This window comes from Polyodon spathula, chromosome 1, assembly GCF_017654505.1.
Source record: "Polyodon spathula isolate WHYD16114869_AA chromosome 1, ASM1765450v1, whole genome shotgun sequence".
In the NCBI taxonomy this organism is placed as follows: Eukaryota; Metazoa; Chordata; class Actinopteri; order Acipenseriformes; family Polyodontidae; genus Polyodon; species Polyodon spathula.
Window position 1 is genome coordinate 11,893,388 of NC_054534.1, and position 70,531 is coordinate 11,963,918.

The window sequence follows — 70,531 nt, forward strand, 5'->3', positions numbered from 1 at the left end:
AATACAGGTTTCAGAAGTTGTTACTTAGCTATGAGCCAAATATCCTAATAAACATGAATTCTTCTTTTTAAAAAGAGAAAGACTAACTCTTCCTTATAGAAATAGATACATGGATTGTTGTATGTTTGTATTACAGTGCCATGTTCCATTTCGTTTTTGTATTTATAAAGCGACACCTCTGACAGAAAAAAATGTTAAAGGACAAAGGCATTGATCAAAGAGGCAGCAGGAAACACAAGGGATAATAATGTCTTCCTGTTGTTTTTCTTTCAAACAGCTGCAGTTTGACCAGTAATTAGTGGAATTATTCCCATCTTCCAGACGAGTCACAAAGACCAGGAATATCCCCTGCTGCCAGCTGCCCACTCTAGAAGCAGTCATTTCTTTGAACTTCACACATTTCTGAGCAGCTTGTTAATGAGAAAAAGAGCAATACTGCAAGGTGTTATGTTGTCTGCCAGCAGTTGCAGTATAAATCATTGGTTCTGAATTACTGTGGTTTAGTTTTAACACTTGCATTGGCCTGCACTTTTTGCAAGGATACGCCTGTAATAGGGAAGTCAAACTGAATTGTCTGCACTGAAAAGCTAGACCTCATTGTGAGTTCTGGTTTACATTACTTTTCATATACATGACAATTTCAGAAGCCTTTAAAGCCTATATATATATATATATATATATATATATATATATATATATATATATATATATATATATATATATATATATATATATATATCTATATAATGAATGGACTGTGGTAGAATGGAGTGGTACGGGAGAGCTCACACAGTCACTATAACCTGATGTTTTAACAAATCAACAAACGCAAATGTCAGTTGCTGGGCCCACCACTCCACAGAAATTGTATTCACCTCAAGTTTGTACCAGAACACTGCTGCATCGGTATTAGCCACTTCACTGTTCTTTTTATCCTCGCATTTTAACCAACAAGACCTGGAAACAAGCAACAGATGAATCCTTCTGGTCTGAGGTGTATGAAGACAGAGATGCTGCAGGAAACATAGGATTGTGTCCTGTGTCTTTGCTTGCATTGGCTATGCTGACACACTACCCATCTCTAATGCACCAGTAGAAAGAAGATTCAGCACTGTCATGAACATGAAGACAATGCTGGGAATCATATCATATCATAAGAAAGTATATAAACGAGAAGAGGCCATTCGGCCCATTTGGTTGTTAGTAGCTTATTGATCCCAGAATCTCATCAAGCAACTTCTTGAAGGATTCCAGGTTGTCAGCTTCAACAACATTACCGGGGAGTTGGTTCCAGACCCTCACAATTCTCTGTTAAAAAAGTGCCTCCTATTTTCTCTTCTGAATGCCCCTTTATCTACTCTCCATTTGTGACCCCTGGTCCTTGTTTGTTTTTTCAGGTCAAAAAAGTTCCTTGGGTCGACATTGTCAATACCTTTTAGAATTTTGAATGCTTGATTCAGATCATCGTGTAGTCTTCTTTGTTCAAGACTGAATAGATTCAATTCTTTAAACCTGTCTGCATATGACATGCCTTTTAAACACAGAATAATTCTGGTCGCTCTTCTTTGCACTCTTTCTAGAGCAACAATATTTTTTTTTAAAGCGAGGTGACCAGAACGGAGCACAATATTCTAAATTAGGTCTTACTAATGCATTGTAAAGTTTTAACATTACTTTCCTTGATTTAAATTCAACACTTTTCACAATCTTGTTGTCCTTTTTTATAGCTTCCCCACATTGTCAAGATGAAGACATTTCTGAGTCAACATAAAATCCTAGATGTTTTTCATAGATTCCTTCTTCAATTGCTATGTCTCCCATATGGTACTTATAATGCACATTTTTATTGCCTGCGTGCAGTACCTTATACTATTCTCTATTAAATATCATTTGCCATGTGTCTGTCCAGTTCTAAATGCTGTCTAGATTATTTTGAATGACCGTTGCTGCTGCAACAGTGTTTACCACTCCTCCTATTTTCGTGCTGTCTGCAAATTTAACAAATTTGTTTACTATACCAGAATCTAAATCATTAATGTAGATTAGGAACAGCAGAAGACCTAATACTGATCCCTGTGGTACTCCACTGGTTACCTCGCTACATTTTGAGGTTTCTCCTTTAATCAGTACTTTCTGTTTCCTACATGTTAACCACTCCCTAATCCACGTGCATGCATTTCCTTCAATCCCTACTGTGTTCAGTTTGAGAATTAATCTTTTATAAGGGACTTTAACAAAAGCTTTCTGGAAATCTAAATAAACCATGTCATATGCTTTGTAATTATTCATTGTCGATGTTGCATCCTCATCCCAGGATACTGTTACCATATAGGTAATTTTCCATGTTGGATCTTATTATAGTTTACATAAGTTTTCATATAATAGAAGTCAGACTTATTGGTCTGTAGTTACCTGGTTCGGTTTTGTTTCCCGTTTTGTGGATCAGTATTACGTTTGCAATTTTCCAGTCTGTCGGTACAACCCCTGTGTCAAGAGACTGTTGCATGATGTTGGTTAGCGGTTTGTAAATAACTTCTTTCATTTCTTTGAGTACTATTGGGAGGATCTCATCCGGCCCAGGGGATTTGTTTATTTTAAGAGCTCCTAGTCCCTTTAACGCTTCTGCCTCGGTTATGCTAAAGTTATTTAAAACTGTTTAGGAACAGGTTGACATGTGGGGCATGTTGTCCATATTCTCCTTTGTAAAAACTTGTGAAAAGTAATCTTTTAAAATATTTGCTATTTTTTTCTCTTCATCTATGATTTTGCAATTTGTATCTCCTGGACATTTTAACTCCTCTTTGAATGTTCTCTTGCTGTTATAATATTGGAAAACCTTTTTGGAATAGGTTTTAGCAGTCTGGTGCATGTGTTATTAAAATTAACAGCCTGTATTGAATGCAGTCTGGGCGTTGTGTTATTTTGGGTTTAAAAGCACTATCCGAGGGTGATGAGTTATTGAAGTGTAACAGGGTGGAGGCTGGATGGGAGCCAGAGACCTGCGAGCATCTAAAACAGTATGAAAATAGAGCTGCCAGTGTACCAGCCTTAAGACATCAGCCTGAGTTGTAAAATTTTTAGGGATACTGGTTTGCATTCCATGAATTCTCCACAAATAAGCAGGTGATGTACAATATGTACAATTTAATAATCATACTTGGTTTATTGAATAAATAACAGACATGCCTTATTAATCTGCAGAGGAACTTGTATGCAGCTAAATTGGCTGTTGATACCTGTAATGTTAATTCTTCTCTTCCTCTATTGGTAGTTTCTATAACATATCTGAAGCACACCCACTTGTTAGTGTTATGAAATGTTCACACCTGTAAATCTAAGAGCCCTTGACTAAAACACACTTCTAAAGTTTGTTTAAAATACTCTTACTGTAGACCATTAAGCACAGAGAAAGCATGAGTCTTCACACCTGTATCCATGGTAGTCTATTTCTTTGTATTGGTTTGTCCAGTATTAGAGGGTAGCCAGTTTCTTTGCATTGGTTTGCTATTAGAGGGTAGCCTGTCTAAGGCTTTCTTTATTTTCATAACAGGTTCAACAGTCTCTTCTTATCAGACTTGTATATTCGTAACTAAAGCAGAGTTATCGCCTATTTTGTTATTTCAAATTTCTGCTTCCCTATTAACATAAAGAAGGAAGTGAGCCTCCCTCTTGTGTCTGATACACGCCTCAATGAAAATACAGAGAAATCTGTGAAGTCATGGGTTTATACTGGCAAGCCTTTACAAGGGTTTATACTGGCAAGCCTTTACAAGGGTTTATACTGGCAAGCCTTTACGAGGGTTTATACTGGCAAGCCTTTACAAGGGTTTATACTGGCAAGCCTTTACAAGGGTTTATACTGGCAAGCCTTTACAAGGCGGAGCCTGCTGCAGATTAAATCTTAGCTGAAGTACACAAAGCCTGACAAAGTCCCACAATATCACACATGGGGCACAGAGACACAATCTGCCAAAGTTCACAGCAGACATTCCGTTCAGTGCATTGATGCAGCCTGTGCTCCCATTCTTTCTCACTGGCTGTGCAATAAAACTGCATTGTTAGTAATTGCTACTGATTCCATGATCGGAATGGCTTTTAAAATATTCTTATTCTTCATAAATAACATATTAAAGCTTTGAAATAATTAATTGATCAATAGCATAGTTTAGCAGGATTTTAAAGGTAAAAATAACAAAACAAAAAAAACCAAAACACCATTCATTATAAAAAAAGAATAAAGTCACTGTGCAGAATCAGACCTGGTTATTACTTGGAGAAAACACATCCAAAGAAACCTGATGCCAAAATGGAATCAGTGCTGTGTTGGAGGTCATGTTTCAGTTTCCCTTGAGGACAGTGGAGATGAAATGGCAATTAATTCAAAGAAAATTATTCTATATTATCATGGAGTACAGTCCACTGTGGGCTGGCTAATAACCCTTCTCTGATAAACAGGACTCATGTCTTCATTCTGCAGACCAATTCATCCCACTGTGTTCATGTCCTCTTGTTTGTAGCTGATACTCTAGTTTTGGTTTTGTGCTACCAGTTGGTAAGACCGTATTTGTGTTGAGGTCACGGATGGTTGCAGCATTTATATGCTAATCCTAATCATGAGAATCACAATTCCAGCAGAAGCTAATGATCTCTCTTTGTGCCGTCTTCATGTGTTACTACATTTGCCACACTTAATGCATTGTTCTCGAGGGCAGCTGTTTTGATGTTTTCTGTTAGTCTTGGTCTCCTTGGTGTTCTGGAGCAATCGTTGCTATCAGCTTTAGAGGCTCATGATACCTCTTTGTTCCTTTTTGCGGAAGGGGAGGTTCTAATTATTATTATTTATTTATTAGCAGACGGCCAGGGCGACTTACAGTTGTATACAAACACATACATATCAATAATTACAATACAAATAAGAGCAAGATACAAAATTCAATGACTTCAGTCCTAATAAGAGCAAATAGAAAACACAGTATGATTTGATATCGGGGTAGTTCAAGAGTAGATAACAGTGTTGATAGTTACATCAGGGTTAGATACAAGTACAAGTGAAATACAAAATACTACAGACTGTGCAGGATTAAATATAATAAAATAGGGAGCAGATAAGTGCAAGTTAAACTGCACTAAAGGCAGATGTACGTGGCGAAGCACAGGCTCATCTATCAAGAGTCGGAAGGCACTCAATACACTCTCTTCACTGATGTTACATTTTGCGTATGGGGTTGGTCCTGAAACTTCCTTCAACACATTCTGTTGAGCCATTCTTCCTGCAGCTTCCACACAGGAATTATAATCTCCCGCACAGTCCCATCACGAGCAACCCATCGATTACTTTCTTGCTTGGGCTCCCAACTGATCGTGGGATGGCGTATGACTTTGTCCCCTTCCCCTTCTGCATCCACAAGTTTATACACGGCCCGTAGCTATTTAAAACAAGTGCAAAGCTCTCAATTTCAGTAGCTCGATCATGTAATCGATCTCACGTGTGCACTAAGCCAAACCCATTGTTTTTACTATGACAGTCAAAATGACAGCTGCAGTAGTTCTAGATATAATGTATTATATCTCAGTTTATGCAATCTTGGGTCTATACGAAAAAGCAGAGGTGCCTAGCTGCCAAGTCACTGGAGAAAAATGCATTTAAAAACCATGATGTGCCTAAAAGATCACTCCGGTAGTTTGTGGATATCAGAGATTTTACAAGAGAAGTAAGAGGCAAAGTTGTCAGAGGAGAGGAGGGGGAGGGTTGAGGAGGGAGGAGAAGATAGAGAATAGTTTCCGGGTGTTGTTAGTGGAGGATTGGATATTAGATTGGAAATAGGAGCATTTAGCAGAGGAGAGAGTAGAGAAAAGGAGGGAGCGGTAGAGGTCTAGGGCAGTAGGGAGTATGGTTCTCTTACCTTTCTTTTCAGCAGAGCGCAGTTTGGTTCTTGCTGAATGGAGCACAGAGGAGAGCCAGGGTTGGGGAGGGGAGGGGAGGGCAGGTCGGGAGGTGAGGGGACAGAGGGAGTCGAGGGAGAAGGTGAAGGAGGAGAAGAGGGTGGAGGTAGCAGAGTCTACAGAGAGTTGATAGAAGGAGTCACTAGAAGGGAGGTCAGAGAGTGGTGGAGACAAGGACAGAGGGGGTGAGAGCACTGAGATTACGACGGGAGGTAACTGTGGGGGTAAGTGGAGTAGGGAGAGAGAGGGTGGAGGGCCAGCAGGCCCTGGAGAAGGTGAGGTCCAGTTGACGGCCAGCTTTGTGGGTAGGCAGGGATGGAGAGAGAGAGAACTTGAATGAGTGAAGGAGAGGAAGGAATCCGGCAGAGTGGATGGGGTTGGAGAGATGGATATTGAAGTCGCCTAACAGAATAGTTGGGGTAGACAGAGAGGGAAGGGAGGAGAGGAGATAGTCAAGTTCACTGAGAAAGTGAGTGAGAGGTCCTGGGGAATGGTACAATACATTTGGCAGGAGTTGACAGGGAGAGGTTAGTTGGACAGCGTGAAATTCAAAGGTGTTAACAGTGAGTGAGGAGAGGTTAGAGGGGACAGAAAAGAGTAAGGAGGGAGAGAGGAGAAGATCAGTCCCACCCCCAACCCCCCCCTCCCCGTCCAGTGACAGGACATAAAGATAGGACAGGGCAGCAGGAGTTACAGTCTTATCAGGAGAGAGATAGGTTATGCAAACCCTGCTTGTGTTTATCATGCAAACCCCGCTTGTGTTCTTCATGCAAACCCTGCTTGTGTTCTTCATGCAAGCCCTGCTTGTGTTCTTCATGCAAACCCTGCTTGTATTCTTCATGCAAACCCTGCTTGTGTTCTTCATGCAAACCCTGCTTGTGTTCTTCATGCAAACCCTGCTTGTGTTCTTCGTCCAAAACCCTACTTGTGTTTATCAGGCAAACCCTGCTTGTGTTCTTCATGCAAACCCTGCTTGTATTCTTCATGCAAACCCTGCTTGTGTTTCTCATGCAAACCTTGCTTGTGTTTGTCATACAAACCCTGGTTGTGTTCTTCATGCACTGATCATTGGGTCACACACCGGCCTACAGCTAGGGCCACACGTGTTGCATCACCCTGTACAATGAACTCTTTTGCTATGCTATGTTAACATATTTAATTATATACCGCTTTGTAGTTTTCCACTTAACGAAAAATCTAACATGACATGCTCTGCTACTATTATGGCTTCCGGTAGACATTGGTGGTATAATTTTGTAGTTTCTTTGATTACATGATGTAAATAAAATATCTAAATTATGTTCATATATATATTTCAATTATATCTCAATCCTATAATTCTAGGTAATGCAAATCGTTTGGCCATAGCTGTGTGTACTTTATAAGGTTTTGTCTTTGGAGAATGCCCTGGTCTGTCTCATTGGAGAATGCCCTGGTCTTTGTTTTATTTCACTTTTACAATAAACAAAATACAACACAGTTTAATGAACACCATTAATGTAAATCCTACTCTTAAAAAATCTCCAAACAAACTTGACAGGCTTTTAACTTTTTCCAGCTTGTCAGGCTACATTCTGTCACGATTCATCAGCAACGACCGACCAGCATGGATAGATCTCTGCGGCTCCAGAGCTTTCACTCCTCCTGATGTCATAGCCGGTGATCCACTCAAGGGTTGTAATGTGTTGAAGTGCCTGTTGTAAAGTCTGTGGCTGATCTCCAAAGACTCCACTGACATCCTGCCTACTTGTTTAGCATTGCTGTAGAGCTGAACTGTAGTTTCTTTTTCCATGGAAAGTGTTCAGGACTGTCGATACAGAACCACCAATCACTTCATAGTGTCTCGGCTCCTGGAGGTTAGTGCAGGTATATATATATATATATATATATATATATATATATATATAACATCACCTGTCTCTTAGCAGTGACACTCTTTCTAATCCAGTGAACCAACAAGCACTATCTGGAAGCTCTTTCATGACAATGCAAGGAACAGTCAGAATGATACATTTTAAACTGCTGCCAAGCCTCAATAAATAATCTGAAATGAAAGCAGAAAGAGTTTTGAAGCGAATGGGCAGGGCTGGGGAGTCCTTTTGATATTATATCCAGCAATACCAAGCATGCCATTCTTCTCTTACGATGACTGGAGTCACAGGAGAAAGTGAGCAGCAGCTGTGTTCAGATATTCTGACAGTTTTGTGATTTTAGGAGAGAATTTGCCTTCAAGTTAAGCATGGTGCAACGTGTTGGTCTTAAAGACGCCAAAATGAATATTTACAGATGTGCCCTATTTTTTTTTTTTTTTAATTCAAGTGATTTGGTGAGTTTAAACTTGGGATACAATTGATTTATTTTCCTCAGTTGCAAAGCTGCCACACTGTTTGTCTGCTACTGACTGCCAGGTTGAGTAGTGCCAGTATTAGATGCTGGAGTCTGTGTCTCTCTCTAACCATATGTCATTTCCCCCCAGTGAAACAGGGCCCAAGGTAGATACTGCTTGTTGCTTGGGGGATATTCTTTGGTTTGTTGTGCAGGAAAGTTACAAAATAAAAATAAAAAAGCACACAGCAGAGTGGCTAGAGCGCTTCAATGTGTTCCCTATTCAGACGTGTTCTTCTTTGTTGTGCATCAGACAGTACCGCCCAGGGGATTGTTCAAATCAAATGCAGTGGCTTTGGCTAGGTTGGATACCAGCTGAATCTTTGGAGTTGACGAGTTTCACAAGAATTCAAGTGCTGTGTCTTGATGAAAAGCGTGCCACGTGGTTTTTTTCAGAGCTGGCAACTTTCCCTAGTTATCTCATTTCAAAGCAGTCTGCATGCCAGGAAGCACTGTCTGAACCACATCTCATCCTTCTGATAACAATGACTGTTATGCTGTCCAGTAATGATACTGCGTAGTCCACCCTGTGTCTGGATTCACTTACTTGATTACCAATCCTCACCACAAATCTATCTCTAAAAAAACTAATATTAGGGAGTGCTGCACCACTGAGGTTTGAATTTGGATTTGAATCTTCACCTCCATTCCCAGTGCTGAACTTACCTGAGACACCTCCAGCTCCTCATTACAAGAACATGTTTTCTTTCACCTCATGTTCTATTTCTACAGTAATCAGAGACACAATAATGGTATTTTAGTATATTAAAAGGAGCCCGGGACGCTGCAGCTTTGAGTAAGAATAGAAAGGCACTGCACTGTATCAATGGGAAGTGAGTGAATCTGCCCTGCTGCCCCAGAGGCCTTTGTAACCACAGGGAACAGATCAGGACTCTCCTGGAATGTCCATCACTCCATTGGGAATGAAATCCTGGAGGATTGTTCCCTAAGAAGCAAAATAACCAGGAAAGAACCCTCACCTCCACTGGAACCCAGCCTGTGATTCTTATTACAATTCAAATGTGACTTCAACCAGAAAAACTGTGTGTGTGTGTGTGTGTGTGTGTGTGTGTGTGTGTGTGTGTGTGTGTGTGTGTGTGTGTGTGTGTGTGTGTGTGTGTGTGTGTGTGTGTGTGTGTGTGTGTGTGTGTGTGTGTGTGTGTGTGTGTGTGTGTGTGTGTGTGTGTGTGTGTGTGTGTGTGTGTGTGGTGTGTGTGTGTGTGTGTGTGTGTGTGTGTGTGTGTGTGTGTCAGCTACCTTTCATCCTCCAATAGACACAGCTTTTCAACATTATAAACTGTTAAAAAAAAACACTGTGTGTGAGTGTCAGCTACGCAAGTGATTAATAAATCTCTCAAACAGCACAGATTACAAGTGATTAATAAAGATAGGCTCTCTCCACCAGCACAGATTACAAGTGATAAAGCCAGACTCTCTCTCAAACAGCACAGATTACAAGTGATTAATAAAGACAGGCTCTCTCAAACAGCACAGATTACAAGTGATTAATAAAGACAGGCCCCTCAAACAGCACAGATTACAAGTGATAAATAAAGACAGGCTCTCTCCACCAGCACAGATTACAAGTGATTAATAAAGATAGGCTCTCTCAAACAGCACAGATTACAAGTGATAAAGCCAGACTCTCTCTCAAACAGCACAGATTACAAGTGATTAATAAAGACAGGCTCTCTCAAACAGCACAGATTACAAGTGATTAAAGACAGGCCCTTTAACCAGACTCTCTCTCCACCAGCACAGATTACAAGTGATTAATAAAGATAGGCTCTCTCCACCAGCACAGATTACAAGTGATTAATAAAGATAGGCTCTCTCAAACAGCACAGATTACAAGTGATTAATAAAGATAGGCTCTCTCAAACAGCACAGATTACAAGTGATCAATAAAGATAGGCTCTCTCAACCAGCACAGATTACAAGTGATTAATAAAGATAGGCTCTCTCAGCACAGCACAGATTACAAGTGATAAATAAAGACAGGCCCCTCAAACAGCACAGATTTACAAGTGATTACAAAAAATAAAGACAGGCCCCTCAAACAGCACAGATTACAAGTGATTAATAATGCCAGATGTCTCAACATGCTAGAACTATATATTACATTATATTGCATGTAGAAATGGAGACAAATAATATGAATTTTTAAATTCCCCAATTGACCATCTGCCAAAGCAAATTAAGATAATCACTCACGTGGTTTGCCAAGCCAGTTTATATCATTAGATTAGATACTATCTAATAATATTCACTAAAGATTAATGCATATCCAGACTCTTCACATCATTCACACGCAGCTCTGTATTGAGTGATCTCTGCATATCCAGACTCTTCACATCATTCACACATGCAGCTCTGTACTGAGTGATCTCTGCATATCCAGACTCTTCACATCATTCACATCCAGACTCTTCACATCATTCACAGCTCTGTACTGAGTGATCTCTGCATATCCAGACTCTTCACATCATTCACACGCAGCTCTGTATTGAGTGATCTCTGCATATCCAGACTCTTCACATCATTCACACGCAGCTCTGTATTGAGTGATCTCTGCATATCCAGACTCTTCACATCATTCACACGCAGCTCATTCAGCTCATTGAGATGCTTATTGGTTTTCACTAGACCCTGCATTCAAAGCCAAGCAGAGGCCAATATCATAGTGAGAATGAAATCATGACTAACAACTCGGGACCAAACACAGTGTTTATTAGCTTCTGTGTGGAATAAAAAAAAGCTTTATTTGTACACACTGGATTCATGCTAATGGTATAATTCTTTAATCACACTGAGTTCGTACTAATGGTATAATTATAATGGTATAGTTATTATTATTATTATTATTATTATTATTATTATTATTATTAGTGGTAGTTTTAATAGTGGTAGTAGTAGTAGTCGTAGTAGTATAATTATTAGTATAATTATTAGTATTATTATCATTATTGTAATTTATGTTTGTGTGCAGGCAGACGAGAGCTGTCCGTTATTATATATTGGAGACCGGGGAAAATCTGGTCTCGTAAAATGTGGTTGGCAGGGATGGGGTTGAATCCCCATTCTGCATAGCTCGTGAGAATGTGGGTTGAGCCTTCATAAGGTAATTGTTTAATGGATAAGGCTCCAACCACAATATAAAAGACCTACTCCAGGCTCAGATGAAGAGTTTGTTGAGAAGAGTTTAGAGAAAGTATTAATGAGAGTGAATGCTATCCAGTGAGTGAACCACGGTACTTGTTTTCATAAAATAATTATTGTTTGAGTTATTTTACTTGAATTATTGTGTGTTTTTGTGTTTATTTAATAAAAGTCCTGCTATGGCAGTTTAGTCCCGTACCTTTTGTTATTGTTGCATGTCTTCCTGGTCTGTGACTTCATCCACCAGCCATCCTTGTGACAGTGTCCCTGTGCCACTTCTTCTCATGATGTGATTTAAGGAGGTTTCAGTGAGTAAACACAAACTGAAACATTTAAGAGAAACATATGGGTAAGTTCTTGGAAGCAATACAATCAAATAAAAACTTTGTTCTTCTTTGTGAATGGATCACTACCTCTAACATAAAGCTGTACACTTGTGCTAGGGTATAACCCAGTGTTTCTCAGTAAACATTAGACCCTGCCTTCCTTTCCTGTGTAACAGGGCAGAGGGTTAGGTGTGAAACAACAACCTCACACACTGTGTCTTAACCACTATACAAGTGAGCCAGGCTCATCTGCATTCAGGGTTATACAGCTTGTAACCTAATCGCATTTCACCGACAGTGAACAGAATCCATTATGGATGTGTATCACACACACTGCCCATTGCACCTGTATATACCACGTATCACACACACTGCCCATTGAACCTGTATATACCACGTATTGCACCTGTATATACCACGTATCACACACACTGCCCATTGCACCTGTATATACCACGTATCACACACACTGCCCATTGCACCTGTATCTAGTCTGGTCTGTGATGTGCTGGATAGGGCTTGTTATCTGGTCTAGTCTGTGATGTACTGCTTGTTATCTGATCTGGTCTGTGATGTACTGGAGGAAACTTGTTATCTGGTCTGGTCTGTGATGTACTGGAGGGAGCTTGTTATCTGGTCTGGTCTGTGATGTACTGGAGGGTGCTTGTTATCTGGTCAGGTCTGTCCGCTCTGATCTGTCTGATGACATTTCAATTTGATTCCGTAAGCAGTGTATCTGGAACTCCCCATCTCCAGAATGTGATCCTCAGATGACTGCACTTCAGAGCAAATATTACCTGCCCAAATGTATGGCAGTCTTTAACAGTGAAAACTGTATTGCCTATGTAATAATAATCTGTTCACTAAAGTACTGCATCTGGGTTTTCATTTATTTATCTAAAAGAATCCAATATACTGTAGCTGTGTTACTGATAAAATGCTTTTCAGATCACGTGAAGGCCAAAGTGTCTTTGCTTCAGATAATACCATAGAAAAGCACTTTGCTCTGCATTCATAACCTTCCACAGATAAAGCAGCTCAGGAGTGAGACTCCACAAGACAGCTGCTCTCTGATTAGTGCTGCTGCCACAGTCTTCAGGAGACTTCATAGCAATAGCAGTGTCATTGTTATATTGTACTGTCCGGTAAGTGCACAGTCACATTGATATTGAACTGATGATTACTTCATGGGAATCCAATGGGTGTTATATACCTCTGAACCTTCTCATAACTCCAAGTCCAATACTGAGTAATAACGAACCTGAAGTTCTGTGCAGTTATTACAGAGAGACAGAGAGAGAGGTACAGTTATTACAGAGAAAGAGAGGTGCACTATTACAGAGCTGCAGTTATTACAGAGAGAGGTGCACTATTACATCGGTGCAGTTATTACAGAGAGAGAGATGCATTGTTACAGAGGTGCAGTTATTACAGACAGGGGAGCAGTTATTACAGAGAGTGGTGCACTATTACAAAGGTACAGTTATTACAGAGAGAGCAGTGCATTATTACAGAGGTACATTTATTACAGAGGTACAGTTATCACAGAGAGAGGTGCATTATTACAGAAGTACAGTTATTACAGACACAGCGGTGCATTATTACAGAAGTACAGTTATTACAGAGAGAGCGGTGCATTATTACAGAGGTGCAGTTATTACAGAGAGAGGTGCATTATTACAGAGGTGCAGTTATCACAGAGAGAGAGAGGTGCATTATTACAGAGGTGCAGTTATCACAGAGAGAGAGGTGCATTATTACAGAGGTGCAGTTATCACAGAGAGAGAGGTGCATTATTACAGAGGTGCAGTTATCACAGAGAGAGGTACATTATTACAGAGTGAGACAAGTACGTTATTACAGAGAGGTGCAGTTATTACAGAGGTGCATTATTACAGAGGTACAGTTATTACAGAGAGAGAGGTGCATAATTACAGAGGTGCAGTTATCACAGAGAGAGAGAGGTGCATTATTACAGATTGAGACATGTGCATTGTTACAGAGAGGTGCAGTTATTACAGAGGTGCAGTTATTACAGAGAAGTGCATTATTACAGAGGTGCAGTTATTACAGAGAAGTGCATTATTACAGAGATGCAGTTATTACAGAGAAGTGCATTATTACAGAGGTGCAGTTATTACAGAGAGAGAGATGCATTATTACAGAGGTGCAGTTATCACAGAGAGAGAGTTGCATTATTACAGACCGAGAGATGTGCATTATTACAGAGAGGTGCAGTTATTAGAGATGTGCATTAGTACAGAGGTGCAGTTATTACAGAGAGATGTACATTATTTCAGAGGTACAGTTATTACAGAGAAAGAGGTGCATTATTACAGAGGTACAGTTATTACAGAGAGAGAAGTGCATTATTACAGAGAGATGTGTATTATTAGAGAGTGATGCAGTTATTAGAGGTGCATTATTACAGAGGTGCAGTTATTACAGAAGGTGCATTATTACATAGGTACATTTTTTACAGAGAGAGAAGTGCATTATTACAGAGGTACAGTTATTACAGAGAGAGGTGCACTATTACAGAGGTACAGTTATTACAGAGAGAGGAGCATTATTACATAGGTGCAGTTATTAGAGAGAAAGAGAGGTGCATTATTACAGAGGTGCAGTTATTATAGACAGGGGAGCAGTTATTACAGAGAGAGGTGTACTATTATAGAGGTGCAGTTATTACAGCTAGAGGTGCACTATTACAGAGAGAGGTTCAGTTATTACAGATAGGTGCATTATTACTGAGGTGCAGTTATTACAGACAGGGGAGCAGTTATTACAGAGAGGGGTGTACTATTACAGAGGTGCAGTTATTACAGATAGAGGTGCATTATTACAGAGGTACAGTTATTACAGAGAGAGAGGTGCATTATTACAGAGAAGCAGTTATTACAGAGAGAAAGAGATTATTACATAGGTGCATTATTACAGAAAGGCTGGATTAGGGTTAGTTATTCATTTGTTTTAGTCTATGACATAGTTTTGTGTCTGTGTTTATTCATATAATCAACATTTTAAATGGACACATTTTTATAAAGTGTTTTGTTAACATTTCTAATCAGTTCATATATTTTTTTTTTAATAATGACATGACATTTGTGAGAGAGCTTGCGGATGTGTGATTCACTCAGACATTATCTTAAAGATGCGAGTCACATGCTCCACTAGTCTGGAAGCAGCTGCAGTGACTCATTCTGTCTTCCTCTTTTCTTGAGAGATTTAGAGTGAAGTTGCATAATAATCTTAACCCCAAAAACATGCCAGAGATGCCTTTGTTTAGACAAGTATTTGTAAATTCGTCACCAGCAATGTACATGAAGGGTGGACACAGTATTTTTTACTCCAGAGCATAAATCCCAGCAGTCAGAAGTAATCAATGCAATGCACTGTAATCAATTCGGAACCCTGATCTGATTGCATTTTATTAACAATAGTGCGCTCAATGTATTCTTTAATATGATCCATGCAAGAGTAAAGACTGAATGATTATATTGGTTGATCTTGCATCAACAATACTGTCTTGAATCACTCTGAATATGAGAAAATACGTTTTTAACTGGTTGATTTTATGATCAGCCAAAGCTAATATAATCAATGTGTCATCCATACAGACAGGTACAAATAATGCTAAAAGAACTTCAAACAGTGAAATGCACATAGCAAGCACTGATCAAACACACACACACACGTAATAACCAACGATCAAACACACACACACACACGAAGTAACCAATCGATCAAACACACAAACATAGCAAGCATTGATGTCAATACAGACACTGCCCTCTACTGCCATGGAGTCACAGCCTCCTTTGAGTTCCAGTAATCCACCCCTGCTCCATTCTTAGGACTGCAACACCATTGTCAGTCTACTTGTAAAGTGTTCTCTTGCAGCTGCTTCACCCAGCATTGACACCTTTAATGTCCGAGGCATGTTCCCAGCCTGCAAACTAGAGTGGAGAGGAAACGTGTGTCAAAATGAGAATCCCATTTCCCATTGCATCATTTCTATCATGTTGAGCTGGAATCTGGTTCTTTGATGATGTCTTTGGAGATTTTATCCAATTGCATTGTTTCTATCATGTTGAGCTGGTCTCTGGTTCATTGATGATGTCTGGAGATTATATCCCATTGCCCATTGCATCGTTTCTATCATGTTGAGCTGGAGTCGGGAGTCTCTGGTTCTTTGATGATGTCTTTAGAGATTATTAAAACAAACAGATCCTCTGAATCCCTCACACATGGGCTGATGACAGATCTATGAGCATGATTATGTGTGGTAAGGGACAAGTACTCCACATCTTGTTGTGTTCAAGGGAAGCAGTGAAGACAACACTGGATACATGAATGTCAACAGGTACAAATAGAGGCAGAGTTTCATTAGTAATCGATCTATGAGCATGATGAATGTGGTAAGGGACTCCGAGTCATTCTGAAATTAAGTCTACTCTTCACCATTATTACGAATTGAAATAACTTTGCAGCGCAATATTGCATTTTATTTTGGAATAAACCCATGACATTGCGTGAAAATGGAATCCAATACTGCTCTTTCTAAACCCTTAGCTAGTCAGTGAGCAGACAGCCCATTGGCCCACACTGAGCAGACCATATAGGTGGTTAAAGGTCAGTGACCACCAAGGCACCACTGTGCCGCAGACAGACGGAAAGCTGACTAATACCATCACTGTGACGAAAAAAACAGTATCATACTATAGACTATAAATGGAAGATGGAAATAAGTGTATCCGTCAGCTGGAAAGTTTTATTCTGTATGCTGGATGTGTGTGGAAACATTTAATTGAGCTTTTAAAGTGGAACATATAATACAAGTCTCATTTCCTTATTTCGAATAAGGCAATGACGTACAGCAATGAGGTCACATTGATGGGTTCCCAGAATTGACCACAACACAACTGAATGAAAACACAGCCTTCTAGTTTAAACAGACCTCCCCGTTTACATCACAACACAATTGAATGAAAACACAGCCTTCTAGCTTAAGCACAGACCCCCCATTTACATCACAACACAATTGAATGAAAACAGTCTTCCAGCTTAAACACAGACACCTCCTCCCATTTACATCACAACGCTCAGGTCATTCAGTGTATCCAGTAGGAGCAGTCTAATCAATATACAAAGAAACATCTTCTATACAGTAAAAGGGTAAACGATACAGTACACAGTTTAGTCAAAACTGTTATTAAACTCCATTATATTGTGTTTGCTAACACTCTGGTATCCTGTTACCAGGAGGGGCCCGGATTAAACCAAAATGAATGCAGCTCCATAGCCATTATAAAGGAGAGCAATGGCAGCACCATAAACTTCCATTTTGCTTGATTTAGTAATAGGGCAATTGTTTCATTGAATCTGACAGCATTGATATTCACAGATAAAGACTGCACAATAAATAGCTTTAGAAATGGATTGAGCAGTTGGTGCTGGCAAAATGGTTAGTGTGTTTTTTTTTTTTTTTTTTGTACAATGAAATAATCTGTATTATTCTGTAAATTAACTTTTACAGAAAGTTAATTTCCCCTAACCCTCTTTTAAGAAAGCAATTTTCTACAGCTGGAAGTAGAGTAAACACACAGCTGGTGGCTAGGCACAGTACGGGTCACATCTACAGATAGAAACCAAACTATCAAAAAACTAAAACAAATAAAACCTTTGAAATGATCCTGCCGTGTTAGTGTCTATAGGCATGCTTCACATTGTCATGCTAGTGTCTATAGGCATGTTTCACATTGTCATGTTAGTGGCTTTAGGCATGCTTCACATTTCTCTAACATTCTGACACATTTTGTTTGAAATTCTGAACCCAAAACTCAGTATTACCAGACATTTCTTTCTTTTGGCCAATCAGCAGATTTTTGTTGGCTAGTCTTCATTAAGACAGCTGTTTTGGGCCATATTCCTCCTCCCTGGATCGCTATTTGAAACACTAAACAAATACAAGTTCTTTAAGATTAGTACAACTCTGCACTTAAATGAAAAGATTAATTCTGAAGCCATACGTGAAGCAGAGGTGTGAGAAAAGATAATGTGGTCAAGGCACCCACATTAGCTGTTCATCTCAAAATGTGTGAGAACATTCACACTTTCACAATTGCAAGTGAACGACTTGAAACAAACAGAATGAACCCTAATTGTGGAAATAAATCATAGCTTAAAAAAAAAAAAAAAGACCTTAAAAAAAACTGAAACAAAAAAAGACAAAAGTTGCTCAACCAGATACTGGTTGTTCCTATGTAGATATTATTAGTTCTGCATTTCCAATGTGCAGCCATGGTGGTAGCAATGCAGATGAAGTGGAGCAGCACGGCGTTTGCACTGGTAGGGTGTGCAGCACAGTGTTTGCACTGGTAGGGTGTGCAGCAAAGCGTTTGCACTGGTAGGGTGTGCAGCAAAGCGTTTGCACTGGTACAGTGTGCAGCAAAGCGTTTGCACTGGTACGGTGTGCAGCAGAGCATTTGTATTTGGTAGGGTGTGCAGCAGTTTGCACTGGTAGGGTGTGTAGCAGAGTGTTTGCATTTGGTAGGGTGTGCAGCAGTGTTTGCACTGGTAGGGTGTGTAGCAGAGTGTTTGCATCTGGTAGAGTGTGAAGCAGTGTTTGCACTGGTAGGGTGTGTAGCAGAGCATTTGCATTTGGTAGGGTGTGCAGCACAGTGTTTGCACATGTTTTGTGTGCTAGAATAAGTAGTAATGTAGCAGTAAAATTTACTAACACATAAACCATTCCCCTTACAGTGACACTTCCCATCAAAGCAAGGAAACGGATGCACTCTCAAGGGCAGTTCCTGTGTGGATGTGTATTCGTTTAATATTGGCCGTCTTTCATGGGTTCAGGTAGTAGGTTGTTGTTTAAAGGGTCTGCATTCATTCAGGCAGTTCTGTGGCAATTTCCCTTTGACTTACTGTTTAGACAAGGGTGCAAAATCTTACAAGATGTCACTGATCTGTTAAGAATTACTAAATTGAATGTGTATGTTCAGACACCAGAAACTGATAGACACGTGAACAATATACATTTTATTAAAAACCAAGCTAAACAATACAATACATGGCAATTCTGGCATGATCACATGTAATAGTAAAGCACGTTTTCAGTGTTTGGACATACATTCAGTAACAATTAAAGCAATTTGCATGATATTGCTTCTAATTCAAAGTTTCACAATCCACAATCACAAACTCATGTTATACGCTGCTGTCCCCAGCAATTCATTCTACCACCTTCTGCAAACAAACTAAACAAAAACAAATTCCCCCAGCTGCCTCCTTATTCAGGATTCTGTTAAGAGAGTCCAGCAAGGTATGCTAGTGGTATATGTAAGCAATAAGAGGTAATTACCAGGCATTATACAACCGCTTGGGTAATGGGGCCCGAGACGAAGTCAAGACGTTATTACAACCAGTCATATAATGCCTGGTAATGCCCGATGTGGAGGGTCTTATTGCTTATATACTTAAATGTTACAGAACTATTATCTATCATTTTTATTGATTTTTACTGAATTTATTTAGGTGTTCCTTTTTTTTTTTCCAATGCATCCTTCCACATAATCACTTTAATATGAACGCTCTATTAAATATAGTCCTCCATAACAACGACCTTCTCTATAAAACAGCTTTTTTAAAACTGTATACTTTTATTTGAATAAACAGAGAACAAAAGATTGTGAAAAAATTATTATTATTTTTGGTGTGGTTATTAGAAATGCTTCCGTGAAAACAAATTGAGGACAAAGATTGAGGGAAAAAAATGTGCAATTGTAGTAATAATAATAATAATAATAGATAATAATAATAATAATAATAATAATAATAATAAGTATTTTCCTTGGTAACCGATTTGAATATTTCCCAGATATCAAGCAGTTATTAAAAATGATTCCGGGAAAGTTGCCTAGTACTTGGACAGCAGAAGCAGTGTGCTCTTCAGAAGAGCTTGATGATGCAACCGGGTCAATTTGTCCGACAGTACTTCTCTCTGTACTACTTACAGCAACTGAAGGCATCTCAGAGGTGCTCCTATTTTCCAGGACGTTTTGATTTAGACATTCCACAACTGACATCTTATTAAAAAGGTTGAAAATTATTTTAAACATTTTGTCAATAGCTGATGGAGTGATCGTTTGATTTGTTTTTGTGATCTGGTAACAAAGATTCTAAGGGTGTACATCGGGATTATAGCCCTCTCCAAGCACTAACTACACACTTCAGGATTCTGACTAACCGGATAGGTAAGCTGCTTCCCGGGTTAAAACAGTTTCACACGCACAAAATAAAAAGGTTGTTAAGCCTTGTGCCATCTCGCAATATACACAATACAACATGTTTCAACACGTGTGTCCTCATCAGGTTACAAAATTAACTAACAGAATGTGTAAGCTGACGAAGACACTGATGTGTCGAAACACGTTGCTTTAGCTTTTTAAAACAAATGGATAAAAATAAAAGATTTGTTTAAATTGGGGAATGGGGAAAACGTCACCTCACTCAACAGTTCATAATGTAAAGGATCTCATGAGTGTGCTGTCATACCAGCTTCTGTTCCTGGAGACAAGGGTACACCACAGCCAGCTGTATCAGAGTCAATCAAAATATACAATAAATAATCATGTGTGGCTGTGATTTTACAACCTGCTGATGCAGGAGCAATTGACATGTGACTGGCTATGTTATTGAAGGCTATATCTTAGAAGCCCACTGTTCTGTTTTACATGCCGTTGATGTATGTAATGGTACTATACTTGTCACTGGTCTGACATTACTGATGTTTAATTCTTGTGGAGATATACAGTATATACAGTGCCTATAGAAAGTCTACACCCCCTTTCAAAAAAATTTCAAATTTTCACCTTTTGTTGCCTTATAGCCTGGAATTAAAATATATATTTTTTTCATTTATCTACACATCCTACCCCACAACTTCCAAGTGAAAAAATCCTAGAAATTTGTAGAAAATTAATTAAAACTTGGTTGGATAAGTGTCCACCCCCTCGTAATAGAAATCATAAAATTAGCTCAGGTGTACCCAATCACCTTCAAAATCACACACCAAGTTAAGTGGCCTTCACCTGTGTTAAATTGTTGATTCACATGATTTCAGGATAAATTCAGCAGTTCTTCTAGGATCCCTCTGCTGGGTAGTGCATTTCAAAGCAGAGTCTCAACCATGAGCACCAAGGCACTTTCAAAAGAACTCCGGAACAAAGTTGTTGAAAGGCACAGATCAGGGGATGGGTATAAAAAAAATATCAAAAGGCCTTGAATATCCCTTGGAGCACGGTCAAGAGGATTATTAAGAAGTGGAAGGTGTATGGCACCACCAAAACTCTGCCTAGATCAGGCCGTCCCTCCAAACTGGATGACCGAGCAAGGAGGGAGACTGATCAGAGAGGCTACAAAGATGCTAATGGCAACTTTGCAAGAGCTACAGGCTTTTATGGCCAAGACTGGTCAAAGTGTGCATGTGACAACAATATCCCAAGCACTCCACAAAACTGGCCTGTATGGTAGGGTGGCAAGAAGGAAGCCATTACTAAAGAAAGACGAACGACATTTAAGTGTGCAAAAAAAAAAAAAAAACATTCAAGAGAGTTTTGTGGTCTGATGAAACTAAAATGGAACTTTTTGGCCTAAATGCAAAGCGTTGTTTGGCGCAAACCCAACACAACACATCACCCATCCCCACTGTGAAACACGGTGGAGGCAGCATCATGTTATGGGGAGGTTTCTTCTCGGCAGGGACTGGGGCACTTGTCTGGATAGAAGGGAAAATGAATGGAGCAAAGTACAGAGAAGTCCTTGAGGAAAACCTGCTGCCCTCTGCAAGAAAGCTGAGACTGGGACTGAAGTTCACCTTTCAGCATGACAATGACCCAAAGCACACAGCCAAAGCTACACTGGAGTGGCTAAGGAACAAAAAAAATACATGTCCTTGAGTGGCCCAATCATAGCCCCGACCTAAATCCAATCAGAAATTTGTGGCATGACTTGAAGATTGCGGTCCATCAACGTTCCCCAAGGAACTTGACAGAGCTTGAACAGTTTTGTAAAGAAGAATGGTCAAATATTGCCAAATCTAGGTGTGCAAAGTTGGTAGAGACCTACCCTAACAGACTCACAGCTGTAATTGCTGCCAAAGGTGCTTAACTCAGGGGGGTGGAGACTTATCCAATTATCCGATCTTTCAGTTTTGTATTTTCAATATAACTTTTTTCTCCTTAACAATGTGGAGTTTTTTGTGTAGACAAGTGAAAAAAATATCCTCATTTACATGCATGAAACTTTGAGGCACTGACACAACAAAATGTGAAAAAAGTGGTGGGACTTTCTATAGGCACTGTATCCTTCAGTAGACATAAAACTCTACATTGTAAAAAGGACTGTTTAATTTCAGGACATTTTTTTCTGTGTTTAGTGTTTGTAAACTGTGATTCACACGTCATCAAAAAAAAAAAAAAAAAGTGAAGGACATAGCTTCCAGTTAGTGATAGTGAACTTTGTAAGAAAGGATTTCACAGAATGCAAGGTATACTTGCATATTGTGGAGGTTGTTTGTTTTACTGGATTCTTTCGTGGGGATTTTGGTGCACTTTAACCCCCCTCTTGTCTGGACAGGAACAAGGTAGTAAACCAGAAATAGTGGTCAAATCCCTTTGAAACACAGCAGTGTATTTTTGACTGTATCCACAATTACCCTACAGGCTAATGAAAAACCCAAATGACTTGTTGATTAAATCTTGACATCAACCATTAACTCGTGCCTCAGAATGCCACTGTAATAAAAAGAAAAGCAAGCTGTTCCTGAGCTTAGAAGACACAGCACATTTTATATTAAAGTTGTAAAGCAAACCTCTGGCTGAGCTTTCGTCACCACTGAGTATTACAGTCGCCACCACTTACACCGTACAGGGTTATTTCAGGCAGCCGTTTAAATCAGTCAAATAGCGTTTGCCATTCCTACTGACTTCAATAACAAAGGCATAGTTTATACCGCGTTAAGTTCGCAATATATTTCTGGCAAACTTGGCTGTTTGGATCTTGTTATGTGCCATTCAAATAGATTTCAACAACAAACAAACTGCTTATACTGTAGCAATCGCTCTTTCTAATCCACAAATCGGCTGTTTGCAACTCTTAGCTTGTCACTCACATATATTTCAATACAAAAGGCAGCACTTTACTGTAGTAAAAGCTTGACAGATTAATTAATCAGCTGTTTGCGCCTTTTTACTGAGCGATTACCCCTGCACTGTACCTTGGCTATTTAATCCCTGTACCCCAGTGTCAGGTTTATTAACAGTTTGAAAAAACAGCACTGACTGCAACAAGCATGGCTGGAAAGAAAAAAAGCGATGAGCATCAGCACAAAAATTCAGTGTAAATAAAAAGCTAAAAAATAAAAATAAAATAAAAAACACAGCGGTTTCCTACAGCTTTGAACTGTAACTACTGTCTGCCTCATTATATCCTGGAAACCCCGCGCAGCTCAGTGCTACAACATGCAAATAAATCCTGTTTGCCAACTTCAACCTCCGTCTCGCTCTCCTGCCTGTCACTCAGCAGCAAATGTACGCACCCACACGGCTACTCTGTCACAAGCATTAATACCTTATCTTTCTAAACAAGGGATTTAGGGGAGCGCCCTAATAAAAACTGAATCTCAAAACAATAATATAGTACAGTAATTGTATAGCTGTGTATAATGGCATTTAAAAAAGAATTCATTTATCGCATTTTTACATATCTGACCTTACTCTGGTCCCATCACAGTCAGATATGCGACGGATTACTGTACTTTTTACTTCATTCATATGTTTTAATACATATTTTTATCAGTGTAATAATGAGTGTCTTAATAAAGATTTTGAACCGCATACACGCTCGTTTGTTTTGATCACTGTACTGGTGATTGGGGGACACTTTGAATGTCAGGTTATTGTGTGGGAATTTATACCGTCCATTGCTTACTGTGGGTAAATCACATTAACACACACATGCCCGTTCTAAGTGGTGGTGACTGTATTATAGTTGAATAGAGCTGCCTTTCCTGTCTGCTTATTCCCAGAACTGTCCAGCAGCAGTGGAATAAGGCGAGAGCTGTGATGCATGCGGACAGCAACAATTGAAGCTACACCCAGTACTGGTTGTTGCGCAGGGTTGGGTGTGAGGTCCGGCAGTGCTGCAGAGTCTCTGGGTCCAGGTTGTTCCAAGTACAGAGCTGCAGGGAGGTCTCTTGTGGGCTGCCACAGGTCTCCAATGCAATTCCTCGTGGCCCCATGTCTGCACCGGCCTCCCTTCCTTTCAGCAGTGGTGTCACAGTGACCGACGGGACGGCCAGGCTCCTCTCAGGCTGACACGGGCTCGGGCTGCTTGGGGCAGTGGTGTTGTTGGGGTGGTTCTGAATTAGAGGCTTCTGCTTCTCTTTTCTGTGTCTGAACATTATAATCAACACCACCAGAATAACTACGAGGAGGAGGCAAGCCAGCAGGGGCAGTATGATGAGCAGGGGGTTGGAGGCCCTGCTGGGATGAGCTGCAGCTTCCACAACAGGGGTCTTGGGCGTTCTCTCCTGCTTCTCCGAGGCTACATCTGGCACTGCTGGCTCAGGGATAGCAACTCTATTGGGGTTTCCCCAGCGGTTCCTACCTTTCCATCTGGTAACAGGCTTGGTCGGTTCCTTAGTAACCACAGGGGGCTCTACTGAAAATGGTAATTGGGGCTCACCTAAGGCGGTCTGGTTAGTTATAACTGATGCAGTAGTCAATCGAGGGCTTTTGGTTGTGACAACTGGCACCAATGACGGATCATATGGCACAATAACATACAGAAAAACACCGATCGCAGGTTGAGTGCTCTCTGCATGAAGAACAAAGGTGAACGAATCATTCATTTCCTGGACTGCTGTCATGTTGGCTTTAGACTCAAGTGACACGATCCCCATCTCAAGGTCTTTGAGAGTGAAAGACAGAACAGGCTCTGAAGGTCCATGTTTAAGCTTTTTGGACTTTAAAATTTTGCTGTGTGTTGGAGGCACTACTATTTCAAAGTGTGGATCGCTACCACTCAGGACCGATAACTGTGTGGCATTGAGCATGCTGCTCCTCAATTTAAATGCAATTTCATTTGGGACCCTTGTGTCTTGGCTTAAGGTTATCAAAGGTTTAACTGTAATATTAAGGACCTGTTCAGTCAGATTACTCTCAGAAGTAAAGACAGTGAATTCAAAGCTATCCCGGGAGGATGTTAGATTAGTCATTTGATAGGATAGTCTTCCTTGTAAAAGGTCTTCTTGCTCAAAATGTGTGACTGGTTCAGTAGTGATGAGAAGCTTTCCAAACTGTGGAGGGGTTGTAACCAGATAGTGGATTGTAGTGTTTTTACCATTGGTCTCTGCTGCTAATTGCTCATTGGTGATGACCACAGAAGTTTGACCCTGCTCCAGCACTACGTCTGTGTTGTTAGAAAGGAAAATGGTAATCTCTGTCACCTCCAAATTGAACAGTTTGTACAGCGGCCTGTGCTTGCCATCCGTGACACTGAAGTAGAAGACTCCTGAGAACGTGCTTCCATCCTGGACAAACCACACTCTGCCACGGTTGATGTCAGCCTGAGTGAAGGTCATGATGGAATCGTTAATGCTGCTGCCCATCGCTAGAAAGCCATTGTTGGGTTTACTGATTATGGTGTATTTGATATCTTCTGGAGGATTATCTAAGTCCACAACGTTCAAATGCTCTGGAACAAGCAACTCTTTGTTGCCCTGCACGACCCTTAGGCCTGGAGACTTCGTCTTCAGCTCTGGAGGCTGGTCGTTGACTGGTGTGACGGTAACATTGAAGACCTCTTCAATCACTTCACTTCCATCCAGGGGTCTGGAGGCAGTCTTGCTCTTCAGGTTTAACCACACACCGAAGGTAAAGTGGTCCTGCAGAGACTCAGAGTCATCGTGCTGGTAGGTAATTCCATACTTGTTGAGAATGAACTGGGAGAAGTTGGGCTTCTCTTTGGTGAGGTTGCGTTGTCCGACAGTGATCACACCATGCTGGGGTAAAGAAGTGACTTCATACCAGACTTCGTAAGAGTGGCGCTGTGCTTCAGGCAGCTTCACCAGGAGGTTGGAAGCATCCAGCATGGATTTATCAATCAGCACTTTCTCACCCTCTGTAACCACGGCACCTGAAGAACAGAGTAATAAATAATGTGCAACAATACAGAAGCAAAAATATACTGCTTGTGTCCTGAGGTCCCTTAACAAATGTGAATGGCAGGTAACATGTAATTCAATAGGTCCTCTGTGTGAGTGTGTGTGTGTGTGCGCGCGCACGCATGAGGACAGTTTAAAATGAATTAAGGTGCCATTAGAATCTAAGTTTTAAGATTAAAAAATAAGAGTGGATTTATTTTAGAATAAGAACAGTTCTACTTATAACAAGGAATAAAAAACATAATTCGCTAAATGATCTGTCTGGTTATAAAATGCATTAAAGCACACCTGTGTTTGCAAGCAGAAGACTCCGTTGTTCAGGACCAGTGTTTTCATAAGAGATGGCGATGTTAAATACATGAGGATCCAGAGAGGCAGGCGGAGAGGACACAGTGAATCTAAAGGAGTCCTCTGCACTCCATCCTATAGACTCCAGGTTAGTCTGTTCATAAGCAATCACACCCTCATCCACCTGAAGAGAACAGATCAGCAACACGTCATGTTTCTGTCAGCTTTGTGTGCTTGTCCTTCCTTGCAACCTTGGGTAGAAACATAATTTCACTGGAAAAACAAAATTGTGTTTTTGGTTGAACTGTTCTCCATAATATTACTGTTTATTTACTACACCCTGATGTACAAAAACAACAAAAATAGAATAATAATAAGAGAAGGTGGGGTCACCAGGCGCTGAAGGGCAGTCAAACAGAATAATATAATACAGCGCACTCTGTTTATAAGAAATCACTGATATAAGAAATCAACCGCATACAGTGATCAAAACTACTAGGACAAAATCATTCCTATACTAACCAATATAAAATACTCTGCTTGTAAGAATCAAGCAATCTGCTTATAAGAATAATTTCGGGGCAAACTGACTACAAGTAATACGGTATCCGATCAAGTGCAATGACGTGTACAGCCAATAAAGCTGTTTTTGAATTTGATCACATCTCGTGTGATTAGGAGTGTATGCAGGGTGGACCGTGCAATGATGCAGGAAAGGCTGCATTGTTTGTAATCAAACGTGACTGCGCCACTGCATTGTGTATGTTTTTTGTGTTCACGGTTAGTGAAAATGTGTTTCAGTAATGTGAATACACATTAATTTAATACATGCAGAGTACAGCAGTGCTATTTTGTGATATGCAAGTAGAGGGAGTGTAATTGCAGGGCAGCGCATTGAGGAGGTGGGGGGGGGAGATTTGCAAAGCTTTGCATCTCCGCTTAATGAAAAACTGTGAGATTTGCATCACAACAGAAAATAAGTAAGCCACAGATGCTTAAATGCAGTGGTAGTCCTGACAGTAAAATAATGCACTGTAATGTCATTTTAATGCAAAGGCTATAACACGTAACGCTGCATGGCACTTAAACTAACCCCCTCACAAGACGATCGCTTCAAGTACACTGTAGTAAAATAGGATTCTACAGCCTTGAGTAAACTTAATCGTGATCATATAACAAGCTGCTTACCCATGAGGACTTGTTTTGGTGTATTGTCCTCAGTGATTGAGTACCATTTACATTGGTATACTGTATTTAAACTGCTGATGGCACGCTTTTGCTAATTGTAATGTGACAGAGTGGCCAAGGTTGGGATGGAAAGTAAACTCAGTTTACATCATCATGTTTCAGAGACCCCTCGATGTCTTCTGAGGACCCTGTGATCAATCCTGGGATTCTCAGTCCTCAGAGGGTCCTGGGATCAATCAAGGGGATTGAGTCTCAGTCCTCAGAGGATCCGGGGATCAATCAAGGGGATTGAGTCTCAGTCCTCACAGGATCCTAGGATCAATCAAGGGGATTGATTCTCAATCTTCAGAGGATCCTGGGTTCAAATATACAGCCAGCCACTGACTTAGAGATGTCCATAAATCTACTGATCGTCTGTGTACTTTAAGTGGGTGTAGGTATAAAAACAAGTGACCTTGAACAAGTCACTCAACCATCCTGTGCTTAGGTTTTCAAAGCTGAAACATTTGGCCAAAGCAAAACCCATGATATTAAAAAAAAAAGGAAGTGGAAAAGTGGCATAAAAGCAACAGTAAAAAATACAGAAAAGCATCATGAACAGATCTGTGATGGGAGGTTGTTTTTTTTTTCTGGACCCAAAGGCAATTGTTTGTGAAACATTAACAAAAACAAACTAAAAACACACATTTCAATTGCTTTCCTTTCTGTGTTAAATCAAAGCTCACCATGGCTTGCGTGAAAGTGGAGATTTCCACAGTGGAGTTGTCAGGCTCGACTCTGACCAGCCTCCCCAGTGTGGGAGAGCTGACTAGCGTGAAGGTTATGGTGCGGTTTCCTGCTCCATCATCATCATTCGTAACGGCTTGCAAATCTTCTGATGAAATGGGAGTTAGAGACCCTGAAACAAAAAAGAATACAGCAGTCAAATCTGTACAACTGAAGGGCTGAAGCCAAGTTCAGATCTGCAGCAAGAGAACTGATAAGACCTGTGATGGTATTTAAAGCCATCATGGAAAGAACTTTCAAGTCAAGACTAAAAAAAAAACACTTTTATAAAATGGCTTATCTTAATGGGTTTTAATGTAACTCTAAAATACCTTTACTTTCAACTTTTCTATGAAGTTGCTGGAGCTTTCTTTTCTATTTCTTTGGATGATGGCTATTGTAAAACAAGTTGCATTCACTGTTTGGCAGCAGGAACAACCTTTTAAAAGACTATTTACAAACACGTTCAACATCAACCTTACGAATGTCTTTGAAACATACTCCAATATTACTGAATATGGAGTTAGTTAAGCAACTTTAAACTATCACAAAAGTAATTTTAAATGTAAAGATGTTCTGGTTTTGTTTTGTTACTTGTAAAGATCATCCACTCGAAAACCCTCCAATCACAAGACACACAGTAATACTAAAACAAAACTTAGTCATACAAACATGTCTACCTAAAAGTCTGCAAGTGTCTTTATAACATAAGAAATTTTCAAAGAAACGTTTGTCTACATCAGTACACTTGAGTTTAATGGAATCGGAGATGTGCAGAGGTTAAACCACATGACTGCACACAGGCACAGGAAACCACTGAATACTATGAAAGAGAATCACCAGTCCTGTGCAGCAAATGAACATCTCATTTTAAGAGTCACAGGAAAGCAGGCAGTTCTAAAGTTGTGAGAAACTGGGTTAATTAAACTGCCCACACAGACTAGGCTAGTTAAACTGCCCATGCAAACTGCTGTGACATCAAGTTCAGACTGGATAAGAGCTTCAGGACAGAGGCCAGTGTGGATTACAGCAGCTATAGTTATACTGAGGTTGTGAGGCGATTGTCTGCTTCTGCCATATAGAACTGTAGCTTTTCACGGTCTTTCAAAGCAGGCATGTCTGAACTGCTGCTTGAATACTGCGATTCAGCTGGAACTCCATCACAACAAAGGAAATTATGGAACAAGAAGTGTAAGCAGCGGCAGCTCAGACAGATCACTGCTCAACACATCTCCATGCCTTCACGCTGCTGCTCCTTCACACAGAGCAGCACACACAACGGCAAGGGCCCGGGATGTCATACTCCTCTTTTCGGAAAGCTGTGCCATGCTGACAAATGTCAAAGAAATGAGTGAAGAAGGAATTTCAATGGAACCTATCAGGGCTCATGTAACAATGTAGTTGATGGAACCTATCAGGACTCATGCAATAATGTATTTGATGGAACCTATCCTATCAGGGCTCATGTAACAATGTAGTTGACAGATCGTATCAGGGCTCATGTAACAATGTAGTTGATGGAACCTATAAGGGCTCATGCAATGTATTTGATGGAACCTATCCTATCAGGGCTCACCTAACAATGTAGTTGTTTCACTACATTTTGGCACTGATCATGTATTTCATGTGCACCCATACTGTTCACAAACAGTCTGTTTGCTTACTGCAGCTTATCTTGCTTAACCAGAGTGCCGAATGTCTCTACCAGCACTGAAGAGAGAACACAGGGAACATAACGATGCAATCTGTGCCAGTGCCACAATGAAGCACCCTGAAGAGTACAATATGTAATATACCTCAGCCCACGACCCCAGATGTGTAATGCATGCAAGGCCACTGAATCACCCCCACAGAACCCTGCTTCCAGTATTAAACAGACCAGGAATTTCATCAAGCAAGTTCAGTAAGAGAGAAAGACTGGACTGTTTACCTGGAAATACCTGAAGATGCTGGTTTGTGTCCAAGCGGAGGAGCAGAGCTCTGGCTGTGACACTGAAGATCTGTCGAGGGGCAAAGTTCAAACCATCGCTCACCTGGAAACTAAATCCACCAGACATGGCTCCTGAGGACAATCAGATACAGTTCAAACCATCGCTCACCTGGAAACTAAATGACTAATTATTGTTAATAATAATAATAATAATAATAACAACAACAACTAAACTAAATCCACCAGACATGGCTCCTGAAGACAATCCGATACAGTGCAAACCATTGCTCACCTGGAGACTACATGACTAATTGTTGTTAATAATAATAAAACTCAATCCACCAGACAAGGCTCCAAGGGACAATCAGATACAGTTAGTGCATCTATAAAAGGGTACAATACATGTTGACTAAATCACTGCGATTGAATGAAGCACATGCTGTTAAATTTGATACACAACATTTTCTAGACAGTTTTTAGGGTACTGGGAAAGGGCGATTACTGTATTATTGTTATTTTGGAATTTACAAAAGCAAATACTAAGACGGAACCGCTGGGTATACACAGATTTCACAATACAGATTTCAAATGGGCACGTGTACTATTCACGTAATGCATTATAGAGAGAATAGAGTCACATTAATGAAAGGCGTATGGATTTGCAGAAGGGGGTTCACAATATAATATATTTAGCAACATGCGTCAATAGAAATTCCAGAGTTAGCAACGCACTGTGAATGTTGGGAACATGAAGATCCAAATGCATGTAAACAAAGTGCTTCTGAATCCCTCCCAGGATACAGTAGGTCTGATGTTTACCTCACAGCGAGCTACACTGGGACCATCACTTACCGCTGTGTACAAACACTACCTCCCCGTTGTTAACATGTGCCTGTGTGAAGTTCAGGATGCTCTTGTTTGCAGAGCTCTTGAGAGCTAGGTGGCCGTTGCTGGGGGGGGTAATGACATAGTTCAGCTCTTCTGGGGGAGAGTCCTTGTCTTCAGAGTTCAGGTCTGCTTGTGTTATCTCAGTAACTGAGCTCACCCACACCTGCAACATATCAACATCACAGCTGCAGTAAGACCTGCCCACGCAAGAGACCCGGTATTTCACCACTTTACATCTACTGAACAGGCTGGAAGTCACCACTGTGTCAGCACAATGCAAGGCCGAGCCCTGATTCTGAATTGTACTCCATTCCCAACACTAGCAGTCACATCATTGAGAATGCATTTACTGTTTATAAAACAGCCATCTTCCTTCAAGAGTTCCAGTTAAGAATGTCACAAACATACTGCACTTTCTTCAAAAGAATATCTGTGCCAAACCTGCTACATTTCATTAGAAATTCAGTATATTATTTATTGCATTCATATAGCGCTTTTATACAAAAGTATTGAAAAGCACTATACAGTACATAACAGAAAAAATAAAACACACAATACATTTGCAAAGCATGTCACACATACAACTGCCACAATCAGACCATTTAAGTAACATATTTAAATAACAGTATACACATAATACAAAAGCAGCAATTTTAAAGTTACATTAAAACCCACTAAGATAAGAAAGCCATTTTTTGTGTTTTTAGTCTTCACTTGAAATCTGTAATGGTCCCAGCTTCCCTGAAAAATGAAGGCAGAGCATTCCATAATTTAGGAGCTCTACAAGAAAAAATCCTCCCTCCCGTGTTGCTTTTGTTGACCCTAGGAATAACCAGCAATGGTTTGGAAGATACTGGGTGATAATCCATTCAGGGCTTTGTAAGTGAACAGCAAAATCTTAAAATCAATTCTATACTGCACAGGGAGCCAGTGTAGAGAGGCCAAAACAGGGGTAACATGTTTACTTTTCCTGGTTTTATTCAGAATTTTGGCAGTATTCTTAACATGCTGCAAATGGGATACCATGTTTTGGGACACCAGAAAAAAAGTGCATTACAATAACCAATTCTAGATGAAACAAAGGCATGCATTAGTCTCTCTGCATCAGATACAGAAATAATTGGTCCAAGTTTGTCTATATTTCTCAAATGGTATAAAGATACTTTAGTAACTTCCCTAATAAGAGACTCAAATGATCAGGATCAAAGATCCTAATCAGGATCAAAGATGATGCCAACACTCTTAATTTCTAGTTTAAGTTTTGATGAGAGACTGCAAGTATCGAGTTTATGGAATCCCAAATTTCCATTTAGTTGGTTCTGGGAGCCCACTAGCATAACTTTGGTTTTATCTGAATTCAACATTAGAAAATCCTGTGACATCCAATGCATGATGTCTGTAAGGCAAGTAGCTGGTAACACCCAGGCTGAAGAAATCCCTGGCTTTAGGGGCAAACACAGCTGGGTATCATCAACATAGCAATGGAAGTTCACTCTGTGTCTGCGGATAACGTCACCTAACTGTAGCATATGTAACAAAAACAACAAGGGACCTAGAATGGAGCCCAGTGGATCACCACAGACAACTTCCGATATTGCTGATTTTACCTCTCCAATAGAGACAAACTGAAACCTATCAAAAGATAAGACTTGAACCAGGATAGGACAAGGCCAGACAGTACTTTCAAGATGATTTAGGAGGATGGAATCGTCTATGAAACGACTATTAGGGGAAGGATTAATTAATGTATCTAGGGCATCAAAAAGAAATCTAGGAACCTTTTTATTTGTTTCAATTAAATTAGAATGAAATGATGATCTACCAGAGCCTTGTTATATCACTATGTAACACAAGTTTTGTTCCTGAGTAGTAAGTGTTATTTCCTAATTGCTTATGCCTCAAAAGTATAGAAAATGACTACTATTCCCCACAAACTTTGCTTTTGTGACCAGGACAGTGATATTTTGAAATGCACCTATTTCCAATGAACTTTTCGTTCACATAAAGTCAGAAAAAAACAACATATGAATCCAAATTAACATGTATTTATACTAAAGTAATACAAAAATGACTACAAAAGATTTAGAAGCGAGTAGTTGTTCAAGATTTACGATTATACTGTAAATCAATTTCACGAATCAGCCCCCAAATGTAGTCTCCAATCATGTTCTCGTTATATTGTCCTTGGTAGAGGCGTTCAAAGTCCAGTATATCCTGGTGGAAGCGCTCGCCTTGCTCCTCCGAGGATGCTCCCATGTTCTCCTTGAATTTATCAAGATGAGCATCAAGGATATGGACTTTGAGGGACATCCTACAGCCCATTGTGCCGCAGTTCTTCATCAGAGTCTCAACCAGCTCCACATAGTTTTCGGCCTTGTGATTGCCCAGGAAGCTCCGAACCACTGCGACAAAGCTGTTCCAAGCAGCTTTCTCCTTTGCTAGTGAGCTTCTTGGGGAATTCATTGCACCCCAGGATCTTCTTTATCTGTGGTCCGACGAAGACACCGGCTTTGACCTTTGCCTCAGACAGCTTAGGGAAGAAGTCTTGAAGGTACTTGAAGGCTGCCGACTCCTTATCTAGAGCTCTGACAAATTGTTTCATAAGGCCCAATTTGATGTGCAGTGGTGGCATCAGCCCCTTCAGGGGGTCCACCAGTGGCTCCCACTTGACGTTGTTCCTCCCCACAGAGAACTTGGTCCGCTGTGGCCAGTCCCGCCTGTGGTAGTGCGCCTTGGTGTCCCTGCTGTCCCAAAGGCAAAGATAGCAGGGAAACTTGGTAAAACCGCCTTGGAGACCCTTCAGGAATGCTATCATTGCAGCCTCTTGATGCCATCTCAGAAAAATGCAGATATGTATCCACTTAGGCAGCTGGAACTAAACTGAACTGGTGGGCTTAAGGCCCCTGTATTTATGCTACTATTTATATTACTAGAAAGTTCTAGAAGTTACTCCAAGTTTACTCCAAGCACTGAATCTATCTGGAATGTTCTGGAAAATAGGTAAATTTCAAAATATCACTGTCCTGGTCACAAAAGCAAAGTTTGTGGGGAATAATAGCCATTTTCTATACTTTTGAGGCATAAGCAATTAGGAAATAACACTTACTACCCAGGAACCAAAAAAAAAAAAAAGTGTTACACTGTGTATTTAACCAGGTGGCCCTTCCAGCCATGTAATGAATGTACAGTTTAGATTACCTCCACTCACGTTTCATCATTAAAATATATTCTCTGTTTGATAGGAATTAAGCATTTTATCTGTCTAAGCTCTCTAAAATAAGGATTTCATAGAGTGGCTGCAAAGACAAAATAAATAAATAAATAAATAAAAGGTCTCTGGTTTCCTGTATGACCAATGGTGCAGTCTTTCAGTTTTCTTCTGAGAAATCAGTTTTACAAAAATGTTAAGGCATGAAAGTTGCTATACAGCATGGAAATGTGACAGAGTATCTCGGTATATAAAACAGAACACTGCAATGTACTCTGAAACACACACACACCAGCAACAAGGAGGGGGTTATGACACAGGCTGAAAAGTGTTTATCGAGGTGACTGAACTATACTTATTTGGAGCAACAACAACGGTCATTTCCACATCAAACTACAAATACAATAAACAAACTACAGAAAACAACAGGAGCCTCACAAAATGATCATTCAAACTGCAATAATTTGCACTAAACTGGACATAACCCAATAAACTCTTGGTTTTATAGAAATATCCTATAACAAATAGTTCAGGCTAATACTGTTTCACATTCACAATCAAAAATAATACCTACAAGATATTCAAATTAAGGACTGTGGGTCACATTAGGACTGTCTGTTTATAGACAGCAAACAAAGAAGAACCAAGGCCTCTTTCGTTCTTTTAAATAGTCCTGAAAAGAGAACCAAGACTATAGCCAAGGTTTACCAGATCTATAAACAGCCAGAAGCAAGCCAGAAACAGCTCAGGAAGGGCTGCTGAATAAAGAGACCTGGAAACAAGCTTTACTATACTAAAATTAACCAAATAAGAGAGCCAAAAGGGAACTCCATTAGAAACTACTACAAATTCAGACACGCTCTCACCATGCGCATCTAACATTAACCGCCAAGGAAGTGAATTTCATCAGTCAGTAATCTGTAATTTTTTTCAGTAATCTGATGAAAAAAAAAAAACAACCTAACAACATAATATCTTTAGTGGGCAGTAATTACAAACACTTCACCAATTGGAAGCCATCTCCAAAGCTGACCATTCTGTATAGTGTCAAGATATTTGAATTGTAATTATTTCCATTTGTCTGGCAACACATTGCATAGATCCTGAGAGCCACGTTGTGGACAAACATGGTATGTTTTAATAAAAGTAGGATTTTGAAAGTAGACATTTTGCCCCATTTTTAATGAAAGGAATACAAATTCACCATACGAAACTAAAGAAACAAACTTCCCCCACATTTCAGAGGACTTAAAACTCCCAAATTCAGCAAAAAGAAAACCCTAACCCAAAAATGGACCAGCAGTTTGTTTTGAAATATTCTGAAAATGATTGCAGCAACATTTAACACAGGTTTCATTCCCTGTATCCAAGGTAACAGAATGTTCACGTATATGTAAATCCACTTCACGGAGGTCTCCACAACATGCACCTGTAGTTTTACAGCAGTTGTAAACAGCTTTGTAGGAGCGGCACACAGTTCCTCTCAAGCCAGTTGGGTGTCGTATGGACTGGCATTGCTGTGTAATATTCACTTTGCAATGAATATGAAAGAATTTGTACTCACCTTTAATATTGTGTTGGCAGTTATAACTGGCGCCTCATCATTCACTGGCGTAATGTTTACATAGACAGTGCAGGGCTGGCTCTGTTTCTGGAGCTCAGTGTCATTGGCAATGATGGTAAAATTATCAGATGTCGTCTCGCTGTCATCATGCACATAATAAATGAACTCCTGCTGTACCTAGCAGAACAATGAAAAAGAAAAAACACGCTGCAGAGTATTCCAAAGACCTGGAAACATGCAAACTCCACAGAGCGGAACAAGTTTCACACGTACCTGCTTTCTCGTGAACACAAGGAGCTTCACGCCAGGGGTTCGGGAGTGCTCTATCTGCCCATGCTGCGGATGCTTCCATAGAGAGTACTCAAAGTCCAGGCCAGCGAAGTGCTGGTTGGTAACTTGAATGATGTCCTCCGTCAGAGCCTTGGCCGATCCTTCCTTTAGCGTGATGCTGGACACTGTCAGTGGGATTAGACGAGGTATAACATCAATGCAGACCTGGATTCCCCCAACTTCAGTTACTCCGTTGGAGACCTGCAGCTCCATGCTGTCCTTGTGCTGATCCGCAGTGACCTGCACATACTGGATGTTGCCGTCGTTAATGTCTTGCTGTGTGAAGCTCTGGATAGGGGCTTGTTCACTCCCCAAATATTGCTCCTCCCCTTCAGCAAAGCTGCGGATGTATCCGTAGGCAGGAGCGATCTTAACAGTGTAAACGATTTCCACAGGCAAGCTATCTTCATGCACAACCTGAAACCAACCAGTCAGCACAGTGTGTTATAGAATCACGGTTTCAACAATGGAGGCTCCTTACAGGAGGCAAGGGAGGCAGTGCCTTCAATATTTCAAAGTGAAGAGAGAGAGAGAGAATGTTGTGTAGCATTATAATAATGTTCAATAAAACTAAAAAACAGTTTAAAATTCAAGAAAAAAAAAATAAAAAAAACAAGACATTTTAACCTTAGATTGAACATGCTTATATTAACCATAGTACTAGCAATGACAGGTGACATAGTCTGAACCATGGTTTTAATTCGAGAAGCAACTCGTACTCTCCCGCCCCCTGCTGAAGTGACCAGAAAAAAAAAGAAATCCATCACAACGGTAGAAAATAAAAACATTTAAAACACAGCTGTTTTATCACCTTATCAGCCAAACTGGTGCTTGTCTTGTGCAGGCATTTTTAAAGCTAGAATTTAGTAAGTATGTGGTGTTCAAGCAATTGGGCATTTAAAAAGAAATGCAGTACAAAATTAGAAAACATTCAATTGAAAAATAATGACCTATGAATTCTTGCTTGTATTTTTATTACTAACTATGCTCGTATTCCGCATACGCGTAGTGTATGGAAAACGGTGAAGGATTTATACATTTTGATGAGCTGAAATGCTTCTACCTTTTTAGTTTCTAAATATATACAGTATTTCTTCTGAGGCTAGATATAGCAAATATTTCAAAGCAAATATAGCAACGAGAATGAGGCAAAACAGAAAATATAACTACTGTGTTCATTTAAATTTCACTTGATCGGTTTTGTGTTTTTTTCTGTTTTGATAAATACATTTAATTTATAATGCAGAAAGAACATTTAAACTATGATGATGACACAAACGTAATGCAAAATTCGGCATGGCAGACATTGAACAAGCAACTATGTTTACTAGGACATCAAAAACTACACAGAATGACTTGATTTGTTTGGCATGTGCTTGATTTTTGTCTGCCTTTCTCCTGCCTTAAGTTTATTTAGAAAATATTTTATATATGTTGTTAGTATGTTAGCAGGGTGCGTTGTCACTGGCTCTGCTTTTTCAATTTTCATCCTCGGCGGGGAAAATAGATTTTGACTGAATGTCTTTCTGCTGGAAAATGTCATTTGTACAGATGATATTCAAACATTTTGCATAAAGTATGGCAATTCTGTGTACATTTTGTTTGGCAAATTTTGTTTGTAGCATTATAAGCGTACATTGTTATTGCCTTTTAGTTAGTTATTGGTAATAATAATAATAAACATGTTAAGACAATAACATTTGCATGGCTTAGCTGTTAGTATATTAGTGGTTGATCAACATGATGCATCTTTACTAGGCTTTCCTACTGTTTTGTAGTTTGAGTTTTATCGCCCCCCGCTGGAAATTTGACAAATAACACCCTGCATGTTAGTGACGTGGTCTTGAAATATATTCATATTATATACAATGCATTTTTAAATAATTATACAGTGACAGTGTGAAACAGTTAAATTTACTGGAATAAACTATGAAGAGCTACTGTTTTATTTTTTTCTGCTGGCTAGTGCAGAAATGTGTTTAACAGACAAATTGGGGTAAAATGTTAAGAAGATATGAAAAGCCAGAATACAAATCATAAGATTCTACTGCTGCTTTTGTGGGCTTAAAAGAGTAAGTAGCAGGGTTCCAAAAAATAGAGTTACACATCCTCACATGCTGCTACAACTGTTTCAACAGACCTGTCATTTTTCTTTTGTTAACATCCTGACAACTTTTTACACTTTCAAAATGTCTGCTCTAGTGCACTGATAGTTCAAGGATTATTGCCCTCATTGTTAAACATCTAACACAGCAATAATGATCCATGATGTGGTACGGAACAGAAAACCAGAGCACTTTTGTTATTTTTAATTTTTATTTTAAAGTCGCCTTTCCTGTGTAATTTAAGAGAGATCTCAAACCCCAGTGCACTAGAACGGACATTTTGAAAATATCTTTGAAACAGACTTTAAAGTTATAAGTGTAAAAAGTTGTCAGGATGTTTACAATGAAAAGATTAAAATTACCCCCAAACCCTCTGCCTTTTTTTCTGTCTCCCCATTTGTTTTGGTCACCAGCTGCCACTGACTTCCACCTGTATTAATCTAAACATTTGAGACAGTTGCTCCTTCCTATGTATTAAAACATATCCTACTGGAGCAAAAGCTATCCAGGAAGAAAATTAATGCAAACTTTAAAATGAAAGAATGTGAACTACACCTCAAGTTTTCTTTTGCTGATCTTCACAGGCTTCCCCTCTTCTACCAGAAGAGTGCTGTTGCGCACCACCTTTGGGGGGCGCTGGTGACTCTCCAAATACACTCGGACAAAAACTCCAGCATCCAGACGAACATTCTTAACCTTCACAGTAAAGTTGAATCTGTCCACCAAGTTGTTACTGTTGTCATGTTGATAGACCAGCTGACCCCTTCTCAAATCGCGCTGGGTGAAAGAATCCACTAGAAGATCATTTATATACAGTCCGCCATGCTTTGGTAGAAGAAACAATTTGTAGGTGACCTCCTTATCATCTCTTACATCCATGTTGGTGGCCACACTGAAGTTGGCTGCACTGAAAGACACTGCATGTCCTTTTTGTACCAGCAGCCCTGTACTGTTGGCTATTTGGATGTAGGGTTCGTGTGCACTGACTTCCAGCAGTGATGATGTATAATGCTTTCCATCAGTCACGAACAACACGAAACGCCCGTAATCTGTCCCACGGTGCAAGAATAAGACACGCCTCAGCTCCAGGTCTTCCTGATGGAACTGGTAGAGCTTGTGAGAGGTGTCATTCACAAGGACCAGGTCCCCGTTCGGTATTCCCCGTCGAGTGTACAACAGCTGGCCATCGTCAAAATCAGAGTCCCCATCATGATAGCAGAGATCTTCCACAGTTAACAGTTTCTGACCATTTCTGGCCACATGAAAGATCTTATCAACAACACGCACTGGCTTTTCGTCATTCTTCAGCTCAATGGAAATGTTAAAGGAGCTCTCCACAGCTGCAGCCTCCGCCCCGGACTTGTCGAGGGATGCAATGAAAGTAAACTCATCATGGATGGTTTCAGAGTCATCGTGGACGTACAGAATGCGTTCTCCCAGGATATCCGCGTTGGTGAACGCTGTCATGTTGTCATTGCTGGAGGCAGAGTCAGAAAGGTTTATACGCTTTAACTTCCCATATTTGGGGCTGCTTGTGATTTTGTAGAACATTTCTTTTGTGATCAGGGTTTCTGAAAACAATTCCTCTTTTGTGATCAGTTTGCTTTCTCCCTCGGTTAAAGAAAGCCCAGTATTGGTTAGGATGATGCTGTTGACATCTGCCTTGATGGCAAGTTTGAAATCATAGACCCCTGAATGTGCATGTTTGGAGATAACCTGGAAGGTAAACATGTCCTGTGAGTCTTCACGTGGTCTTTCCACCAGCTCGTATTCTACTTTCTGCTCAGTGACATTTCTTTGGCTAAAAGTTGAGTTTTTCTTCAACACTTTGTGGTTGAGCAGAAGTTTGCCTTTCTTGGGTAACGTCAAAAGCCTGTAATACAGATTGTTTTCCGCTACTGTCACGCCTTTAACAACAGCATGGAGGTGTTCTGAATTTAGTGCCACTCTCTTTACTTTGTCAATTTCTAGCGCATTGTTTTTCAGTAGTTTATACTGAACCCATTTCACTGTAACTGGAAAGACCAGTTCCTCACTGGCCAGGCTTCCGATACTGACTTTACATTTGAAATTGTCAGCAGCATTGCTAGACTGAAGTTCCTGGTAAGTGCTCACATATCGCACACGTTCACGTTCAAGTGTGCGCTGGGAGAATGTGTTGGTGGGTTTCCACTCTCCGCTGGAGTGCCACCTCTGCACTTCCCCATACTTGGGGGGCTCAATGATATCATACCGGATATCTAGCTCCTGTTTTACTGCATTAGTCTGTACTGCCAGGTGGTTGGTACTAATCAAGGCCACTTCTCCTTGCGTCACTTCCACGCCTGTGTTGTTTGCAATGTTATAATCCAGCGGTATGGCCATTATTCGCAGGACCACGGTGTTGCTCACTTTATCCCCGTCACTGACTCTTAACACAATCCTGGAGTTTCTCACCCCACTATGAACATACTGGATTCTTCCTTCCTCCAAGTCAGGGTGCGAGAAAGTATTGACAGCTTTACCGGGGTTCTTAGTGTTTTCAAGATAGCCAGCATCTGCATTCAGGTTACCCAGCACTGAAAACACCAGCTCTGTAGAATTGCTGTCGATGTCAGTGGCTTTCAACACATCAGCTGTTAGAGGCTTCTTTGAGTTCTCCAACAATACAAAGAGGTTACCTTCAAGGAGAGTCAGCTCTGGGGCATCATTGGTGGGGGTTATGCTGATGTTAAATCTGTATTGCTTATTTCCCTTTAGATAGGGTGGGACTTCTTTCTTGCTGCTGACAATGACAGAAAACATAAAAAAGTCAAGGGGATCCTCTGAACCACCGTGAATGTACATAACCCTACCATGCCAGAGGTCCAACATGGAGAAAGTGTTTTCTTCTTGATCCTGATCAATATCCAACCTCAGCTGCCCATGGACAGGCTGCTCTTGGATCTTAAAAATGATCTGTGACTGACGAATACCCAGCTTCTTGAATTCCAGGCTGACTTTAATGTGCTTGGACCCGAGAGATGCACGGCCCCCTTCTGGAACCACAAGGTTATTGAGGGCCAGGAAGCTGCCATGCTTCTTATCCTGAGGTTTGGCGCTTGTTGGAATGGCAGCAGATGTGTACGGGACTTGAGGCAGGGGGACAGTAGTGGGGGTGGCTTGCACTGTAGGGTCTGGCTCCTTTTCTGGTTCACACCCCACGGAAATGTCTTTAGTAACCACAGCATTCTTTAGGCCCATTTTCTCAGAGTTGGCCTTGATGTCTTTCAGGCAGCCTTTAAAGGACCCTCCTCTGGCACGCTTTCCTGAGACTGAGACCAAGCCCCGATTCCGGACTTCTGCTAGAGTGCTATCATCTATACCCCCTATAAAGAGGGGACCCATCAGACTGAGACCCTTGCTGTGGGAACTGAGGCTTGTTTTCACAGTCTCCTCATCCACGGTAAGCTGAAGGTTCCTTGATGTAAACTGTAGTTTGACGTAATGCCATTTCCTATCATTAACCTGACTAAGGGATGAAAGCTCATTTTTACTCCCACCTTTTCCCACGACCGCAATGATCAGCCCTTCTCGGATCTCCATGGCTACAAAGTCTCCTTGACGAGCAGAGTTGTACAGAAGAAGTCCTTGCTCAGCTGATGTGTGGACCACGCACTCAAACACTCCTCCCTCTCGCACATTCCAAAGTGGGAAAGAAATATAAGCTTTGGAGCTGAAGAAACTAACCGGGTCGTCTTCACTGGCAAAGAACTGAGGGCTGCAGCCCAAGGACACCTCGTAGACATGTTTGAACCCGTAATAGGATCTGAGCGAGGACAGCAGATTATGCTGGTTAAACAGGAGCTCATCGATGCACCCTCGAAAGCCGCTGGGCTCCGTGACGAGGTACGGTTTGTCCAGACCTCCGGTGCCTCCCACGTACAGACCCTCCTGGATGCTGAGATCAAGCAGCTGCCCTGGCATTTTGACACTCGTTTGAAAGTGCTTGTCCACAGTCAGGGTCACGCTATTATTTTCATGCTGCAGTTCTGCTGTGTGCCAGGCCAGATCATTCAATGGGGTGCCTTTCTCCGAGCGAAGTATGCGCTCACCAGATCCCAAGTCCAACTTCACCTGAAAGGAAATACAGATACGATCAAGCATTCTCCAAGGATATTCAAATACAGACATTTTATTCATTGCTCTCTTTCATGAGCAAACATTAAAAATGACAAAATATGCTTTTGCAAAGTTCCATTTGAATCCAAGAGTCCTGACAACACTTAGACTGTTGGATGCTGTTCCTTTAGCCTGCACCTAAAGTGCTTTAAAGCGTGAAATACTTTGGTCTCACTGTACTGTATCAGGCAAAACATCAAAACGCAGCTCATGTCTGAAGCCATATATGGTATAAAAGATTTTTAGTGTTTGAATTTATGGATTAAATCCACGTAACCTAAATACTGCAACATGCTGGACATATGTAGCGATACTTGAAATAATGCAAAGAGAAGGCCAACATATTGCATATACTGCATATCATTTTTAAGTGATTAACCAAACAGCAAAAAAAATCCAATTTCCCCCTCTCATATGGCTAGGAAATGAACATGGCAGATGAAATACATTCATTTTCCCAGGTTTCCCCTCTCAGAATCAAATAGAGATGCTACTATAAAAAGTAGCTAGTGGCCCAGTCGAGATTTATGTCATTTTAAGTTTATGTACCTTATTTACATGGTATGAAACAGAGTAATTTATGCATTTTTTAAATCAGGGAATACACTTATGAAAAGCTCCATTGCTGCTACAATGTAAAGGCAATCCAACGCAGTTATCCGCAGTTCCAGCACAGTCATGCTATTGGGAGTACCTGTAAGCGAGTGGAATGCAGCTCCACCAGGCAGTAGTCTGTGTGCCCTGCTGCCAGGAAGAGCATGCCACTGGGTCTGGAGGTGCGGAACCTGACATACAGGGACGAGCGGGACCACGTCTCCACCGTTTTAAGCTCCATGTAGCCGTCACCATAGAAAGAGGCTGTAATAATAATAATAATAATAATAATAATAATAATAATAATACTACGTAATTTGACAAAATAATACAGCTGTAATAGAAGTAGTAGCTTGGTGACCCCACGGTATTCTATTTATGAAATGTGTATTTCTTCATTACTTCAAAACACCAATTCTGATTCGTGAATTGAAAAGTTTCCAGTATGTTTTGAGTACTTGACTTTTGTTGAAGTTTTTGCAATCACAGAATATTGTGGCTCCAATGTTTTTAATATTTGGTTAAATCCTATCCTTAGAAAAGCCCATAGCTGATTTTGAAGAAAGTCTGAAGTACTTTCTGGAGGCCTGGAGTGTCATTATTACTAATGAATTCCACTTTACAGCAAGGTTCAGTCATTTCAGAAACAAACAAGGAGTCCTTCTCACTTCTGTGTGTTAGTAAACCATCAGGGTTACTGTTTCTGCACCCGTGACATGTTTAACAAAGCCACCTGCATAGTTTACCTGTCTCTGAGCAAGCCTGAACAAGGGATGCTGTTTAATTCATCCAGACACAGTGAACTCGTTGGATCTTGTAACAAACATCACATTCCAGGCTCACAGTACTGCAGGTGTGCACAAACACAGTAAACTATTTCGGTCTTGTAATGTGAAGCTCCCCATACTACAACAGATATCACATTCCAATCTCACAGTACTGCAGTGTGCAGATTCATCCAGGGTCTTATAATTACAGGCTGAACTCCTTTGAAAAGTTTCATGTTTTTTTTTTTTTTTTTTTTTTTTAAATGTAGTCGTCGCCAATGTTTTTTTTTTTCCCCAGGATTTCTTTTATATATATATATATATATATATATATATATTATATATATATATATATATATATATATATATATTATCCCAGTTCACCACTGCAACTCCTGCGCTGACTCGGAAAACGGTGACAGACACACGTGTCCTGCCAAGTCGTCCTTTTTCACACTGCAGGTCTACAACAAAGCCATCAGACCCACAGTGCCGGAGGAAAACACAGACCTGAGTGGCTTCTACATCAAACCAGGAATCACTGGTGCTCGGTTCACTGAGGATTACCCTGCCACCTGAACCCTCCCCACCCGGGCGGCGCTAGGCCAGTTGTGTGCTGCCCACTGGGAACTCCCGGCCACAATCGGTGATAGCATAACCTGGACTCAAACCTCCCATCCCCAGGCTATAGGGTTCATCCTGCACTACACACAGAGTGCCTTTACTGAATGCGCCTCTCAGGAGCCCGAAAAGTTACTTTAAAAATGTATTTGTTACTTTCCAAAATAACCACTTGGGTATTTAACAACAGTTCAAAGTTCAACAAGTCCTTGCATGACACTCTGCTTTCACAGCATTTAACATTTTTGCACAGACACAACATTTTGGGTCCAAAATAAAGTCCTTAACATGCTTTCGTATTGCGGGGCATTTTAAAAAAATGTTTAAAATTAACATTTTTCAATAAGAAAGACATGCAATCTATTGACTTGAAACTACTATGATGCCTGACAGTATGAAACGTTGGAATGCCTTCTGCGCCAGTAACAGCCTCCTCCGATTTGCTGCCTTGTTTAACAAAATAATCCGTTAACTTTGCTGATGAGCTTTCTCCTCGAACACAATTCTTGTGTTTCTCAGAATCAACATGAGTTTGCAAATCAAGAGCACCTTTGTTTGCAAAAGACATAGTATCAGCTCTACATAACAAGCACCCGCTTCCCATTCTACTCGGCCACTACGAAATCAGAGATTTTGTCTTTTGTTCTTCAGTAAATTTACATTTTCATTTTGGCATTGTGTTCAGCGATCAGTCAACTCATCCAACTCTCATGTATTTAAAACAAATAAAAAAATCAACAAGTAAATGAAACTTGATTTGAACTTTTATATTGGCCTGCCGCATTAACTCACCCCTAACTGCGTAGCAGTGTCAGTGTGTTCCACACTGCTGTCGCACCCACATGACAAACCGCTCTTTCTGACTGCAAGGTTGTAACGTCTGCTCCGTACACAAACATGCAGTCAGCACAGACGCAGTGCTACGGGGCAAGCTGGGAATTGCAGTTCTACCAGCGCTGATGTTGAAAAAAGGACAAACAAGGCAAAATCACAGACATTTATTCTTTTTTTTTTTTTAAATCCGCCCGGACGTAGATTGGAGGATCAAAAAAAGAGGTCATGTCTGGGAAAACCAGAGGCGTATAGTAACCCTACCTCGGGCCCCTGTGGACATCTTCACTGGAGCGTTTCTAAATCCAGTGAACGCATGTGAATGTATGCAATGAGTAGTGTACCCATGCTACACAACAGCTTGCTTTCTGAACTGGCATTAATTATATAGAACTGTCTTAGAAACCACATGAGTTGATCTGCTGACACTCGTCCTCGTCAACTGACAATAGTCACATCATTGTGACACGAGCAATCAATCCTCACTGTTAGAATACAAACACTGCTTACAGGACCACCCAATTCTGGTACGTGTAATGTACATACTAGCGGGGTGCTGACATTCCTAATTGCCTTTAAGAAGTACTTCAAAAAACAGGAGGTACTAAATAAATCCATTCATTAATGTGCTCATTTCAAAACCAGACAAGCTGACCTTCCCTGGCCTCTACAGCTTTGTACCAATCAATGGCAATTCACTTTCACATTGAGGTTTAAAAGCCCATTGATTGGAAGCGACTTTTCCTCTCATCCGGAGTGTGACATTTTTACTGCCACACCGAGGCTGTAAACTGACAATGACATCAGTTGAATTGTCAGTTTAACGTCATTTGATTTTAAATACTGTAACTGTTTCCCTTCTATAACAATACTGCATGTATGGCTTCCAAATAGGCCCAAATTCCATGGTGATTTTCGATTTCCTGACTAGCATGAAGAGCATGCTTAATTGTTTACGTGTTTGCTAAGGAATGCCAAAGGGAATCTTGAGGACAGTTACTCTAGTAGTTTCATGATACCAGTGGTATAAGCCTCTGCATTCAGTACAGCTACACATTGCTCAGCTAGTGAATCGTAAGGACAGTTACTCTAGTAGTTTCATGATGCCAGTGGTATAAACTTTGTCCCAGCTTTAGTGAGTGTAGCTCCCACAGTCACTCGATTCAAATCAACTCTCAAGACCCACTTGTTCTCTTTTGCTTTCAACACTCTAAGTCTGATATCTGTTATTCGCTGCTGACACACACATCCACAATGTTTACAATTCATATCCTAATATATTATGCCTGTATTTAATGTATTTGCATTGTTTTTACTGTTTGTATTTAATGTACTATGCCCTGTATTTCACTGTATTTAATGCATTATGCATTGTTCCTCACTATCTTGTAAAGCACTTTGTGATGGTTGACCACTATGAAAGATGCTATATAAAATTAAGATTGATTTATTTATTGATAAACAGCAGAGATATCAGCTGTATAAACACTGAGGGACGAATAAAGGTTTTAATTATTGACACTTAAAAAATAATCTGTGTAAGTATCTATAAAGAAATCAGTTTCCATATTTCAACATTTTCTAACAGAAAAAAATATATATTTTGCTTATTTTATGGAGTACAAAAAAAGGCTCTCAAGCTCTAAAAACTACTTTCAACTAAAAATTCCACCAAAACAAATGTCAGGTCAAAAGGGCCATTGCCATGGCATTTGCAGTGGGAAATTACAGTAATGTAGCTTTCATGACATTGCACTACTTCTGAAGGGCTGTAATCAGGGAGTCATTGCCTTCTCCAGTAAGGACTCCTCACACTGACACCTTTCATCGGTGCCGACATAAAACACCTGTTCTGCGGGCCTTTGAAGTAGACTGGCTCAAAACATCTCAAGATAACATTGCAGCTCCATAGAGCCTCGTAAACCTAGCTTTCAGAAACAACACCACAACATCTCACAATAACATTGCAGCTCCATAGAGCCTCGTAAACCTAGCTTTCAGAAACAACACCACCACATCTCACAATAACATTGCAGCTCCATAGAGCCTTGTAAACCTAGCTTTCAGAAACAACACCACCACATCTCACAATAACATTGCAGCTCCATAGAGCTCTGTAAACCTAGCTTTCAGAAACAACACCACAACATCTCACAATAACATTGCAGCTCCATAGAGCTCTGTAAACCTAGCTTTCAGAAACAACACCACCACATCTCACAATAACATTGGTTGCATGGCATGTGACACTGGGTTCAATAATGCGACATTCCAAAGACTTTAGCCCTGCTTCATCCCTCAAATGTACTACTATCCCAGACAGCCACACTGTACTACTATCCCAGACAGCCTGTACCACTATCCCAGACAGACACACAGTATGCTCTGAATACATTTCAGATTGGTAAGAGGAGAATGTACTATCAGCCACATGGAAAGCACACATCCTCTGACACACAACAGCACTGGTCAAACTATAAAAACAAACTGTTAAAACTGTACTGAAAATAAACAGCTTCAGCACATGTGTACTGGTTCAGAAATATGTGCCAATGAAAACTACCCCAAGTAAGAACACTTTGGATTTAGGCAGAGAGAAATGGCTGCAATGCCCTAGAGTGCAACACGAGTGAAGGCAAGGCTCCGTTTGGGGGTTACTGCACATCACCTCAGTTAAAGGAATGACAATAACAACTTGAAAACGAACACGTTCTTACCTCTTATTAGCAACTGAGCCCTGAATATTACTGCTGAAATATCTTTGTTCGATGCTGTTTTTTTTTTATTTATTATTTTTGTAACTTTAATTGCAGGTATTGCAGATTGGTTGTTGTGTCACCCAAGCATAGCAAGCTTGAACTGCTCTTCCTGGTGCCCTATCTTCCTGTGGAAACTCAGGACAGTGATACCTGGAAGAATTTTACTAGAGTGTGCTACTTGAAAATCTATATATCAAATAAAAGCACAGAACAAAAAAACAGGCAAAGAACTCAAAGATATTTTGTAAAAATGCTAACAATAAAATGTATATCAAGACAAAGGCCATGATGGAGTCTTTTTCAATCATTTCTTTAGAGGACCTGGCAGAGCTAATTCTGCATATGAAACCCACAACATGTTCTCTTGATCCCATCTTTCTAAATTATTACTAGAAGTACTTTATGCTCTCAACACACACATAAAATAAATCATAAATTAACCACTTGGTGTAGGCATAGTTCCTTTAGCACTCAAGGTACCAGTGACAAAGCCATTACTTAAAAAAAAAAAAAAAACAAAACAAACAAACAAAAAAAAAAACTAGACCCTAAAGACCTCAATAACTTTAAGCCAATTTTCAATCTGCCATTTTTATCAAAGGTTCTTGAGCAGATTAGTGTAAACCAAGCACAAAACTTTTTAGCTACCAAGAGCATGTATGAGAAATTCCAGTGTGGATGACGAGCTGCACATAGCAACGAGACAGCCCTTGTTATTAGAGTATTAAATGATCTGTTGATAAGCTCCGACTGGCTTTCCCTCCATTTTAATTCTTCTTGGTCTAAGTGCTGCATTTGATACTGCTGACCACCCCGTTTTATTTAATCACCTTGGAAGCTTGGTAGGTCTCTCAGGTGGCGTCCTATCATGGTCTAGGTCATATCGTTCTAACAGATTCCAGAATGTCTCCATTGGGGACAATGAATAGGTATTATCAGGAAGTTATCTGCGGTGTTCCTTAGGGTTCTATTTTAGGCCCCTTGTTATTTTCTTTATACATATTACTATTAGGCGACATTATTCGCAGACATGGAGATATCTTCCATTGAGACGCCAATGACACACAACTGTATTGGTCTGTAAATCCAGACAACCCCTCTACTGGGGTGCTATTAGTTACTGCCTCGCTGACACAGTGCTGGATGTTTTAATGTTCAATTCAGACAAAACAGAGGTTATGCTTGTGGGCTGTCAGAACCAAATGAAAAGCATAGACTTACAGGAGTTAGGGTTCATCAAATCTAAAACAGGAAATGAGGAATTTGGAGGTCACTTTAGATCTGAATTCATCATTTCAGTCTCATATTAAAAAAATATTAAAAAAGCATATTTTTATCATTTGAGGAATATAGACAAATGGAGACACATTCTCGCTGTCCCTTACTGTGAAATACTAATGCATGCATTTCATCCAGAATGGATTGTTGTAATGTTCTGTAATGCTCTTTCTGGTGTCTCATTTACAGCTAGTTGAAAACACTGCCTCCAGACAAAATTAGTATATTACCATTGTCTTCACTTCTTTGCACTGACTCCCTGTGTATTTTAGAATTGATTATAAGATTTTGCTTTTAACGTATAAAGCCCTAAATGGATTGGCACCAAGTTACTTCCAGGAATTGCAGATCCCTTACAATCCAACTCACAGGATGAGGGGCTGTTGGTTGTTCCGAGAGTGAATAAAGAGGGAGAGGGAGGGAGGGCCTTCTCTTGTAAAGCCCCAATATCGTGTAAAGCCCCAATGTTGTGCAATGCTCTACCATCTTCAGTCAAATTTTTTTTTACATTTTTGCCATAATTGTATCATTAAATACTGTTCCAGACATTCTTTTTAACTGTTTTATAGGATTTGCATTTTAAATTTTGTATTATATTGTAAAATGTTGATGGCCTTGTGATGAAAGGCGCTATATAAATGTAAAGAAAGAAAAAGAAACAAAGAACTTGGTTATCACTCCTTTAAACTGAAAATCCACTTCAACACTTATTCATAATTCAGATTATTCAGAAAAAAAAAAAAAAAAAATTCTAGGTAAAGAATCATTTTGTCCTCATCAAGTCAAAGTGTATTAGTTCCTGAAGCATTTCCTCAGACAGTCATTTCTTTACATAAGACAAGGAACACTTGAATACCAGTCCTCTAGGTATGAATTCACATGTACTGCTGGTTAGCTATAACAACACTTGTGGGAAGGTCAGAGCTCTTGGTTAAGTTAGACAAAACAAGATGCTTATGGGTAGATCTTTACAAAGATAAATACACTGAAGCAATGCAATGGTAACAGATCCAGTATTAAACTGCCCTACCTTTATTGATAAATACACTGAAGCAATGCAATGGGATGGTAACAGATCCAGTATTAAACTACCCTAGTGTTATTGATAAATACACTGAAGCAATGCAATGGTAACAGATCCAGTATTAAACTGCCCTTGTGTTATTGATAAATACACTGAAGTAATGCACTGGAATGGTAACAGACCTGATATTAAACTGCCCTTGTGTTATTGATAAATACACTGAAGCAATGCGATGGGATGGTAACAGATCCGGTATTAAAAGTTGTTCAGAACTGCCCTCATGTTATTCTCTAGCACATTCACACATCAGTTGTTAATAAAAAAAAAAAAAAAAAAAACCTATTTGGAGTTTCTACAGGTTCAGAAAATAATATTTATTTAAAACAAGTATTATATTAAGTATACACAAACACAAAAAAAATATGCTTAGAGGTGCTATGAATAATATTTTGAACTTCAGGGTACTTTTACTGTAAATACTTTTCATGAATACCTGCTCAGACAAAACAAACCCCAAGTGTAGATCAAAGAGCTCAAAGGAAATCTACTCTTGAGTTCTCAGCAGTTCTGCAGCGCACGAAGGTTCAGAATATTCACCATGTGCCAAGGCTGCACAGTTAACATGCACACTGCTGCTGCTGCTGAAAACAACAATCAAGAGTTCAATTCAAAATGTACCGAGTCTCACAAGAAGACGTCTTACTGCTTTACACACCGGCTTTTAACCTTTGCATTGCCCAACTCTACTGTTATTGTATTGTGTGTAATGCTGTATTCCTCATGACTGTTATTGTGTGTAATGTTGTATTGTATTGTGTACATATTGGCCAAGTACATTAGTTCTCAAATATTGCAGCTGTGTCTCTTAAAACTGTCTGGGTTTATGAACGTAAAGTAGGGTTGATGTTTACAACTTTTCTCCTGATTGCTGATAATACAACTTTTTTTTCCTACGGAGATAAATTCATTTCTGCAGGAAAACTAATAGAAAACAATACGTTTTTTTAAATAAAGTATACTCGATGAAAATTAGCTGGTTACATAAGGTGCAGAAGTGGTAGATATGGTCAAAATCAATGCTGGAGTCATACAGAATTGCACAGATTACGTCTATTAGTTTATGTACAATCATAGTAGAATATTTTTTTAAAAAAGATTGATTAATTGATTGACTAAATTTGTGATTTATCAAACTTGTTGACAACAAATTAATGTATCTTGTAAACAAAACACTTGGTTATATAAATAAGAAGTCAATGTTCCGGCGCATATAAGTTATGTGCAGTTAGCATGTAGATGCATCTTAAATGTAGCAAATTCTCACGAGCGACAACAGCTGCACTGACCTAAACAAACAAAACTCAGCTTAATGGGGGTCGGCTGTGATTGTATCCCCCGAGTAAACAGACCCTTACCTCCTAATGCAAGCCTGATCAATACGAACACGGCCACCAGTCCTTGCCAGGACAATAACCTCGTCGGAAAGTTTGTAAAGAAGTACATGTTTCGTGCGTCCAGAGGAGTTCTGTTACTTCGTTATATTTCTCCTTCACATTCCTATCACAACTCACTCGTAACCCGCACTCTGCGAGCGCAGTACCTGCGTTTCATTCGCGTTGAGCTGCGTCACTGACGTACTATACAAAACTCCGCCTCCCAAACACCCCTTCCAAAAAAAGTACACAGTCTGTCCTGATTGAGTGATGCGTGCCTTGTTTTGCAGTGATTCACTTCTGAGCTTTTGTTTCTGTGTCGTTCATTCACCTTGAACAAATAAATACATACAAATTCAAACTCCCGACGCTGTAACAAACGACATCTCTCTGCCCCACCCAAGTCACACTGTCCTGTTTGGGACTGCTGGTTCTTCCGCCGCTGCATGGCTGTCACAGTGTGATTGTCCGTTTGCTACGCCACGATTTATCACAGGGTCCTTGACATTTGAAATTGATTTTGTACAAGGCAGTAAAATATATATATATATATATATATATATATATATATATATATATATATATATATATATATATATATATTATATATATATATATATATATATATATATATATATATATATATATATATATATATATATATATATATAATATATATATATCTATATATATATATATATATATATATGTGTGTGTGTGTGTGTGTGTGTGTGTGTGTTTCTTGAACGTTTTTTAAGTTGTTTACATCGTTGTATGGCTAATAAATAGACCTCAAGGTTCTGTTGCAACGTACTACAATCACAGTTGTCTGATTCCTAGACACATTATTTACACACTTTAGTAAGTATCTATGAAGAATGAGAACATTTTTTCAGGCAATGTGTATTGTTTTCTTTTTTTTTCCGTGTGTAATTGTAATTATGTAATTCTTATTTATACTTGATGCTCTGATAAATGTGCAATGCACTGAAACTTCTGTTTTTGTTTTATTTTAAATACGTAAATTATAACAACGTATCTTTCATCCACTTTGAATTGCCGATGTTTCTGTACATGTGAATATTTCTGTGTGATACATACATTTTACTTTACCACATGTTATGTATGTTCTTTGTTTTGAAATGTTAAAAAAGCCAGTCGCGTTTTTGTTTGTTCATACTCCTCTAAAGAGTTAATATTTCAATTCAGATTTCATTGAGGAGCATCGTGGCTGTGGGGAGCAATAAATTAATACAAATGCTGAAAGAAAAAGTCGATTTGTTACCACTTCTCGTTAGCACATTTCACTTAATCACTTACAATTGGTTTTTGAAAATGTTTAATTAAACAAACAGCAGAGGTGAGATTAGGACACGTGGAGTCACAAAAACTTCTAACCTATATACAGTATGAACCCAGGAAAGACACTGTTTGGCGGTAGCAGTTGTATGCATTACAAAATTACCACAAAGTAAGATAGATATATAATTAAATACTACAATCCCGTTGTAACGAATATGCGATACACAATAACGACTCTGCATATAACTAACAATCCCTTTGATTGATTATTGAAGAACGTACAGTATAATAAATACTTTTGCATTGACTGTCGAGAGTCTTAAGCATTGTTACTCCAGCCTTTCTTCAAACTTGGCTGGATACACATTAAGTAGATAAGACCAATTTGCCACTGTAACCCTCATGCTGATATTAATTATTGTTTGAGTTTTTAATAATAGTGTCACCGGTTGCAATTCATGTCAGTCTTTAGGGGCAGCAGCTGGTTGATTAATGACAAGAAGGAAGGTGCTGAATTGCTGGGATGATTTCACTCTCCAGTGAAATCACTTTGGAAGTGCTAGGCTACCTGAAAGGAAGCCATGTCAACTGAACTTTCTATAACCAAGTACGGGGTCAGCTGTAATTTTTAAAACTCAAAATACATGTTCACTAAACACAGTGAATAGAAATTCTTAACAGTTAAGAGTCATGGAATTGTTTTATTGTATTCCCATTTATATACTGTACATGTAGGATTTAGTAGTTATTTTTTACTCATTTGTTACAGCTACAAATAATATAGATTATCATAATAATAAAAATGTACAAAGATCTGAATACAACTAAAGAAACATTTGGTCTCTGTGACTTTTACAATTTCTGGAAAATGGTACAACACTATGTGTATTTGTTTTTTAAGTTTACCACAGTAAATTTGGAAGGTAATTTAGCAATATTCTGATGCTTTTCACATGGTGACATTATTCTTTTACCAAAGTCAACATGTTTTTTTAAATAAGTATTACTTTTCTGTACTTACAATGTCTGCCTATGCATTACCTTGTTTTTGCTATGCTTTGTTACACTTTCGCTATGCTTTTACTTTGACAAATACACAATAAATGGTATGCATATTTATTATAAAATAAATATTTAAACACACCAACCACTTTACAAAACCAAATGGCACATTGACCAAAACAAAACAGACAATAAAAAAACATGAATGCAAACAAGCTTTAAAACCAGCACGAGAAACAACTGTTATATTTCTTTTCAGTTCTCTTTAACTCTTCCTCTCTGCACACCCAACCCCAAGTGAGCGATCCGTGCCTCTATTATACAACTGTGCTGGGACTCAATTGCTTGTCAGTCATTCAATCGAGTCCAGGCACAGTCTGCATGTGAACTACTCTGGCAGAGAAGGTAATGAACCCTTCCCTGCCGACTTTAAACACCTGTGCCCAAATACATATATACATTTTAAATAAGAATACACAACACAAAACATAAAATTCACACCGGGCGGGGTGTACTCCACCACCGGGCCCTATACACAAAGCTTTTTAAGTTTTGATGGATGAAATCAAGTTCTGTAACCTTGTTGTTAAGGAAACCAATGTCGACCATGCATACCAAATTAATTAAAACAGAAAAATAAAAATACATTTACTCGTGAGTCATAGCTTTGGGTTCCATTACCTGTAGATCCACATTTCAAATCAAAGATGAAAAGGAAGATGAATCATAATGACCCATGCTGCTAATATAAATGTAAAGAAAAAGTAAAGTTTACCAACAGAAAATGAATTTTGGGATTCCATTATGAGACCTTATAAAGTGTGCAAGCCTTTAGAAACCCCAGTAGAACCATAGCTGACCAAATACTTCACAGTAGTATTGAAAAAGTAACACACTTGTATGAACAATGGATTTCCAGTGTATATTTGTTCTTACTACTGTACTATGAAAATATTACCACTTTGGTACCATTTTACTAGATGCCATTGCAGTGCCACTTCAATAACATTGTAGATCATTTGATACAGCTGACTGCATATTAAAGGGAATATGAGTTCTACAAGCTGTATTATACAAGCACACAAACCAGCCCACCGTTTGCAACTTCATGATGATGTCTTATTCTCATACATCCCATGTAAAACAGAGTAGTGTGACATATAACTGATCCCCAATATTAAGCACCAAAAAACAATAACAAGCAACCAGCATTCAGCATGAATGCATGTAAACACAACTCAAGATAATACACAGCTCCTTCATATACTGACACCTTCAAGGTGTACAAGAATATTGGAGCTCATTTTAGAAAGATAATCTAAATAGGATATGTAGCTATACCATGTACATTTTCAGACAATATAATTTCATATCTGTTTACACTTCTAATTCCCCTGTGTGTTTTTTTGTGTCTGCTTAGATCATTATTCACCAGATTTACTAACTAATGTCCTTTTTCAGCTATAGGGTCTACTTCTAAAAGTTGAATTTCTGAAGTTAGGTGATATGAAAAAAGGGCTGATACGGATATACAGCGGTAACTAATAACTCGCAGTTGCTGCGATTGCAGAGGGGACAGAAAATACAGCTGCACATCAGTCATTTTTTAAACCGCCTCACTTTTATGAGTAGTGCCCCTGGTTTAAAAAAGGACATCAGGTAGTGAACCTGGTGAAAAAAGCAGAAGCAACATAAATAAAAAAATTCCCACAACACAGATGGGATATGATAATAAATCATGCATAGGGGTCTACTTAAATAGCGGTAAATTTATGTATTTTTCAAAGGTAGGTTGCGGAATAAAATTATAATTTCGCGGACCTGTTTAAACATTAAACCTAAGTAGACAGTATTTCAGAAAACTATAAAGCATAAACAAATAGCGATACTTGCTTCCTTACTAAAACAGAGTGCTGTCATAAGGCATGCAACATCCACCTGTAGTTGACTTGCCCATTGAGACTGCACGTTCTGCATCCACTGAATTGGTATGAAGTTTAAGGCAAAGTTATACAGATGTGGAAATTGATTATAAACAGCCAAACACTTGTTTACCCAAGGGCATCAGGCATACTTTAGTAAAGGCAATATATGCAGCACTTTCGTTGTCATGTTATTGTCCCATCCAATAATTTATTTTATATAGTACCAAGTCAAACAAAGAAAACGAGGCTATTCGGGTCTAAAATTCCAGCTGCTGTAAAGTAAGCAGCAGGTTGAAGCGAGGTGGCTGTGCTAGGACGTTGTAGTACTGATTTAACTTGTAGACAGAACTTTCCAGTTTGGTTTCTGAAAGCTGTTTATTTTACGTTCTGTTCAGCAGCCTCTGTAGTAGCCTTTTGTTTAATGTGTGATTCTGAAGTTAAACAGCGATCGATCGTATTTTCTGCAAACATAACTCAACCGGTTTATTCTGTAGTTTACATTGCAATCCTTCTTCATTCAAGCGCGCACATCCGGTCATGACTTCAACTTAATTTTACCACTTGAGGGCGCTACACAATATGTTATACGACAGTGCAATGCACACAGGACGGCGAAGGAATAAAAAGGGCTTCTACAGAAGGAAGATACGTAGCCTGCGTTGTGTAGTAGTTCATTTAAACGAGGTTTTTTTTTTTTTTTTTTTTTTTTCTCTCCGTACTTGTTCGGTACGCATTGGCCCCTAAAAGAGGTGAATTTCGCGGTGACCCCTTAATTTCACGATTCCCGCGTAATCATGCACAGCCACTTTGCAAGAAGGTTATTATGCCGTTAATAATATTACCTCTTATTGATTATGGTGACACTGTATATTCCTCGAGCTCAATGTTTACTAAAAATATCTGTTACGTCATTTGAGGCCTGCTTGCAACTGCTGAATGCATTGAACCACGTTCTAAGTCTGGACCCAAAAACTAAAATGAAACAACAAGTGGCAGCTGCTGTTGGAATAGGTACATTGCCCTGAGCACTTTCTTGCTAGTTTTAAACTGAACAAATTCTTTTATTTTCAGAAAATGTGCAAGTCTTTGCACTTATTATATTTGGTAATAACTTAAATAGTGTGTGGTTTAAAAAAAAAAAAAAAAAAGATTGACTTGCTGCCCTGTCCAGAGACAATGATGATGATATACTTTTTTTAAGTGATATTTTTTCTGGAATTCTGTAAGAGCTGTCCCTTAGTGTACAAATGTCAGGTTTGAATGAAGCGCAAGCCAAATAATTTTATGCAGGTTTTTACCGTTTGGCTAACATTTGTGTCGTGCTGGAGCAAATTGACAGGCTGCAGTATGAAAATTCAGGGCAGTTATTGCTGCAGTGCTTGTTTTTACCCTGTTTAGCTTAACAGTGTACTCCTTTTTAAAACAACAATGTTAATGCAGCATATGTTTCAGCTCATTTAAATTCTGCATTGTGCTCATACTGATATATTGGACGGTGTGCTTATGCAACTCAAATTAACAATAAAAACTGAGCGTGTGTCACTAATTGCCTACTTGAGTTAGAACATAAGAACATAAGAAAGTTTACAAACGAGAGGAGGCCATTCGGCCCATCTTGCTCGTTTGGTTGTTAGTAGCTTATTGATCCCAAAATCTCATCAAGCAGCTTCTTGAAGGATCCCAGGGTGTCAGCTTCAACAACATTACTGGGGAGTTGATTCCAGACCCTCACAATTCTCTGTGTAAAAAAGTGCCTCCTATTTTCTGTTCTGAATGCCCCTTTGTCTAAACTCCATTTGTGACCCCTGGTCCTTGTTTCTTTTTTCAGGCTGAAAAAGTCCCTTGGGTCGACATTGTCAATACCTTTTAGAATTTTGAATGCTTGAATTAGGTCGCCACGTAGTCTTCTTTGTTGAAGACTGAACAGATTCAATTCTTTTAGCCTGTCTGCATATGACATGCCTTTTAAGCCTGGAATAATTCTTTACAAGTTCTTGTTTATAACAATTGGTGAATCATACATTTTTCCATTGTCAAATAACCACAGGCTGCAATAATAATATCCACTTTCTTTAATTCTCGTTGGTAAAATGTCTACTGTTAGTTTGTTATGCTTCACTTTACAGTCAATAGTGTTTTCTAGTTATGGATTAATTCTCATTTGGGCTTTCTTCAACCTTTGTTCAACAATAAACAAATGCAGGCTACTGATGGATTGTAGATTGTGAATGGATGGGTTTCAATTGGAATATATTTTCACAGTGCAGATAGAAATGTACTGTAACGTGTTTTTCCTTTTACAAGTTTGTTAGAATATGTTGTTTGTATTTTAAATGAGTATCTCTTGTTAAAGTTAAGCACAGTATATTTGCCTTCTAATTTTGCAGTGTACAGTGCTTTTCCACGCTTACAGTGCCTATAGAAAGTCAACACCCCCTTTCAAAATTTTCACCTTTTGTTGCGTTATAGCCTGGAATTAAAATGCATTAAAAAAAAACAAAAAACTTTTATCTACACAGCCTACCCCACAACTTCCAAGTGAAAAAAAAAATCTAGAAATTTGTAGAAAATTAATTAAAAATAAAAACGGAAATAGCTCGGTTGGATAAGTGTCCACTCCCCTTGTGCATGTGACAACAATATCCCAAGCACTCCACAAATCTGGCCTGTATGATAGGGTGGCAAAAAGGAAGCAATTACTCAAGAAAGCCCACCTTGAATCCTGTTTGAAGTAGACAAATAAACACTCACAAAAAAAATTCTGTAGCCATGTGGCAAAAAGTTTTGTGGTCTGACGAAACTAAAATGGAACTTTTTGGCTTAAATGCAAAGTGCTATGTTTGGCGCAAACCCAATACAGCACTTCACCCAAAGAACACCATCCCTACTGTCTGTCCTTCTCATCGGCAGGGACTGGGGCACTTGTCAGGATAGAAGGAAACATAAATATAGCAAAGTACAGAAAAGTCCTTGAGGAAAACCTGCTGCCGTCTGCAAGAAAGCTAAAACTGGGACGGAAGTTTACCTTTCAGCATGACAACGACCCAAAGCACACAGCCAAAGCTACACTGGGGTGGCTAAGGAACAAAAAGATAAATGTCCTTGAATGGCCCAGTCAGAGCCGACCTAAATCCAATCGACAATTTGTGGCATGACTTGAAGATTGCTGTCTATCAACGTTCCCCAAGGAACTTGACAGAGCTTGAACAGTTTTGTAAATTATGATCTTTCAGTTTTGTATTTTATATATATATAAAACTTCAACAGTGTGGAGTATGGTGTGTAGATAAGTGGAAAAAAATCTTCATGTAAATGCATGAAACTCTGAGGCAAAGGGGTGTAGACTTTCTATAGGTACTGTGTATTCATTTCTTTTTTATTGCTGTTACCATCGAACAGTATTCTGACTTGTATGAGGATAATAGTGCCATTGCTAAGCAATTGATATTGTGTGTATTTCAGTAGTACAGACGTAGCAGACATGGTGTCTAGCTTACTGGCACTGCACAGGTTACAGTATCTACCGGGAAAGGGGATGCTGCATTTTTTACGACTGTTCCTGAAAAATAGTATTTTAAACTGAACCTTAAATAGAATTTCCATTCTTAGCTGTCCAAACTGTTGTTCTGCATGGCCATTTTTCTAAAAGCACATCACCAAATTGAAATGAGCAGTAGTAAAATGAGCGTGAAGAGCATTTTCAGATGGTTGGCGTGGCACAGATCTTCCTATCTTTTATTGATACTTTGTCAAGACACCATCTTAGCTCAGGGTGCCCCTGAGCTAAGATGGATGTGCAGTCCATCTGACCGGTTTAATGTACAAGAACCACACAGAAAATTATTTTACAGAAAATATAATCACAAAGATAGAAATTACATTTCTTTTTTGTTTAGAAAATGGATTGGTTCTCTTTTTTTTGTGGCGTTTGCTGAAGTTTAACTGAAGTCCCTCAAGCTGACTTGTTTACATTTTGTATCACATTTTGGAAGTCCCTGGTTTCAGTGTGTTAAAAGCATGCCTTTGTGTGCTGCGTGGGTTTCGCCTGAACAAAGACAATTTAGAAAAAAACAGACATGCAAAAAAGAAAACTGGCTTTGTTACATCATGGGAAAGATTAAATTATTGATATGTTAATTGATTAAAATAAAAAATGCTTCATGTTTGCTCCATTCATTGCATGAATAATATGTTTCTGGAATAGTTCGTGGAAACACAGTGTTTAATGGTAAACTAACAGGTCATCACATAACCATTTCAAAAAGGCGTGTCAAAATTAGTTGCATAGTTATACAGTTATACAATTATGTGTCACTTAGAATATTCTCACTATAGCTGTATAACACAATACTAGCTTAGAGCAATACGATGTAAGAAAACCATATGTCACCTGGTCCTTTCAAGTACCGCTCACCTGGTAATAATCATACAGTCTCAGGAGTGCAGGTTCGCATCCTGGCTGTGTAAATTTGCTGATGCTCGTAGGGCTTTTTCTGGATTCAAATGGTATCACTTTTAACAGATTTAAGATCTGACTGCTCCTCTGTCCCAAAAGGCTAGTTACAGTTTATCACTCAGTGCCTGAATTCCCACATCAGTTCAGAATAGTTTACACATAGTAGAAGATTTAGCTAAGCTTATCTAAGTGGCATTTCAATACTCCAATCTGACTTCAGGCTACACCAGAAACCTATTGCAATGTCCACAGTCAGGTAATCTACAAAAGTGAGCTGGCAATCCGCTGTGTAATTCCTCAGTTACAAATATGTTTAAAATCTCATTACACTGCTGGGTACCTGCCATTTGAGAACTGCACTGATAACACTGGCCTAGGAACAGCAATCTGTAAGCCATGTGTCAAGAACTACTCCTCATGTTAAAACTAAGTATGGTCATTCAGCAAGAGAAGCAACAGCATAATTAAGCAATAGAATATTTATTTCAGGAAATTATAGGATAGGTATGACCCAGGATTGCACCTTTCGACCTGACAGGATCCGTCCTCCTATGAAGTCAGGAAAGGCTGGGTGATGGGATCCATTGCCAAAAGAGATGAATGGGAGGATTGAAACATCATTATGGAGCCAGTGTAGTCCAGTGGTTAAGGTCCAGGGCTTGTAACCAGAAGGTCACTGGTTCAAATCCCACCCCAGTCACTGACTTATTTACTGTGTGACCCTGAGCAAGTCACTTAACCTCCTTGTGCACCATCCTGTGGATTGAGATGTTAAATCCATGTCCTATTGTAAGTGACTCTGCATAGTCTGAAAAGTGCTTTGTGATGGTGCTCCACTATGAAAGGTGCTATATAAAAAAAAAAATTAATAGAAGGAAAAAGGTAGGCCCAAATATAAATGAGTTGGGTAAAAAGCAGGGTGTCACTGTGCTTCCTACTGAGCAGCATATCAAGTTTTAAAAGATCAATGGAAACAGCTGAAAAGTTTTCAATGCCAGGGTATTGCAAATCTGCCTGTGCTTTTTCAATTTGCATTGAAGCTAAAAAAATAATGCAAGCCCTTACTGACTAGATTAGTCCAGAACTGAGAGATTGTGAAACTGATAACATCCTGACTGACTTTTACCTTTTGAATAGAAACGATGAAACTGTATCAAGCCCTACTCATCAGATACCGTAGCCATTGATAACTGTTTCAATGATTGTTCTAAAGTACAGTCTGCTAGAAGACCCTGTGCTGTTAGACATCGTCAAGCCTAACATCATGTCTTTTAGTTTCAAATGGCCTCTTTTGTGGCCTCAGCACGTTATGTATGGTTTCATTCCCACAGCGAAAAGTAAATCTGGAGTGTCGCATAATGATGTTTTTTTACAACAATGAAAAAAAAAGCAAACGTGACAAATAGGCTTGCATTTGTTACTGTTTGCAGCTGTAGGGTGTTGCAAATGCCATCTTCAAGTTTGTTTATATCTCAGGAAGCAAAGGGGACTGCCTATGCTATTTTGCTTTACTGCTATAATTTACCAGGACACACATAGACAAGTGGAAACCCTGCAATTAGTAGCACTTGTAATAAAGTTATGAGCCCTGTGCAGTTCTTTACACAGAAGCAGCATCACATTTGAGATTATTTTATCTGCCATCAACAACTCTGGGTTTAATATGCATAATTAAGTAGTTACTGTACCTGTTGTATGACCTGGACGCGGGTTTAATTCATGCAGTTAAACACGTAAGAACATGGTTAGAATATTGTGGTCAGTATCTGGAATAACGAGGGGTGCAAATCGTTTTGAAAATTAGACAACTATATAAAAATCCAGGGAAGTGAATACATTTCTTTATTTTTCAGTTACTGGCTAAAATTTTCCAAATCCAAATGCAAATAGATTTGACTGTTGCTTCAGTTTCTTTACCATTTTATTTAGGGTAAGTATAAGATATATTTTTTTTAAATTTTGTATTATTAGTTCCTGTGGCGTCTAAGCTGATCAACCGAGCAAGCCAGGGAAACTCAACGGCCTGTAGCGCTGCAGCGCTCCTGCAACACGAAGAATTGTTTAAAAGCTGTGCAGTTATTTTAAACACCCTCTCACCAGTCTGTGCTTTAAGACAGCATAGACACCTCAACCTTAGATGATGATAGTTTCTCATTGACTCTGGACTACTCACATGACCCACCCACACTCATCCATATACCCGGGAGAAAAGATTTGTGTCGTGTGGGAAGTTTAACTGCAGAAACTGCAGGGCAGGGTTTGATAATTTAGCACCAGTAGGATGTCTGGTGCTAAACTTTCAAAATGATTTGTACCCCTGAACAGGGTGCAGGCCATTTGCATGTAATTACAAATGTTTTCAATCAATAATTACTGTGTAAAACAGCAGAAACCATTGTTAATAAAATAACCACATTTTTACAATGTTATTATCGATAACATTTAATTTTTAAAATAATGTCAGACTATAATTTCAATCAGAAGGTTCTCACTGTACCAAACCTAGGTAAAAAATGTACAAACACCACACTTCATAAACTTGGCTATAGGTTGTTAACAGTAGCAGATTTATCAAAGGTCCTGTGTTGAATATTTTTGGTCCTTTACTTGTTTTTTTTTTGTTTTTTTGTATTTATTTATTTATTTTATGAAGATTGTTCAAGTACAGCACTGTAGATATATATAATTAAAAAAACAAACACGAAAAGTTTCACCCTGTTATTTAATTACTTCCTGCTTGGTCACATGGTCTGAGTTAAGCCCGCTGAAATGAAACTGAACAGCAAACCTGAGCAAAAAAACAAACAGCATTTCTTGGTTTTAACTAAAAAAAAAAGGGGGGGGGGGGCAGTGATAATATTGATTGAGATAATACTCACTGTTCTCATTACCTAGTTAATAGTTTTTAAACTTTTAGCACCCAAAATGCAAATCAACACGTAGCTTAAATTTCCTATCAAAGAGTTCAGGTCATTTTTTAAAATAAAAAAAAAATATATATATATCTGGTTAATTAAGATATTTCAGAGCACACTTTAATTAATTACTATTTATTGAAAGGAGAAAAATACCTGACAATTTTACGACTAGAAACCAAACAATAAAGTAATTGAAGTGGCTATCTTTATCAGGGTCTGTTAAGTACAACTCACAACCTTTTCCAAAATTAAAATAGAACCGTTGATGTTTCAAACAGCTTATCACTAATGTAGGTTTGGAACATTAACAGTTTTATTTTGTTTTCCTAGTCAAACTTTTGAGAAAAGACCTTGAGAAATCTGACTAAACTGTACCTTAAGCACTCTCCAGTTGTTTTTTTTTTCTATTTCTCTAACATTTACAAACACTTTGCATAAATATAACCCGTTTGACAACTGCAAAATACTTAACACATCATTCTATATTGCTGTATTCTTGGTGCAGGTGGAAGTATCAGGAAGTATCAGGAAGTCATTCTAACGTGATAATGTTTGCAAGCTTTCCCTGTGCAATGGTTTGCCTTGTATAAGTGTGATAAAGGGGCAGGACTATATGATACTATAAAAAAGTGTATTGAGTTTCATAGACTGGGTCAAAGCATATTACTGGCTGAAAGCATGTCAGTGAATAGCAGGGAAGTAGCTGATTGGTTATTGACAGGAAATAAGCCATTAAAGGGACGAGGACAAAGATGTTTCTTTAACCAAGTATTGTACCAGATATTATGTTTTAAACTAATAATACAAAAAATACATTTTTACAGTAAAATGTGCTGCTTTCAAAACTGGACATTTGAGACATAGATAACAAATGAAAGTGCACAACAGGTAAGATGTGTATAATTATTTAGTTAGCTACTGTACAATCACTTTAAATACATATTGCATATAATTATAATACTTGCACTTGCAAAAGGCGAATGTAAAAAGCCACTTTAATAGTCAGTCTGGTTATTGCATATTTAAACTCCATTCAAGTTGGTTAACCAGACTATCTCATTATGTCGGGTCTGGTTAAATGCGGGAATACATAAACTGTGATTAGGGAAGAACAGCTGGGTTTTCCCTTCCTGAACGACAGGCCACACCAGTGCAAGACTTCAGTAAGCAACTTTAATGTGAAAACGGATCCATGACGTTAATGCATTCTTTTAGAAGCACTCAAACATTATACATTCTCTGCTATTCAAATGATTGGAAGCACCACCAAACTGTACTAAGCTTTCCAATTTGTATGAGTAAGTTATTTATTAAATATATGTACACAGACTTAATCAGATCCTACGTTAAATTGCATTCCTGTCAGAAGCGCATTGCATATGTAAATGATGTAGACTTTAAAAGAGAAGCCTATCCATCTGCAACAACACAGCTGCAATCAACACGTCACAGACAGCATGTTCCACAGAACTAAGTGGCTTTCAGCAGATTGCTGAACAATGGAAGCTTGCCAAAGTTCCTCTCTTAGGTATTAACCTTGTAATCTGCCAGATCCAAAATCATGCAAAAACAAGCTACAGTCACAGACAAAAGTACTGGCACCCTCCACTTCTTATACCAGAATTCAAGGCAACAGATTAAGGACAAGCATTTAGTAGTAAAGTTAACCACTTTTGATTAAAACTAAAAGCAAAATACACAGTTTCTAGTAATTTAACAAATAAGCTTATTTCAATTAAGGTATTCGTTCATGACAAAAGTATTGGCACCCCTGCTTTAGTATTTTGTGTGTCCTCCTTTTATTTATTATTTTTTATGGCTTTCAGATATTTATGATAATTCTTAACCATTCTTAACTGTTACATCTTGTTGGTGAAATCTGGGCCCACCCTATCTTGCATATTTCCTTCAGCTCCAACAGATTGGATCCATAATGTCGGCTCCAGATTTTTCAGATCTGTCCAAAGAACTCCTAATTGAACTTTTGTCTTAGTTTTCTTCAAGAGTTCCAGAGTTGACTTACCCGTGTGCTAATCAGCCTACGAGCAGATGGTATTGTTGTACTTTGTAGAGTGTTTTGATACTGCATTCATTCGATCTTCAATCACATGAATGTCTCCAGTCCCTGAACTGCTAAAACACCCCCATTTCAGGTTTTCTTCATTGAAGGCTTTTCCCTTTTTTGTCCAAATACTGTGGTCCATTTTTGGGGAAAAGTTCTATTTTAGTCTCATCGGACCAGAGAATATTGTTGAAGAATGCTTCAGATTCCTGTTCATATTTCTTAGCAAATTTTATGGATTTTCTTTAAAAGTGGTTTGCAGTTTATGTGCATACAACTCTTCTGTGTTCAGTTGCCTTCGTACAGTTCTTTCATCTACTAGTCCTTGGCTGTTAGATGATTCTCCTACTTGCTGTGCCTGTAATTTTTAATTTTTAATAAAGATTATTTGTTATACCAGAAATTGTGTATTTTGGTCTTTGTCATTGTGGTGTTGCAGGGTGAGGGTTATTAGGAGTGAAGTTGGCCTCCCGACAGACGGAGGTGCTAGAGAGGCTACCTTCTTTACCCTTATTAAGATGGAACTGACAATAGGTCTATAGTGAAATTGTGGCAGGCAAAGTAAGGGCAGCTACACAGGTGCTCCCAGTTCCACTCTGTCAGTAGTTTGGTTAAGCAACAGAGTAATTTGCTACAGCTTGGCTGCTGCAGGATTGATAGAGCCTGGAGCATGTAAGAAACAATGCTAGCTGGGGGAAGTTAGTTCTACTTGAGAAATGAAAGAGAGAGGTCCAGAGCACAGCTGAAGACAACATGATCGTTAACTTGTACTGTCCCTGTAACCAGGACTCCTGAAACGAGACTCCTTGTGACCAAGGACCCAGTGAAGGACAAATGATTAACCTTTTTACAGAGCCAGCTCACAGCCCACCTGGCTCTGGTATCCACACCAACCCGACTGACAGCTCTAAAAGTCTTGTTTTTTCCATATTGTAAATATTGTATATACTCTCAGATACACTGTTTGCAGTTTGAACTCGAACTTTGAAACATTATTAAGACTTCTGTTGTTATTTTTATTACACTAGAACCCCAAACAGGCAAAAACACTTGTTAATTCAAATATGATGCTTCTATTTAATTCAAACTATTCTATTTAATTTCTCTTCAAAGAGTTTATTTCGTTTTGTTCCTTATTAGATCAAAATAAAACCTCTGTGCTTAGTTGCAATAAAATCAAATTGGTATAACATAACTTTAGTTTTTTTAAACATTGTTCTGTCTAGAAAAGGTTACTTTTTAATTTTGTTAATTTGCAATACCTAGCCTCTATGTTTAGTTCTTTAAAAACTTTGACTTCATATTCAAGTTAATTAAATGAGATGCCTGCTTCTGCCAAGGTTAAATTCTGTGCATGATAGTGCTTTTGCTGGCTTTAAAATACCAAGAATATGGACTAGGAACTTTCCATTTGGTCACTTCAAAATGGCTTGTCCAGCAAATTTCCAGAAATCTCTTTAGTGAAGTGCCATTGTACCTTTGAGTACCAACTAGTGTTAAAACTTCTCTCTCGCTGTCCAAACATACATTGACATGGATATGATTTTAAAACAGACTGCCTTGGATTATCTTTATTAAGATTGTCATCAACAGTTGCACTAGAACTAGAAGTAACAACAGAGTTTCCTTTGTTTCCTTTTGTGACGGACTTTCATTAACAGAGGCTCTTTTTGTCTAACGAGAAACCGATCCATTGTGATGCAGAACTACGGTAAGATGGGGACACGGTGTTAGTAAATAAAACTACGCACATCATTGAATAACTAAATAAAATGAAGGAATTGCAAAAATATATATTTATATTCATCCCAGTAAAGAGTATCATAATTTCAACTGTTGTACAGAACAACACTAATCTCAATTTACTACCATCTTCACTCTCCGTTAACTTTCCTTAACTACACTATGTCTCTCTCACTCTCGCTAAAGGCTTCTTAAACCGGATATGAGCTTTCAAATTTGTCAAATTGAAATAGAGTAGCAGGTAGTTTTGGAATAATCTGACGTGATTTGCGGTATCTACATGCAGGCATGTTACACAGAAGAAGTATTCGTAAATACTAGTGGCAGGTTGAAAAATTCATCTGATAAAATTTGAAAATGAAACAGGGAATATAATATACATTTTTGGCCCCCCCAAGCTCACTCTCCTTAGAGGTTTATTATTATTATTTATTATTATTATTATTATTATTATTATTATTATTATTATTATTTAAACCGCTAAGGACAGTAAACTTGGGTGGGACAAAGGGACACTTGGTGGTGCAGGGCCCATCGCTGCAACCTCCTAGAGCCGGCACTGGTTGAACTTGGGACAGTTGTCTTTAGTGGCTGGCTGGCCTAAGTACTTTAAGCCTACCCTATGTAAGCTGTAGCTAGTTTCATCAATGTACGCTGGCTTATAGTACAGGAAATTGTATAAACCATGTTTTATAGTTCATGTGAAATTGATTAAAATAACTGTTCATGATGTCTGAAGGTCAAAATACAAAGACATCCATGTTTTCAGATGTGTGACAGAGTTATACAGACCACGAACCATAACTTGCAAGAGGAGCAACAGTAGAAGTATTTGTTGACATGCCTAAAATAGTGTTTTGACACACCTGGTGTAAATTACTAGGCAATGCATTATCCACCTAATGTACAGTACGTGGGATAAAAGCTATAAAAAGAACCAGTCTTTACCTAGAGTACCACTGCCAAGCCCAGCCTCAGAAACTAGTGCAGGCACTTTTAAAATACATACAAAAAATATCTCCAAGTCCTTATTAGCCTTATTTTTCTGAAAGGGAAAAACTGATTTAATTCTTAAGTAGTAAATAAACAACTTTAAAACTGCATGAAGGCCTATACTTTTTATATACTGTATTTACTGTTTCTTTCTTGTTCGGTAACTTTTATGGCAAAGAAATGTGCTTTGAGAATGTAGCCCATAATCTAAAAAATCCAGAGAAGATCCTTTGTAGGCACAACAGGATTCATTTTGTAAAGAAACTTTAAAAAAGAACACCCAAATGAGACATAAAATGCATATCCTATTGAATTTCTGTAATCGGGAAAACTGAAATAAAAAAAATAAATACTGACAATGATACATGTAAGCCATCAAAACAAGAATTATAAAAACAAAACAGGAAGAAAATTAGTTCTAACAGAGAATTTTCTCATATGAAAAGCAGACCCAGTGAGCTAGTATCCATGTATAATCTGTAGAGATCTTCTCTGGTGCTATATTGTATTTGGAAAGAGACCAAGGAGATGATGTACTACTTTCTTGCCTCTGCTGATGTTTCAAAACTAGGTTCAAGCAAGAAGGGTAATTAAAGATCTCTGCATCTGTTTATACCTCGTCTGGAAATGTTACTAACCCTATTAATTTTTTTTTAAATTTTTTTTTTTAAGCACAGATACAGTATGTACACCTCTTCTAACAGATATTAGGGTGAGTTTAGAAGTTGTGGTCAGTTGTTTTCCTTCCAAAGCTGGTAAATAATTAGATAATGTCAGCTTTATTAAATTCATTGGCACATGTTTTAACTATAAGACATTGAGGAACACTTACAGTCAAAACGTTTGTCACGGAATTCTAAGTTTATTTTAGTTTTTTGCATATACTACCATTGATTGCTTTATAGTTATGGATGAAATGCCAGTGCCACCAGCTATAGTATCCTCATCTCCTTTAATTGAACTGATGTGACTTATCAGGGTTGGTTCCCTATAACTTAATTAAATAACTCTTAGGTAGCACCAGTGACAGAGATTTGTCACCTGACAGCAATTATGACAAATGGCCTAAATAATTTCAGAAATGTAATCCATCCGTGTGAACAGGATGGCTTTGCAGTGGTGACGTCAGACCAGAAGAAGGACGAAGAATAACAAAGGTATGGCAGTGAATCTGTGACACTACGGCATCCAGAGTTTTATTGTAAATAATAATAACAAAAAAATCACACAAAACAAAGGGCGCATTGGCCAAACAAACAGACAGACAAAACAAACGTAGACGAACCCAACAAGTACCGTGCTGGAACTATAGCAATAGCAATTTTTAAAACAATATCTCCTTCTCTCTCCTGTTCTTCACTCACGAACACACAACGCTGAATGAGTGAAAACATGCAGCTTTTATGCAGCTGTACTGAGACTCGATTGCTAATCAATCATTCAACTGCACGTGAATTAATAAAAGTGCAATTCCTCGTGCTCACATATTATTTTACCTGCACATGAAGTGCTGTGCAATCCTCTTGCCTAAATACAAATATACATTTTAAACACCTGTGCTCATAACCCATATTTATATCCTGTGTATTTTATACATAAACACCAACATTAACACACTACATACAACATAAAACACTAATAGACATAAAGGGGCAGGACACTCTGCCACACTCCGATATACATCTTATAACCTCAAAAAGATGACTGTCTTCCTGGCCTGAATTACCTAATTTGACAGGGCACAAATGTAACCAATAATGTATTGCTGATACTGTTGATCCTGGAGAAGGAAAAGGGAAAAACAATTAATTCATTTGACAGAATAGAAGTACAACAAGAAGATGTACAGTACCACATAGTACCATTTTCAAGTTGGAAGTAGAGGCTTGGAGCTTGGACCTTGAGTGTTGTAATCTCTTATTCTACATAGCTCCTAAGATTTGGAATAGTTTGAGCATCAGAATAACAGTATTACATTAAGGTTATCTTTCTGTTCATTTTGCTTAGAAACACTTTGAAATCCAGGTTTGTTCACATTAATGGGACATAATTTCCAGGTCCAAACTGAAGGGTTTTTTTATGTATGGAAGTACAGTAGAACTTGTATCACATTGAAGCTGGACTAGGCAAGAACTTGAATAAAACTAAATCAATACAATAGTTGGGTGGTTATGACATGGGTGGTTTAGAACATATCTTAAAAGAATGTCGTCAATCAGTTCTCCACTATGTCTTATATTTATATCTCGTGATTTTAAACTATTTAAATAATCACTTTTTCTTCTTCAGTGATTGGTTGAGTTATCCTACAAAAATCATGTATGAGAATTCAACCAATCACTCTGGAATTCCAGCACATCTTATTCTGCGT

General features: G+C 39.0%; 1 protein-coding gene across 1 annotated transcript; it reads right to left on the minus strand.

Annotated features, from left to right (window-relative positions):
• Nucleotides 1-23,487: 23,487 nt before the first annotated feature.
• LOC121314216 (chondroitin sulfate proteoglycan 4-like) lies at nucleotides 23,488-51,961 on the minus strand. The gene is made up of 10 exons (XM_041247246.1): nucleotides 51,742-51,961; nucleotides 43,147-43,310; nucleotides 38,868-42,407; nucleotides 36,151-36,624; nucleotides 35,878-36,054; nucleotides 31,070-31,268; nucleotides 30,218-30,349; nucleotides 28,248-28,420; nucleotides 26,335-26,518; nucleotides 23,488-26,018 (listed from the first exon to the last, which is right to left on the minus strand). Exons 1-10 carry the CDS (start codon nucleotides 51,827-51,829, stop codon nucleotides 23,971-23,973), a joined length of 7,179 nt encoding a protein of 2,392 aa, XP_041103180.1. The 5' UTR covers nucleotides 51,830-51,961; the 3' UTR covers nucleotides 23,488-23,970.
• Nucleotides 51,962-70,531: the final 18,570 nt, after the last annotated feature.

Coding starts and splice junctions, on each gene's coding strand:
- LOC121314216 (XM_041247246.1), bottom strand. CDS start 51,829: ATGTACTTCTTTACAAACTTTCCGACGAGGTTATTGTCCTGGCAAGGA. Junction 36,625..38,867: donor TCAGCAAAAGAAAACTTGAG/GTGTAGTTCACA, acceptor GGTTGGTTTCAG/GTTGTGCATGAAGATAGCTT. Junction 28,421..30,217: donor GCATCTTCAGGTATTTCCAG/GTAAACAGTCCA, acceptor TTTTTGTTTCAG/GGTCTCTAACTCCCATTTCA.